This window comes from Lissotriton vulgaris, unplaced genomic scaffold (assembly GCF_964263255.1).
Source record: "Lissotriton vulgaris unplaced genomic scaffold, aLisVul1.2 SCAFFOLD_1398, whole genome shotgun sequence".
NCBI lineage: Eukaryota > Metazoa > Chordata > Amphibia > Caudata > Salamandridae > Lissotriton > Lissotriton vulgaris.
This window is the reverse complement of record NW_028247755.1, coordinates 56365-128453: the sequence shown is the minus strand read 5'-3', so window position 1 is coordinate 128453 and position 72089 is coordinate 56365. Positions and strand designations below refer to the sequence as shown.

General features: G+C 46.0%; 1 protein-coding gene across 2 annotated transcripts; it reads right to left on the bottom strand.

Moving 5' to 3' along the window:
- Positions 1 to 19410: 19410 nt before the first annotated feature.
- On the bottom strand, positions 19411 to 56009 carry LOC147665056 (E3 ubiquitin-protein ligase TRIM39-like). Of its 2 annotated transcripts, XM_086949785.1 has the most exons (3): positions 55803 to 56009; positions 32571 to 32686; positions 19411 to 19960 (listed from the first exon to the last, which is right to left on the bottom strand). In XM_086949785.1, exons 2-3 carry the CDS (start codon positions 32656 to 32658, stop codon positions 19425 to 19427), a joined length of 624 nt encoding a protein of 207 aa, XP_086805911.1. In that variant the 5' UTR covers positions 32659 to 32686; positions 55803 to 56009; the 3' UTR covers positions 19411 to 19424. The 2 variants fall into 2 exon arrangements, 1 of the variants encoding a protein (XP_086805911.1); XR_015305056.1 differs by lacking the exons at positions 19411 to 19960; positions 32571 to 32686 and adding an exon at positions 40650 to 40969.
- Between the last annotated feature and the right edge of the window lie 16080 nt (positions 56010 to 72089).

Sequence of the window (72089 nt, the reverse complement as noted above, 5' to 3'; positions counted from 1 at the left end):
GATTCAGGTTTTATTGAAAGTACTTCAACATCGTTATAGCGCGAATTCCAAGATGGCCGTTGACAGCAGAAAGGAAGAAGTAATGCGGTCTAGTTGTCCAAAGACGGGCGAGAGTGCAAGCGTGAACAAAGCTCTCTGCACTTCAACTGATCCTCCTGAGGAGACGGCAGTGTCTCACCTTTGTGATTGACAAGAATATTCTGAGGAGAAGCTACCGTTTCAAGAAGTCGAAATCTCCGCTAGTGTCTTGACCATCATAGCGAGCAGTATTTTGAGAGACTAGTGTTTCAAGGAAAGAATTATCCTGTACGTAGTTTTATTGTATAAACAGCATCCAGTGAGTAGTGTTTCAGTGAGGAAGATTCCTGACAGAGAATGGTCATGGTGTGGAGCCTTTCAGCTGAAATCCATTTATTTATGAAGAGGTAATTTCGTAAAAGACTTTACTCCCATTTAAGCAGTTTGGTGAGACGTGTCATCAGAGTTCATCTCAGTGGAAATTCAATATAATTATAATTGAGGACATAGAGACAATTCTAAGACCAGAAGTTTATGTGTACAATTGTGATTAGAGAATAAATATATATATATAATATATATGGACAGTAAATCCAATTATCAGAGAGAGGCTAACCTCATAGCATAACAGGTAATAACCTCAGTGTTTAACAGGTGATATATTGTAAAGTCAAATGTTTTGAATAGAAAGGTGTAGGAGATATGTGTCCCTAATAAATTTCTGCTAATTTATTATAAGTTCCTCCCAGAGAACACCCAGTGTGAGAGGAGACCTAGTAGCAGTACAAGTGAGGAGTCTCTCTATTTCTTCCCCATCCCCTTTCCCACAGTTAATGCTGGAGACTAATATACACAATTTTGGTCACGAGTAGTGGCGGTGGGAACTGGGAAATGTATCTTCTGCTCCTGAGTAAATCGACTCCAGGTATGATCTGATACCAGGCCTGTAAGTTAAATGGTACTAGTGGGCCTGCACTTATTGTGCAACTCACTTAAATAGCCCTTTTTAAACTTGTCTCAGGCCTGCCATTGTATGTTATGTTATGTTAGTATGAATTTGTGGAGCGCACGTTCATCCCAGGGTTTCTTGGCGCTGTGTGCCGCTGGGGAACCCGTCCTGGCTTTCCCTGTGAGATGGTCCCTACTGGGCATCCCCAAGGTGAAGCCAGGCATCCCCAGCAGCGAGGGGGCCGTTGTGGAGATTAAGCAAGCTATTGCCCAGAGTTGCAGCGTGGGACCCATGGTTAGAGAGGCACCGAGGCGAGATTTATCGAGCCCGCTGACATTGGTTCTGTACCCTGCAGCGTCGGGAATTGAACCCTGGTCCCGGGCCAACCTCTGCTTCTGGGTCTGCCGCCTCTAACCGGTGAGCCTCACTCCTCCACCATTGTAGCCTGTGGGTCCAGTTTAAAAATGTAATTTCAACCTTTTACAAGCCAAAAAACGTCCATTTAATGCATGCCTAGGATAGGCCCTACTCCGCCCACAGGGGAGGGTGCATTGCATTTAAAGTTGGGCATGTACTTTTAGCTTTTAACTTTCCTGGTAGTGAAAACCGTTGAAATTAATTTTTCACTGCTGCAAGGCATACCTCTCCCATAGGATAAGATTGGGTTATCTTTATTACATTTAATAAGTGATAACTTTCAATTTGGAGAAGATAGGATTATCATGATTGGTGTCTGAGAAATTGTAACTAAAAAGTCTCTTAATTGGTAAAGTCAGATTTAAAGTTACAATGCTGAAAATGCCACTTTTAAGAATGTTGGCATTTTCCTGCCCTGGCTAATTGGTGCTTTACTTACGTGAAATCTTTAAAAATGCATATCCATGGTTCTCAATTTTGATGTCAAAATATTACATTTTACTTTATTTTTCTAAATTTCTATGGGATTTTTCTTGTGTTGTGTTTTCACTTTATTAATGTTTGAAGTGCTGCATAAATACTCTACACATTGACTCCAAGATAAGCCTGACTGCTTTACGGCCGAACTACCAGAGGGATAAATACAGGTTAGTTTGAAGTTTGTTTGGGATGGTTGTATGACGATCCATCGAGAACAATGCCATTGCGGGAGTTCACATCGCGGCAATTACACCGCACAGGTAGTCACCCCAGCCATTTTTTCATCGCACGTCGTTGCGACGCAAATGCAGGCCTGTAATTGGATCGCGTGTCACATCGGCATCCATACATCGCGCTACATGACAACTCAATGTTTGAGGCCACACTGTAAAAAATCATCTCAGCCAATGGGTTGGTGGGGGGTGGGGGGAATATATGGTATTGCACACCGTGTCTGCAGCATTTGTGTCTGTGTTATGACTTAGCAATCGGTAAGTGTACACTGTTGCCCTTGTATTTCGTGGCATTCTGCCCTCTGTTTCCCTCGTTGTAGCGTGCCCTTCTGCCCTCTGTTTTCCGTGCTCTTGTGCCCTTTGCTGCCCTCGTTTTTCGTGCTCTTGTGCCCTCTGTTGCCCTTGTATTTCGTTGCCTTCTCCCTCGTTGTAGCATGCCCTTCTACCCTCTGTTTTCCTCATTTTCCGTGCTCTTGTGCCCTCTGTTGCCCTGGTATTTTGTGGCCTTTTGCCCTCTGTTTCCCTCATTGTAGCGTGCCCTTCTGCCCTCTGTTTTCCTTGCTCTTGTGCCCTCTGTTTTCCTCGTTCTTCGTGCTCTTGTGCACTCTGTTGCCCTTGCTGTTGTGGGGCACGCTCCTATACTCTGCTCCACCTCCTCACAGCAAGCGAGTGTAGGCGCTCTCCACGCACCAACAACAGTCACACGAACACCCAGCGTTCACCAGTGAGGAGCTATATGGCTCCTTCCAGCAGCAGCAGATGGTGTAGAGTGATGGGAAGTGAAACCAAGCGGATTATCTGCAGGAGTTATTACAACTATCCGCTTACCATAATGCTCAAGTCGAATGCCGAAACCAATGGTGCCACAATCAAACCCACACGCTCTGTTTCCCTCGTTTTTGCGTGCCCTTCTGCTTTTTTGCGTGTCCTTCTGCCCTCTGTTTTCCTTGGTTTTTTGTGCTGTTGTGTTCACTGTTGCCCTCGTATTTCGTGTCCTTCTGCCCTCTGTTTCCCTCATTTTTGCGTGTCTTTCTGCCCTCTGTTTCCCTCGTTTTTTGTGGTTCCTACTGAAAATTTCTTTCTTATGGTTTTTAAAATGCATTTTTTGGTTTTGTTACTGGAGCAAATTTCTTTCCTAGCATTTTCCCAATATCTTTCTTATCATTTTTGTAAATGTCTGATCCAAAGATGGCGAAATATATCACCTCAAGCAGAGGAAACCATCTACTCAAACACAGCGGTTATATATATTGTAAGGAGAGAAATTCTGAGCCACGGGGTCATTGGAAGTGTGTGCAATACAAATCAAGCCATTGCAGAGGACGGGCGAATCTGTTTTAAGAAGCACAGACCATAACCACTCGCCCTCTGCTACTGCTATTGAAGTCAGAGAATCGATAAATGAAATTAAAGTGATTACAGGCAACTCCAATGACCCTTGTGGCCACATTTTAAGGGAGGTATCCCAGCACATTACTGAACATGTGGCTAGTAGTATGCCTGCCATCCCCAACTTACGTAGAATGATCCAACGTCAGAAAAACGCGAAGGACCCAAAACGCATGGCACCACAACATTTTGGGGATATTAAAATTCCTGTAGAACTCAGTGTTACCATTTCCAATGAACCGTTTCTTATGTATAACAATGGAAATTGTCAAAAGCGCATTGTAATATTTAGCACCCACCGTAATCTCAATCGCTTGGAGAAAAGTGATGTGTGGATGATGGATGGGACCTTTAAAAGCATGCCACCCCTTTCACCCAAATCTACACCATTCACGGGTACGTGAATGACATTGTAGTCCCTTTAGTCTACAGTTTACTACCAGACAATCTTCAACTTATACTGAGTTTTTGTCAGTCCTCAAATCCAAAATCCCAAACAAAAGTCAGAGAAAAGTAATCATACACCCATCCATCCATCCATCCCTGCATCCATCCAGCCATACACCCATCCATACTTCCACCTATACACCCATCCATCCATCCATTCCTGCATCCATCCATCCACCCATCCATCCACCCATCCACCCACCCATACACCCATTCATCCATCCACCCATCCATCCATTCAAGGGTAATTTTCACAATCCATCCACCCATGCACCCATCCATCCATCCATCAACCCCTACACCCATCCATCCATCCCTGCATCCATCCACCCATACATCCATCCACCCATACACCCATCCATCCATTCAAGGGTAATGTTCACAATCCATCCACCCAAACACCCATCCATCCATCCCTGCATCCATCCACCCATACACCCATTCATCCACCCACCCATACATCCATTCAAGGGTAATTTTCACAATCCATCCACCCATCCATCCATCCACCCATACACCCATCCATCCATCCATTCAAGGGTAATTTTCACAATAAATCCACCCATACACCCATCCATCCATCCATCCATCCATCCATACACCCATTCATACACCCATGCATCCATCCATACACCCATGCATCCATCCATACACCCATGCATCCATCCATACACCATCCATCCATCCACCCATACACCCATCCATCCATCCATCCACCCATACATCCACCCCTGCACCTATACACCCATTCATCCATCAATGCATCCATCCATCCATCCACCCATACACCCATCCATCCACCCATCCATCCATCCATCCCTGCATCCATCCACTTATTCACCCATCCATCCCTGCATCCATACACCCATCCATCCCTGCTTCCTTAATATTGCCATTTTAACGTAAGTAGCCTGTCCTGTATTTTCCCTGTGAATACATAAAAAATTTTCCTTGATAGGAGACTCGAACCCTGCTTGACAGCACCAAAGTCGGCAGAGTTACACGTCATGCCACAATGTAAGAAACACCCACATATCCATGAACTCAGCCTTGAAACAATAAAAAAAACAACTCAACTCTTTGCATTCTCTTAGCGTTTGTTTATATTTCCTGTTATCCGTGAATTAAGGCCACATATTTCCTGTTATCCGTGAATTAAGGCCACATATTTTCTGTTATCCGTGAATTAAGCCCACATATCCGTGCCACCCACATATCTGTGAATGCATCCGCATTTACTGAGCTATAACAATCCCACATATCCGTAATGTTTGCGTTCTATCAACTCTTACACTGAATCCCACATGTCCGTAATGTTTGAATCCCATATATCCTTAATCTTTGCGTTCTATGCAATTATGCATTTTCTCTATGCATACAACCGTTCTTTGGATTTACCATATCCTTAATGTTTGCATACAATGTGAACACACCTTAAAATCGCATGCGTTGTAATTCCATGCGATGTTAATGGCCTCGCGCCGTCGTCGCATGCTCTCTAAACGCTCATCCAATGTCAAAGTCGCAGTGCGATAGCACCGCGATGTTATGACCCCGATGTGTTTGATGTTTCCCGTTTGGGATTCACCCTGCAGAGACTGTGCTATTGCTTGAGAAGGGTTTCACCCCCTCAACCACTGCATGAAGAGGGCTCACGAAAGTCGTTCTATGCATATATATGTGTATGTCCTTTTATTATGAATATTCAGAAAATTTAAAGATGGCGAAACAGCTAAAACCGTCTGTGGGCCAGACCTAAAAAAGGTGGAGGGAATCTGAAATAAACAGGAAAAATACCCAAACATAAGAAAGGGGTAACTCAAAGCACTCTATAAATGTATTGTTTTGTATTGCAGTCAACAGTTCTTCAACAGCATAAAGGTAAAGTCTGTAGATCTAATAAAATCATTCTTACTTTGCGCACAATATATAACAGTCTCACAAGCTATAGTACATAGCTGAATCTGGATTAAGAATACAATCTTCAATTTCAAGGAAAATAAAATTAATTAATTTAGTGGCAATTTTCTGTCAGTTCTGCAGAATTTATTTGACTTTTAAGACTAAGTTGATCTCCATCCCTGCTCACACAGCCCCACTAGGCATTGGCCTTTGCCTTTTCCCTCTCACTTCAATAAAAGAACAAAGGGGAGAGAGACAAAAATCGCCGCCACCGCCGAGAGTCACTTACGGGCAGAGAAGGCCTTACTTGATCCAGCCGCCACCGCCAGGAGTCACAAAGGCATCGGACTCCGCGCCGCCGCTCCGGGGGACTACAACTCCCGGCAGGCCTCGCGGCGGCGCGTGCAGAGTGACGTGGGACGCGCCAGAGAGCGCCAACGAGCCAAATAAAGTCCGGAAAATCCCGGCAGAGCGGGGGAGAGAGACAAAAATCGCCGCCACCGCCGAGAGTCACTTACGGGCAGAGAAGGCCTTACTTGATCCAGCCGCCACCGCCAGGAGTCACAAAGGCATCGGACTCCGCGCCGCCGCTCCGGGGGACTACAACTGCCTCGCGGCGGCGCGTGCAGAGTGACGTGGGACACGCCAGAGAGCGCCAACGAGCCAAATAAAGTCCGGAGAATCCCGGCAGAGCGGGGGAGAGAGACAAAAATCGCCGCCACCGCCGAGAGTCACTTACGGGCAGAGAAGGCCTTACTTGATCCAGCCGCCACCGCCAGGAGTCACAAAGGCATCGGACTCCGCGCCGCCTCTCCGGGGGACTACAAATACCAGCAGGCCTCGCGGCGGCGCGTGCTGAGTGACGTGGGACGCGCCAAAGAGCGCCAACGAGCCAAATAAAGTCTGGAGAATCCCCACGTCGCAGGACGCCCGGGGCTAAGCCCGGGCAAAGGGTGGGCCCTCTACGGCCCTCATCGGCAGGAGGAGGCTGGGCTGGGCCATAAACGATGCTGAAAAATCGACAAAGTCGCCTTTCCAAGTAAGACTTGCTCTCTAGCTGCCTTTTTGTTTGTATTAACACTGGTCTTGTGTGGAATTCGCTAATTATGCCTAAGAAACCGGAGGAAGTCCAGTCTAACACCATTAACAATTACTTGGTGCAGACTGTTAAAAAGATAAACATGCTAAGAAGAGAGTCTCTGGGACTGAGCCAATCCCCTGATATGCGATGTTTATCTCCCTCTGCATCTATCTTGATTGATGACACTACCCTGCAAGAAGCTCACTGCGTAGATATTAGTAGCGGTCCTATTTCCCAAAGTTCTATTGACATATCTGTTAATGCTACCCCAGCACTTGAGGGATTAAACGAAGAGGCTGAGGGAAATACAGACATGGACACTGAACTTGAACTAGAAAAACAGATTTGTGCCTCAGCGGATGAGCAGTCCCCCACAAGACACGATGCTAGGCCAAAACGACATTGTACTAAAAACCCACCAAAGCGGGTGGGGTTACGCTCAGGGGCAAAACGGAAGAGGGTTACTACCCCAAAAGCTAAGCAAGTGATTTGTGATGAGGATACACCAAAACTATCTCTTGAGGATGCTTTTTATGAAAAAATTACTGAATTCCTTGAGATAAAAATAAATACTATCATCAAACCTCTAATATCAAAAATTGATAAATTGCAAGCAGAGGTAAAGAAGTTGGGTGGACTTCATACTTTGGTTGCTGATGGGGTAGAAAATATAACTACAATAGTTACACACCTAAGTAACAATACAGGGGGAAATGTCGCTGGAGATGTTGTAACTGAAAAAGTAGGTAATCAATTGCCAGAGGAGATTTCATCATCTCATCCACCAACATTGATTGTTAACAGTGAGGGCCCTTTGTCAGTCAACATTCCCACAGACATAACCCCCCTGGTAAATACCCCGTCAGCACAAACGTACTCATCAGACCCTCTACAATTCTTAGTAGAAGCTACACCTGTGGTCTTAGTCTTAGCAAATGTCCCTCCTTTGGAAGAGGGAACAGTGGAAAGCCCTACTTCCCTTAGTAGTAAGGCTCTACACTGGCTGACTAGTAATACGCGGTTTGCACCAGGGGGAAAGCACCATCTGGCTAGTGTTATCAAGTCAGTAACTAGGGTCCCCTGGTTGGGAAACCGACCGAAATAATTTAAAGGGGACTGCGTGGCAGTGAGTTTCTCAACAAATGATGTCCTTCCCAATATTCTTGCTAACATATTCCCTCCCCAACGCAGACGGGGCAATGTTGTTCCCTTGACTCTAAAGTTCTTTTATGGCGAACAGCAAAATGTCACTTATCCAAGGACCCCAGCCCCAGGGTGGGACAGTAATTGGGATTCGAATTTTAGATGGGATCAGGAATCAAGGCATAACATAGCAGCTTACCATTGTCATCCAGCACAGTTTAACCCGGTTGCACAACCCCTTCAACTGTTCAACCGCTATGCTCCATTATCCCTTATGGATCAAAACGATTGACTCTCCCCAAGACAAGATAATAGAGGCTAGGACCTTCAGCCGGCTCTTAGTCCATCAGTACAGAGCTCCGCAGGTATTAGGGCCTGCAGAATTATGAGCTGGAACATCGCTGGTCTTAGAGCCAAAATTAATGACAAGAATTGGCTGGACATAATTAGATCTTACGATGTCCTTGCTTTTCAAGAAACGTGGGAAAGGTCAGACAGCCTGGTTCTGGACGGTTTTTCCCATTTTACTGTACCTGCAGACCCCAGTAATGCAGGAAGGGCAAAGGGGGGCTTGGCCATATTAATTTCATTAGACCTTCAAGGAAAGCCAAGACACATTAAATCTAGCTCAACAAATTGCTTAGCGGTTGAACTATCCACACCAAACTCCTCTCCCATATTATTAGTTAACTTTTATAATTCCCCTGTCAGTCAAACTCTTAACGAGCATTTGGCAACATTAGAGGAATTCCTGTCTACCCACAGTGAGAACAGTACCTATGGGTACGAGGTGATCCTCATGGGAGATTTTAACATCCATCCTTGCCATGCGGACTGCCCTGTGGAACATGAGGAATTTTCCTCCTTTTCCTCTTCACCACATTTTGAACATACATCACGTGGACAGATGTTGGAATTGCTTCTAGCCACTTTTAACCTTTATGAATCATCTAGTTGTCCTATAGGCCCGAGGTTATCGACATACGTGGGCAATAATACAGGCACAATTATAGATTATTTTTTTATCTTCTAGTTTTCTACCTGAAGTTATCAACTATAAGGTAGAAACAACAGTTTTTAGTGATCACAATCCTGTGATTTTAGAGACTATATCTCAGGGAGTCTTGGGAAAAAGAAAGGTCGATATTCTATGTGCTACAGAATTAGTCTTAAAAGATCAGAATCGGAGACTGAAGTGGGACCAAGTGACCCCGATTGCCTTTTTGCAGGAAACTCTGGCAAAAGTAGAGGGGGAGGTTGCAATTTGTCTGGACAATAAGAATTCTGGTGCCAACATGATTGAGGCCTTTAATGCCATTTGCCGACAGGTCAATCTAGACCTGACCGTAAAGACAAAGGCAAATAGGATCAGGGGCCCCAGATGGTTCGATTCAAACTGCTCCAAGGCTCACTCTATTCTCTTAAAGGCTTTAAAAAACAAACCTAGAGACAAAGCACAGATAGCGCTACTGAGGAAGCAATACAACCACGCTATCAGAGTGAGGAAACTCGAGATAAAAAGCGAGGCCTGGAGTGAACTATTATTGCACGAAATACAACGAGATAGTGCCAAATTCTGGGCAATCATAAATCACCCATACTTCGTGGGACAAGATAATCAGAGAGCAGATTGCATTATACCAGACGATAAATGGGTGACACACTTCAGCAACATCTATAGTAGCCCTGACACCCCCTCAGATTGCGAGACGTCATCTCCGCAACCAACAACCACAATCTCCCCCTTTACCCCAGAGGAGGTCAAGAAAGCAATTAACAACACACTCTGTAAAAAGGCACCGGGGCCCAATGGGGTCCCCGCAGATTTTTTCAAAAGTTCCCCAGAATTTAGTACCAAGATTCTTACAAATATTTTTAATGTTACTAGGGACCTCATTTTTCCCAATAGCTGGACAAAGTCTACAATAGTACCTATTTTTAACAAGCATTTGCAATGCAATGGTCTCGGCATCATTAAAGGTAGAGCAATTGGCATTGCTCATGACATTTCTTTTGTTTCTTTAAATCATAAATAAATGGCATTGTCATTTACATTGCCAATGCACAGCACTCTGCACTAAACAGCACACACCACTCTGCACCTGCACTCACTGCTCTGCACACTCACTACTCTGCACACTCACTACTCTGCACACTCACTACTCTGCACACTCACTACTCTGCACACTCACTACTCTGCACTCTGCACTCACTACTCTGCACTCTGCACTCACTACTCTGCACTCTGCACTCACTACTCTGCACTCTGCACTCTGCACTCACTACTCTGCACTCACTACTCTGCACTCACTACTCTGCACTCACTACTCTGCACTCACTACTCTGCACTCACTACTCTGCACTCACTACTCTGCACTCACTACTCTGCACTCACTACTCTGCACTCACTACTCTGCACTCTGCACTCTGCACTCACTACTCTGCACTCACTACTCTGCACTCACTACTCTGCACTCACTACTCTGCACTCACTACTCTGCACTCACTACTCTGCACTCACTACTCTGCACTCACTACTCTGCACTCACTACTCTGCACTCACTACTCTGCACTCACTACTCTGCACTCACTACTCTGCACTCACTACTCTGCACTCACTACTCTGCACTCTGCACTCACTACTCTGCACTCTGCACTCACTACTCTGCACTCTGCACTCACTACTCTGCACTCTGCACTCACTACTCTGCACTCTGCACTCACTACTCTGCACTCTGCACTCACTACTCTGCACTCTGCACTCACTACTCTGCACTCACTACTCTGCACTCTGCACTCACTACTCTGCACTCTGCACTCACTACTCTGCACTCTGCACTCACTACTCTGCACTCTGCACTCACTACTCTGCACTCTGCACTCACTACTCTGCACTCACTACTCTGCACTCTGCACTCACTACTCTGCACTCACTACTCTGCACTCACTACTCACTACTCTGCACTCACTGCTCACTACTCTGCACTCACTACTCTGCACTCACTACTCTGCACTCACTACTCTGCACTCACTACTCTGCACTCACTACTCTGCACTCACTACTCTGCACTCTGCACTCACTACTCTGCACTCACTACTCTGCACTCACTACTCTGCACTCACTACTCTGCACTCACTACTCTGCACTCACTACTCTGCACTCACTACTCTGCACTATGCACTCACTACTCTGCACTCACTACTCTGCACTCTGCACTCACTACTCTGCACTCTGCACTCACTACTCTGCACTCTGCACTCACTACTCTGCACTCACTACTCTGCACTCTGCACTCACTACTCTGCACTCACTACTCTGCACTCACTACTCACTACTCTGCACTCACTGCTCACTACTCTGCACTCACTACTCTGCACTCACTACTCTGCACTCACTACTCTGCACTCACTACTCTGCACTCACTACTCTGCACTCACTACTCTGCACTCACTACTCTGCACTCTGCACTCTCTACTCTGCACTCTGCACTCACTACTCTGCACTCTGCACTCACTACTCTGCACTCTGCACTCACTACTCTGCACTCTGCACTCACTACTCTGCACTCACTACTCTGCACTCACTACTCTGCGCTCACTACTCTGCACTCACTACTGTGCACTCTGCACTCACTACTCTGCACTCACTACTCTGCACTCACTACTCTGCACTCACTACTCTGCACTCACTACAGCTTCCTTCCACAGCTAGAACTAGTGCATAATGTCAAAACAGAGAAAACAAGGAAACACACTGAAGCTGTCTGTACCACGCCAAGTTCACATTTCGAGCAGCATGTGTTAAATCACGCTTTAGACTACTTCTCTACTCAAAAGTAGTACATTTCCTTCAAAAAGATAAAAATATGACATGCAAACAGTAATGCCGAAACAAACTGTTCAGCATGGGTTCTGATTTACATGAAAACATTAATTTCACTTAAAATAATAATAGTTTTTAGCTAAATTAAATTTACATTTGGATTTAGGGCATATTCACATATTTTTAGTAAATTTAAATGTCAGTGGCAGATGGACACGCTTTCATTTAGCAGCCAAATATACAATAACTCTTACTGCCCCCGGAATTCCGCCGCGGCCGCACCGGAAGTCAGGCAAAGTCGCCTGTGACGGGGGCGGAGCCGCGTCCGGACCAGAAGAGGAGGCAGGCGGAGGAAATGAGTGGAGCGGCCCGGGGCTCCTGCGAGCGTGGAGAGCCCCCGGGGCCGACAACAGGACGTTGCACGCGTGTTGCGGGGCTCCCTTGACCAAGAGGGAGTCCCGGGATAGGAGCCGCAGCGTCAACTCTCCCTGCCGGTGCGGAGAGCGGAGTCCCCCAGATTGCCACAGTAAGTTAAAGGGGAGAGAGGGGGCCGGTGCGTGTGTGTGCGTGTGCGTGTGTGTATGAGTGGGGGGGTTCTGTATGTATGTGCGTGCGTGAGCGCTTCTGTTTCTATGTATGCGTGTGTTGTGTGGGAGCCTCGCGCAGCGCTCGTACTAATGCGCGTGCCAGTTTAGAATCGCCTGCGCGCGGCCAGGAGTGTCTCCTGGGAAGCACGCTCGGTGACATAAGATCTCGGCGGAGACGCGCTTCCGCGCGTCTTTAGCCGAGACCTAAAAAAGGACAAAGGACAGACCCGGCCTGTTATAGGCCAATTTCCCTCATAGACTCAAGCGTTAAAATCTTGGGGAGAGTCCTTTTAGGAAGACTGACCCAGCTCATAGAAGGGAAGGATATTCTATCAAACGTACAATATGGCTTCAGAGCCAAAAGAGGTACCATAGATCAATGCCTAAACCTGGAACTAATTTTAAATAAATATGTGATCGCCAAGGGGGGCTCTCTGTACATGGCCTTTATGGACCTCTCATCAGCTTTTGACCTGGTCAACAGGGCTAAGCTGTGGAGGATCCTTTTGGCCATGGGCATTGACCCCCCCTCTGGTTGAATACCTAGCTGAATTACACAGGGAGCTTAAGACCTCGGTCAGAGTGACTAGGGAAGGAAGATGCACTTGCCACTTTAACTCGGAGAGGGGGGTTAGGCAAGGGTGTATCCTTGCCCCCCTCCTCTTCACTCTTTATATAAACGATTTGGAGAAAGTCATGGCTGCATCTCACATTGATATCCCGCGTGCAGGTGAGACAAAGTTACCTGTCCTCCTGTACGCGGACGATGCAGTCCTATTAGCACGCTCCGGAGTGGCACTGAATAAGCTCCTCTCATCCTTTGGAGATTTCATGACCTCGTTGGACATGAAAACTAACACAGAGAAATCCCATGTAATGATCGCAGGAGTCGCAGGTAGGAAAAGAAAGACAAAAACATTTTTCTGCACAGGGAAAGAGGTTAGGAGAGTTCCATCTTTCCCATATTTAGGGGTGACCTTTGATGAAAAGGGCACTTGGGGCCCCCAGCACTCTGTTAAAAGCAACGCTGTTGCTAGAGCGGCAGCAGGGTTACTTGGATTTGCGAAGAAATTAGGTGCCCATCCCATGGAAAGCATTATCAAAGTCTACAAAGCAAAATGTGTGTCCGTTGCCCAGTACGGCTCTGCCATTTGGGGGTATACCAGTCACGATAAAATCCAGAAAGTAGAAAATAAATTTCTGAGATCTCTGCTTTCAGTCCCCCAATCGACTCCCACTTACGCATTACATGCAGAGCTAGGTTTGGGCTATATAACGGACACCCTAAAATTAGCCCCAGTTATTGGATGGATAAAAACTTGGCTTAATCAGGAGCTCACATTAAATCAAATTATTTTAAAAGATTGTTTAGCCCTGGATAGAGCCTTACACATCCCGTGGGTAAAATTTGTACAAACTCAGTTGACTCTTGCCGGACGTCCCAAGCTTTTTTCTTCTCCAGACCTGATAAGTCAGGATGATCTTAAAACAGTAAAAAATACCCTGACTGAGTTATATGTTCTGGAGAGGGAAGCTATAGAGCTAAGAAAACCCACGGTAAGGAAACATTGTATGTTGACATCTGTTCCAGGAATGGAACCATACCTTGTCCTGGTAACTAAACCATACCATCGTTTCCTTTTAACAAGATTTCGTTTTGATCTGATCCACCTTATTTTGGGCAATTATAAAACTTGGAGTAGACCTGATGATGCTGAACCATGTGACTGTGACCACTTTTCCACTCAGGACACGACACATTTTATCATGTTTTGTGGACATTATACCGACATCAGAAAAAAATATTTGCTTCCAATCGTGCGTAACCAAGGTTTTATTCAGGTTAAACCAGCTTTGATGTTTTTGCAACTCCTTCCTAATGTTAAAGTAGCCTTCCATGTTGCTAGTTTTTTAGTTGCAGGAGCATGGATAAATAAGAACCGTACTAGAGTTAGGCATCTTACTGAACACTCAACATTGACTTCCCTTTTATCTTTTAAAACTCTGTCTTCCGGAGGGTCTCTTTTTAATACTTTTTTAATATTTCTTAATATTTTTATATGTCTCATTTGTATATTGTGATTTTAATGATTTTTTAAATATTGATTATTTGCTGAATTATGTATTAACTTGTGCTCTGATGAATTGCTATGTAATTATGCTCGTTCTTTTATGATTTTTAATAATCGAATAAAGATAATTGACTGACTGACTGTCAATGCATCCGCATTTACTGAGCTATAACAATCCCACATATCCGTAATGTTTGCGTTCTATCAACTCTTACACTGAATCCCACATGTCCGTAATGTTTGAATCCCATATATCCTTAATCTTTGCGTTCTATGCAATTATGCATTTTCTCTATGCATACAACCGTTCTTTGGATTTAACATATCCTTAATGTTTGCATACGATGTGAACACACCTTAACATTGCATGCGTTGTAATTCCATGCGATGTTAATGGCCTCGCGCCGTCGTCGCATGCGCTCTAAACGCTCATCCAATGTCAAAGTCGCGGTGCGATAGCACCGCGATGTTATGACCCTGATGTGTTTGATGTTTCCCGTTTGGGATTCACCCTGCAGAGACTGTGCTATTGCTTGAGAAGGGTTTCACCCCCTCAACCACTGCATGAAGAGGGCTCACGAAAGTTGTTCTATGCATATATATGTGTATGTCCTTTTATTATGAATGTTCAGAAAATTTAAAGATGGCGAAACAGCTAAAACCGTCTGTGGGCCAGACCTAAAAAAGGTGGAGGGAATCTGAAATAAACAGGAAAAATACCCAAACATAAGAAAGGGGTAACTCAAAGCACTCTATAAATGTATTGTTTTGTATTGCAGTCAACAGTTCTTCAACAGCATAAAGGTAAAGTCTGTAGATCTAATAAAATCATTCTTACTTTGCGCACAATATATAACAGTCTCACAATCTATAGTACATAGCTGAATCTGGATTAAGAATACAATCTTCAATTTCAAGGAAAATAAAATTAATTAATTTAGTGGCAATTTTCTGTCAGTTCTGCAGAATTTATTTGACTTTTAAGACTAAGTTGATCTCCATCCCTGCTCACACAGCCCCACTAGGCATTGGCCTTTGCCCTTTCCCTCTCACTTCAATAAAAGAACAAAGGTCCTCCAGCAACTCGGCAGGACAAGACAGCAGATCATCTCTCCCCCATACAAGCCAACAGAAAAGCAATCACATATACAGCAGCAGCAAACAAGCATTTACAATGCAATGGTCTCGGCATCATTAAAAGTAGAACTATTGGCATTGCTCATGACATTTCTTTTTTTTTCCTTAAATCATAAATAACAGCACACACCACTCTGCACCTGCACTCACTGCTCTGCACACTCACTCTGCACTCACTAATCTGCATTCTGCACTCACTACTCTGCACTCACTACTCTGCACTCACTACTCTGCACTCACTACTCTGCACTCACTACTCTGCACTCACTACTCTGCACTCACTACTCTGCACTCACTACTCTGCACTCACTACTTTGCACTCTGCACTCAAACACTGCACTCAAACACTGCACTCACTACTCTGCACTCACTACTCTGCACTCACTACTCTGCACTCACTACTCTGCACTCACTACTTTGCACTCACTCACTACTCTGCACTCACTACTCTGCACTCACTACTCTGCACTCACTACTCTGCACTCACTACTCTGCACTCACTACTCTGCACTCACTACTCTGCACTCACTACTTTGCAGTCTGCACACTCACTACTCTGCACTCACTACTCTGCACTCACTACTCTGCACTCACTACTCTGCACTCACTACTCTGCACTCACTACTCTGCACTCACTACTCTGCACTCACTACTCTGCACTCACTACTCTGCACTCACTACTCTGCACTCTGCACTCACTACTCTGCACTCACTACTCTGCACTCACTACTCTGCACTCACTACTCTGCACTCTGCACTCACTACTCTGCACTCACTACTCTGCACTCTGCACTCACTACTCTGCACTCTGCACTCACTACTCTGCACTCTGCACTCACTACTCTGCACTCTGCACTCACTACTCTGCACTCACTACTCTGCACTCTGCACTCACTACTCTGCACTCTGCACTCACTACTCTGCACTCTGCACTCACTACTCTGCACTCTGCACTCACTACTCTGCACTCACTACTCTGCACTCTGCACTCACTACTCTGCACTCACTACTCTGCACTCTGCACTCACTACTCTGCACTCTGCACTCACTACTCTGCACTCACTACTCTGCACTCACTACTCTGCACTCACTACTCTGCACTCACTACTCTGCACTCACTACTCTGCACTCACTACTCTGCACTCACTACTCTGCACTCTGCACTCACTACTCTGCACTCACTACTCTGCACTCACTACTCTGCACTCACTACTCTGCACTCACTACTTTGCAGTCTGCGCACTCACTACTCTGCACTCACTACTCTGCACTCACTACTCTGCACTCACTACTACTCTGCACTCACTACTACTCTGCACTCACTACTCTGCACTCACTACTACTCTGCACTCACTACTACTCTGCACTCACTACTACTCTGCACTCTGCACTCACTACTCTGCACTCACTACTCTGCACTCACTACGCTGCACTCACTACGCTGCACTCACTACTCTGCACTCACTACTTTGCAGTCTGCACACTCACCAGTCTGCACACTCACTACTCTGCACTCACTACTCTGCAGTCTGCACACTCACTACTCTGCACTCACTACTCTGCACTCACTGCTCTGCACTCACTGCTCTGCACTCACAGCTCTGCACTCACAGCTCTGCACTCACAGCTCTGCACTCACAGCTCTGCACTCAATAGTCTGCACACTCACTACTCTGCACTCACAACTCTGCACTCACAACTCTGCACTCACAGCTCTGCACTCACAGCTCTGCACTCACAGCTCTGCACTCAATAGTCTGCACACTCACTACTCTGCACTCACTACTCTGCACTCACTACTCTGCACTCACTACTCTGCACTCTGCACTCACTACTCTGCACTCTGCACTCACTACTCTGCACTCTGCACTCACTACTCTGCACTCTGCACTCACTACTCTGCACTCACTACTCTGCAGTCTGCACACTCACTACTCTGCACTCACTACTCTGCACTCACTACTCTGCACTCACTACTCTGCACTCACTACTCTGCACTCACTACTCTGCACTCACTACTCTGCAGTCTGCACACTCACTACTCTGCACTCACTACTCTGCACTCACTACTCTGCACTCACTACTCTGCACTCTGCACTCACTACTCTGCAGTCTGCACACTCACTACTCTGCACTCACTGCTCTGCAGTCTGCACACTCACTACTCTGCACTCACTACTCTGCACTCACAGCTCTGCACTCACAGCTCTGCACTCACAGCTCTGCACTCACAGCTCTGCACTCACAGCTCTGCACTCACAGCTCTGCACTCACAGCTCTGCACTCACAGCTCTGCACTCACAGTTCTGCACTCACAGTTCTGCACTCACAGTTCTGCACTCACAGCTCTGCACTCACTACTCTGCACTCACTACTCTGCACTCACTACTCTGCACTCACTACTCTGCACTCACTACTCTGCACTCACTACTCTGCACTCACTACTCTGCACTCACTACTCTGCACTCACTACTCTGCACTCACTACTCTGCACTCACTACTCTGCACTCACACTTCGCACTCACACTTCGCACTCACTACTCTGCACTCACTACTCTGCACTCACTACTCTGCACTCACTACTCTGCACTCACTACTCTGCACTCACACTTCGCACTCACAACTCTGCACTCACACTCTGCAAAGCGCGTTGATTATAATATTTTATCATGAACTTCCTTTAAAACACACCTTTCTGCAGTGTTGTGTCTCCATTGGCACACGCACGGGAAGTCAGGCAATATCGCATGTGACGGGGGCGGGGCGGCGTCCGGACCGGAAAAGGAGGCAGGTGGACTAAATGCGTATCGCGGCCCGGCCAAACGAACGGTCCGTGAATGATTACGCTGCCCTTTGGAAACATTTCCCAGGTAAGAGAAGCATTATGCCCCCCAAATAGTTTGAACATCTGCAGACAGGGACGCGTAGACAGCGTGTACACTTGTTCACAGCCTCACACTTTGTATAACTTTTTGAGAGCTACGCCGCGCGGGGAACCTCTCCGGATGCATTCAATACAGCCTGCAGTATCGTGAGCCGGTTTTAAACCCAACCGGTGCATTCTTTACATTCTGGAGCCTGTTTGTGTGCAACAGGGGGGGGGGGGAGCACTCGTGTGTGTGTGTGTGTGTGCGCGTGTGTGTATGTGTGGGGGGTGTCTGTATGTGCGTGCGTGCATGGGCGCTGGTGTGTGTGTGTGTCTGTGTGAATGCTCGACAGCAGCTGCCCACAGCGAGCGCAAGACTTTAATGCATAGTGAGGCGCGGCTGGCGCACTGATCAGGATGGCAGCAACCGTTTGAGCTCTGTTACGGCGTGGAATTCGAATCTAATATACAGTTCCATACAGTGAGAGTTAGCCAACGGGAACCTCTCCGGATGCATTCAATACAGCCTGCAGTATCGTGAGCCGGTTTTAAACCCAACCGGTGCATTCTTTACATTCTGGAGCCTGTTTGTGTGCGACGGGGGAGGGTGGGGGGGTGGGGGGGAGGAGTACTCGTGTGTGTGTGTGTGCGCGTGTGTGTGTGGGGGGGGGTGTCTGTATGTGCCTGCGTGGGCGCTGGTGTGTGTCTGTGTGAATGCACGACAGCAGCTGCCCACAGCGAGCGCGATTGCGTGCGCGTTTCAAATCGCCTCCAAAGCGATGCGCGCGGCCAGGAGTGTCTCCTGGGAAGCACACTCGCTAACAATAGTTCTCGGCGAGAACGCGCTTCGCGCGTTTTAGCCGAGACCTAAAAACTACCTCTAAACTAGCATCAGCTCTGCTTCCTCAGAAAGGCCGAAAAATGGGAGTATCTTTTCAGAAAAGGAGGCCTGCGTAAAAGTGTAGAGATGCTCCTTGCTGTCAGCATTGTATAGTGACAATTGTCCCCCCTCATAGTCTAAATAAACGCCTATCGTCCTGGGACTTTCACTCAAGGATATAACAGTGGGAGGGTTGGTGAGAGCCTCGTATAGACCTTTACATGTCACATCCTTACAGTAGTAACGATCAATAGCCCAAAGACCCCCCTCTGGGAACCACGGAACCTCTTCCTTCCTGTTCACACTTTCGCGAATGACCCCGACACGCCATCCTCCCTTCTTTAGTTCCTGCACCTCCCAGTAATGTCTCCCAGAGGTGAAGCCCTGGCTTCCCAGCACACAGGTATTGTACTCGTGAGTGAATCTCTTTGGGTTGTCTGGCACCGCCTGCTCTGTTTCTGTGCTTCTCATGTGTCGACGGTCCTCTGAGATGATCAGCCACTGACTTGCTGTGTCTGGATCTAGAGTCATCACCACTGCAGAAAGAGGAAAAAGAGGGGATTGGCTGGGTGTGTGTCTTCAAGGCTGACATTATTTATTATACAGTTAATTAGAACCGTAACATACAAACGTCATGTTAATACTTGATAAAATATTAAAATATAAGGAATAATAAAAGTTGTGTACACATTTGTAAATCTGGGAATATGAGTACATTTAAAATCCAAAGAACCAAAGTAAAAAAATAAAAAAAATAAAAAGGTGTATAGTATAAGAAACATTAACAAAAAGTGTCACAATACTTGTTACTAAAGGTTTAACTTTCATCGACGTTCATTTGGGAAATAAGAGTAGGGTTTGTCAGTTTCTTAATACTGGGCATTATGCAGTGCAGTTAAAATAATGTTAACAAACTTCCCAGCTCTTGCTAGAAATTGGGCTGAATTGTTACAGAAGCACAAATCAGATGCTTCCCTGCAATGTCTCAGTAACTTTTCCCGAAAAACTGGAACCAGTAGGCGTCGGCGATCGTTGGCAAGATGAGGGCAACAACATAACAGATGTAACAAGGCTGACATCTACAACACGTTATACATATGTTCACGAACTAGTAAAAAGAGAAAAAACAATTGATCAATCAGATATATACTTCCTAGGAAAGATGTCCTTGTCACTACAAGGGAAGACCTCAGTATTTTGGACTCTAAAGGGAACTTTGGCAAGCAGTCACAGCTTATAATAGGAAGTGGTAGAACATCTGTAGTTCATAAAGAGTAGGGCTATGGCACATACAAGTATGCATCAATGGAGAGCCAAGGTACGAGGCAGCAATGACTAAATTATGCAGCAAGAAAAATATCGGTATATGGCAAGCAAAGGCAAGTTACATCAATTTGGACATTTTAACATACAGTGAAAGAATACCCCCACACGCCAAAGCCAACCTCCACAGAGGAATGAAGGCCGTAGCCGACTGGATGAAGGACATCAGACTGAAGCTGAACTCAGACAAGACGGAGGTCCTCATTCTCGGACCCACCCCATCAGCCTGGGATGACTCTTGGTGGCCCACATCGCTAGGCACTGCCCCGGAACCCACGGACCACGCACGCAACCTGGGGGTCATCCTCGACTCCACCCTCTCCATTACCAGGCAAATCAACGCCATCTCCGCGTCCTGCTTCAACACCCTCCGAATGCTCCGCAGGATCTTCAAATGGATCCCTCTCGACACGAGAAAAACCGTCTCCCAGCAGACTAGACTACGGGAACGCCCTCCACTCAGGAAAAACAAACAAGCTCCTGAGACGACTACAACGATTCCAGAATGCCTCCAAATGCGCATGCCGGAAACTGGAGAAGCTATGGCTCCACGAACGCACACCGGACAACCACGCAGCCCATAAGGACGCCACCCGCAGACATCACCACCTCATCAGATTAGCCAAGAGATCCTCCTTCAAAGACCGCCTGGATAACAACACACACGACAGCAAAGAGCTCTTCAGCATTGTAAAGGAACTCTCCAACCCCAGCACCAGTGCCAACGACATCCCGCCCTCACAAGAACTGTGCAACTCACTAGCCATCTTCTTCCACCACAAGATCGCGGACATCCACGACAGCTTCAACACCACGACTGCCCCCACTACGCCAAGCTCCACCTCCCCTGCAAACACCACCAGCACCAACCAACAGACCTCATGGTCCAACCTCAACGACAACGAGACACGCAAGGTCATGAACTCCATCCACTCAGGATCTCCGTCAGACCTGTGCCCACACCACGTATTCAACAAAGCAGATGCAGCCATCGCACCCCAACTACGGAAGGTCATCAACATCTCCTTCGATACAGCAACATTCCCGGAAGACTGGAAGCACGCCAAAATCAACGCCCTCCCCTCCTCAAGAAGCCCAAGGCGGACCCCAAGGACCTCAAGAACCTCTGGCCCAGCACCCTGCTCCCGTTCCCAGCGAAGATCATCGAGAAAATAGTCAACATGCAACTGGCCCACCACCTCGAAAACAACAACATCTTGGACCCGTCCCAGTCCGGATTCAGATGAAACCACAGCACGAGAAAGCCCTCATCACCGCCACAGAAGACATCAGGCGCCAACTAGACAACGGCGAAACATCAGTCCTCATCCTCCTGGACCGGTCAGCCGCCTTCGACACGGTCTGCCATCGCACTCTAAGGACACGCCTCCAAGAAGCCGGAATCCAAGAGAATAAAAAAATAATAATAATAAAGCCATTTCTAAAGCGCCTGGCTGCACTAAAAATAGTGTGTGCCCGTGCTAGAATGCTACTATATCTCAAGAGACAGAAGTAGGAGAGAACGAAGCAAGGGTCAGAGGAGAGAGATTTAGATAACTGGAAACAGATGAGTTTTAAGTTTAGCACGGAATCTAGTTTCTGAAGGTTCCATTCGAAGGTCAAGTGGTAGTTCATTCCAGTGTTTAGGAGCCAGGTACCTGAAAGAACGGCCACCCATCCTGGCTCTGCGGGTACGGGGGAGTTTGAACAGCATAGCTCCGGTCGACCTCAGGTTTCTGGTGGGGCTGTGAATTGTGAGGAGCATTTGCAAATAGCCTGGGCCTTTGCCCTGGGCGATGCGATGCGTAAAGCATAAGGCTTTAAATATAATGCGTTCCTTGACCGGAAGCCAGTGAAGCTTCGCTAGAGCATTCTTCCCAGATGCTCTACGAGGCAGGTTAAGTATCAGGCGGGCAGCAGCGTTTTGAACACACTGCAGTTGGTGCAGGCATTTTTTACTTAAACCTAGAAGCAGGACATTGCCGTAGTCAAGATGGGGCGTGACTAGGGCGTGGACAAGTGTCTTTCTGGCATTGATGGGGAGAAGGTCAAGGACTTTACAGAGGGTTTTTAATGTGCTAAAGTACCTGCCCGTGACTTTATTGACCTGAGACCTGAAAGAGAGATCCAAGTCGAGCATCACTCCAAGATTTCTGACAGAGTCCACGGGAGAATGAAAATTGCCCAGTTCCGCCAGCCACCACATGTGCGACCAGGCAGCAGGGGATTAACCAACAACTAAAAGCTCAGTTTTTTCACCATTCAGGCGTAGACAGTTGTTATTCATCCATATTGCCACTGATGACAAGCATTTGGAAAAGTTAGTGGCATCTTCCGTATGGTCGAGCGAAAGCTTGCTCATCAGTTGGGTATCGTCAGCATTGGTGACAATATGCACCCTGAAAGCTTCAACTATATGAGCCAGGGGTTCCATATAAAGGTTGAACAGGGTAGGGCTTAAGCTGGAGCCCTGTGGAACCCCATGGCTCAGCTTCCGGGGGGGAATTTGAAAGGGGGACAGTGCAACTGGAAACTTCTGTTAGCCAGGAAAGATTTTATCCAGGCATGGGCAGATCCCTCCACTCCCATGTCGGAGAGGCGAGACAGCAGCGTTGTGTGCAGCACGGTGTCAAATGCTGCACTGAGGTCTAATAAAACCAATGCTGCTGTCTGTCCTTCGTCCGCCATCTCTCGGAGGCACTCAGTGGAGTAGAGGACGGCTGACTCTGTCGAGTAGCCGGCTCTAAACCCTGATTGGGTCGGGTGGAGGAGGGATTCCTCCTCCAGATATTTCATGAGTTGCCCACTTACCACTTTTTCCACTATTTTTGCACAAAAGGGAAGAAGGGAGATGGGACGAAGATTTTGAAGTTGGGAGATGTGGACATTGGTTTTTTTTTCAAAGGGATAACCTGGGCTGTTTTCCATGCATCAAGCACATGGCATTCTTGGAAAGAGAGAGTAACGATATGAGTAATCTTATCGATCTTACTCTCCAAGACTCCCTTACAGCGATTGGGGGGACACAGGTCATAAGGAGAGCCAGACTGTATGCTATTAGCAATGTTCAGCAGTTCCTGTCTCTCAGGTACTTTAAAACATGTCAGACGGGGTTTAACAATGAAGTTATCTCTGACTACCATATGTTTGCTTGAGGAATCAGCTTCGTTTGTGAAAGTGGCATATATTTTGTCGACCTTGCCGACAAAATGATCAGCTATGGAGTCGCATAAGCTCGCTGGAGTAGGTGTCTTGCGCTTCGAGTCACATTACCCCCCCACCTGAGAGACCTACACTGGCTCCCATCGACAAGAGGATCACCTTCAAGCTCCTCACCCACGCACACAAAGCACTGCACAACGCCGGACCCGCCTATCTGAACAGCAGACTCAACTTCTGCACTCCCACCCGCCAGCTCTGCTCCGACAGCCTCGCCCTCGCCTCTGTCCCCCGCATCCAACGAACGACCTCCGGCGGCAGATCCTTCTCCTACCTCGCCGCCAAGACCTGGAACACCCTCTCTACCCACCTACGGCAGATCCAAGACCTACTCGCCTTCAGAAGACTCCTCAAGACCTGGCTCTTCAAGCAGTAGCTGCACCCCACTCCCTCCCCTCAGCGCCTTGAGACCCTCACGGGTAAGTAGCACGCTCTACAAGTACTCTAATTGATTGATTGATAGATAAAGTTTCAAATGCGGCCGACAAGTCGTGTAGGATCAGCACAGCCTACCTACCTCTGTCAGCTATAATTTTTAGAGACTCCGTGATTTCCAAGAGTGCGGAATCTGTGGATGGTGGAAGGATATTGGCGCCCTCAATGAATTTGGTTAGCTCTTTATGAACAAATGTTTCTGTTATTTTTCCCAGTAGAAGAAGCGGTGATAAGGGGCCGATGTTAGAGAGGACAGATGGGTCAATATTTTGCTTCTTTTTCAAAGGTTTTACTATCGCTAACTTCCATTCTTCTGGCACTGTACCTGAACTTAATGAAGAAATAACAATCTGATTTATTATTGGGTTGACCGTGTCTACGATTTGGCGGAGAATCACGGGTAGGACAGGCATCCATGGGAGAACCTGATTTTCATGCTGCAATTGCTTAATGAGTTTGCTCCTGCGACACTGGTTCAAACGAGTGGATGGAATGACTAGTGGTAGCAGGGTCGTGCTCCAGGGCAGCGTTCCTGGGTAGGGACAGAGTTCATTATAAAATCCTTATTCTGGATATTTTCTTCAAAGAAGATTGATATTTGATCACATAAACTCTGGGAAGGAGGTAATTATTTCTGTAGTGCTTTGGGGTTGGTAGCAGATTGGTACTCGAGGAATTTCAGAGATTCCAGCAACTGGAGGCTGAACAGACATGTATTCCTAGCCATCCAGTCCAGATGGGGACCCTTCAAAACAGACTTGTTTGCAGACCGCCTGAATACTCATCTGAAGGACTTCTTCGGTTGGAGACCAGATCCTCAAGCTCTGAAGGTGGATGCCTTTCTTCAAGATTGGAGGGGACTAGCGCCTTATGCTATCCCTCCTTTCGCAATGCTACCTCGCCTTCTTCTACATGCTCGACGATACAAACAGAGCATGGCCGTAATAACGCCACTTTGGAGATCTCAAGCTTGGTTGCCAACCATCTTGGAAATGAGAGTGGATTTCCCAATTTTGATCCCTTCTTTCGAATAAATTCTTCTAGATCCACAGGGTCACATACACCCCCGTGTAGAGCAGGGCCTTCTAACTCTGACGGCATGGAAGATTTCAGGAGACAATGGAGAATCCCTGGGCTTTCGTCAAATCCTTTCAGACTCATTTCTGAGTTATGGGCATCTGGCACAAGAAAAGCTTATAAACTGGCATGGGTTCGCTGGTGCATTCAACGATGTTACGATCCCATTTCAAATGATCTAGTCAATGTCATTAATTACCTTTCGGACCTTTTTACTTCAGGTTTGTCTTACAGAAGTGTTAACGTTTACAGATCGGCGATCTCTGCCGGTCATTCTTTAATTAACGGGATCTCAGTCGGACAAAATCTTCTAACTAAAAAATTATGAGAAGCATGAGGGATTAAATCCCCCTTGTCCCAAATATACCACCTTGTGGGATGTTAATCTCGTTCTTCGGACCTTAACATTTTGGGGAGATAATTCTTCTCTTTCTCTTAAGCGCATTTCTTTTAAACTTACTATGTTATTGTGTCTCATTTCTTTTAGGAGAACTTCAGATGTCAAAGCTTTGGATATTTCAAGTAGGGCTTTTTCAACGCGAAGGGGTTTGCTTTTATCTCAAAAAGAGAACGAAGACTCTATCTTCCTCTATCTTTTACCCCTTCTTTCGGGAAATGAAAGAATTTGTGTGGTTAAGTCAGGGTTCTTCAAACTGTGGGGCGCTCCCCACTGGGGGGCCGCGGCACCATCCCAGGGGGGGCGCGTGCTCCACTCCGATCTTCCCTTTGTGCAGCGCGATGTAGAGACTCTCTGTGGGGGCGGGCGATTTCCGTCAGAGTGGGACTGCAGGGGCCTAAGAGCTGAACAAAGCTCATTAGCATGCGAATGGTCTCTTAAAGAGGTGTGAAGTGCTCGGGTGCGGCTGCCTGGCTGAGTGTGTGTGTGCCCAGAAGCAGTGTCAGCCCGGGCACACACATGCATGGTGAGATGAAGAGGGAGAGGGAGGGAGGAAGGAAACAGAGACAGACAGACAGAGGGAGAGCGAGGGAGGGAGACAGGCAGACAGAGGGGGAGCGAGGGAGGGAGACAGAGGCTGACAGAGCGAAAGCGAGGGAGGCAGCTCGAGGGAGAGCGAGGGAGACTGAGGCAGACAGGGAGAGCGAGGGAGAGTGAGGGAGGGAGACATGCAGACAGAGGGAGAGCGAGGGAGGGAAACAGGCAGACAGAGGGAGAGCGAGGGAGGCAGAGTGAGGGAGAGCGAGAGAGATAGAGTGAGAGAGAGCGAGGGAGACAGAGGGAGAGCGAGGGAGACAGAGGGAGAGCGAGGGAGACAGAGGGAGAGAGACAGGCAGACAGAGGGAGAGCGAGGGAGGGAGAGTGAGGGAGACAGAGGGAGAGAGAGCGAGGGAGACAGAGGGAGAGCGAGGGAGACAGAGAGAGAGCGAGGGAGGGAGGCAGACAGAGGGAGAGCGAGGCAGGCAGAGTGAGGGAGAGCGAGGGAGAGGGAGGGAGACAGAGTGAGAATGAGCGAGGGAGACAGAGTGAGAAAGAGCGAGGGAGACAGAGGGAGAGCGAGGGAGACAGAGGGAGAGCGAGGGAGGCATAGCGAGGGAGACATAAGGAGAGCGAGGGAGACAGAGGCAGCTAGAGGGAGAGCGAGGGATGTCGGGTGGAGCCGGCCACCAGACGTCCGTTATGTTGCCATGTGGGTGAATAGATGTATGGGTGGAGTGGTGGATGTATGGGTGGAGTGATGGGTGGAATGGTGGATGTGTGGGTGATATGGTGGGGGGGTGGATGGATGAGTGAGGGGATGGATGGATAGGTGAAGGGGTGGATGGATGGTGGGAGAGAGGATGGATGCATGAGTGGAGGGATGGATGGGAGTGGATGGATGTGTGTATGGTTGGAAGGGTAGATGGATGGGTGGAGGGATGGATGGATCAGTGAAATGGTGGATGGATCAGTGAAATGGTGGATGGATCGATGAGGGGGTGGATGGTGGACGAGTTGGTGGGTGGATGGATGAGAGAGGTGATGGATGGATGTATTGATGTATTGATGTATTGATGGGTGAAGGGGTGAATGGATGGATGGATGAGTGAAGGGGTGGATGTGGGGATGGATGGGTGATTGAGGAGGGTAGATGGACGGGGGGATGGATGGAGGAGTGAAGGGGTGGGTGAGAGGTCAATGGATGGATTCATGAGTGGATGAGTGGATGGATGAGTGGGTGGATGGGTGAAAGGTGGATGGAGGGATGGGTGGCTGGGTGAGGGGGGAATGGAGAGAGGGGGAGGATGGATGGATGGATGAGTGAGGACATGGATGAATGATTTGGCAGAGTGGATGGGCAGGTGTGTGCATAGATGGGTGAGGAGAGGAGCATGGAGATGGATGGGTCAAAGAGTGCATGCATGAGTGGGGGGAGGGTGGAGAGCGGGATGGATGGGTGGATGGATGAGTGGGGGGTTGAGTGGGTGGACGGATGAGTGACTGGGTGGATGGATGAGTGGGTGGGGGGGATGGCTGGATGGGTGAGAGGGTGGGTGGTTGGATGGATGAGTGAGTGAGTGGATGGGTGGAAGAGTGGATGGATGAATGGAGGAGTGGATGGATGGATGAATGGAGGAGTGGATGGATGAATGAATAGAGGAGTGGATGGATGAGTTGGAGGATAGCTTGGGTGAAGGGGTGAGTGGTTGGATGGATGGGTGGAAGAGTGGGTGGAAGAGTGGATGGATTGGTGAGGGGATGGATTGGGTGAAGGGATGGATGGATGATGGATGGATGGGTGACGGGGTGGATGGAGAGATGGATGGGTGAGATGATGGATGGAGGGATGGATGGTGGATGGGTTTGCAAGTGGTTGAAGGGGTTTGGATGTGGATGGGGCACAAATGGAGGGAAGGAATGAATGGTGGGAGAGTTGGTGGATGACATGGTGTACATGATGGATGGGGAGGGTTGTGATGACTTCCTTTGCCTTGGAGGATTGTGTTTTGAGCTGTGTGGTACGCCTCTGTGGTTTCGCCACACCCACTCACAGGCCTGCAGTTTGCTAGGCACTCTTGTTGTGTTGAGCATTGTTTGCCGGATATGGCCCGTGGTGTGCGCGTTGCAGTCGATCATGTGGTGTGCCGGATTCCCGAGGTTTCGGTCGGGTGGTGGGGGGGCCCAACATCTGGGGGAATTCAGCTGGGGGGGGCTCAACCTGGAAAAGTTTGAATACCTCTGGGTTAAGTGTTTAAAAGAATACCAAAAAAGAACCAAATATTTAAGATCGAATTGAGTCCCAACTTTTAATCTCATTTAGATCCCCTCACAGAGGAGTCTCTTCTCCAACTTTAGCTAGATGGGTAAGAAATGTCATGCATGAAAGTGGTGTGGATGTATCTATTTTTGGTGCTGATTCCGTCAGAGGTGCTGCGGCATCAAAAGCATTCTGCATGGGAGGGGGATTACAAGATATCCTTAAAGCTGCAGATTGGTCTAGTGATAGTATGTATAAATTTTGTTATTTTAGACCAATCCCTAATGTGATTGATAATATTCTTAATGCACGTTAAACTTGCATAAAATGGCCTCCGTGTCATGCCATAAAATTTTGATTTTTCACAGCCTGCTGGGCAGAAAATCTGGATTTTATTAAGGACACGGAGGCTAATATTATCCCTCCTCTTTACCCTCCCTTTATAAGTATTGATTTTATGATATTTTATTCTTCTCTTTCAGAATAAAATTGTTTTTCTCCTTCGGAGTACCTTGGAGAAATTTATCTTCAGTTTTTTCTCATACCTGCCTTCTTCACGAGGATCTTTCTTCGCAGTTTCAACAATAAGTATGATGGATGGTCTCCAAGGGACTTTATAGCTATTTAGAATGTTGATTGAAGTTCCATGTTCTTCAATTGTTGCTACTGAGCAGTGGTAATAAAGGAGAATTTGCATAATATTAGCCTCTGTGTCCTTAATAAAATCCAGATTTTTTGCCCAGCAGGCTGTGAAAAATCCAAATATTTGATCTAGTTTTGCCTCCTGTATTTTGTTGGAATAGTGCTTTTTTCGCTCATTTGATCTGGGTATGGTAGACCTTCCTGCTGATTTAAACGCTTTTTTATCTACTGCGTCATAACATCTTCTCCATTTACGCTCTTGTTGCTTACAATGACGATGTATTTTTGCAAGAGTGGGTGTAAACCAGGGGGCTTTATAGGCTATTTTTTATATTCTTGTTGGGTTTATCTGGTGGGATGAGTTTATTGCTAATTGCAGTTAACCAGGAGTGGAAAAGACATGAGTCTAGTGCGGTGATCCCTGTTAGGGAAGGCACCTGAGCCTGGGCAGCGGCAGCCAACTTGGGATTACGAACTAGTTGTGTCCATTTACGCCTGAATTGGAGGGCAGTAGGTTGCTTCTCCGGACGATTCGTCAATGGAATCATAAGTGCGAGGGGGAGAAGGTTATGGTCTGACCATATCTGTGGGATAGGGGGATCTGCAGAAAGCAGGGTGTAATTGGAGCAGACTCCGTCCAATGTATGGCCAGCTTGGTTGTGGGTGCATCCACCATCTGGTCCAGCCCGAATATTTCTGTTATTTGAAGGAGGTTTTCTAATCCTGGCACTTTTTTGTCTTCCAGGTGAAGGTTAAAATCACCTAATAAGGTGAAGTTGGCATATCTCAGTAGGAAATGACTTAGGGTGTCTCCTAGTGAGTTGATGAAAGTGGTGCTATGACCCGGTGGGCGATAGATCAGGGCTCCTGAAAAGGACACAAAGGCATTTAGTGAGATGCAGAAGCCAAGGATTTCTGCTCCCTTAAGTGTGTCCAACTCAAAATTAGTACAGGGTAATGTATCACGAAGGATAATAGCCAGGCCCCCTCCTCTGGTGTCCCCTCTGTCTTTCCTACAGATTGTATAGTATCCGCTGTGTGCCCGGCCCAGCATGACATTAAGTAGCAGGCCGGGAACGGGAATCCCTTGTGATCTGACTTCCCCGCCGGAGGTCAGGCAGGTGGGGGGAGGGGGGCTGGGTTTGTCCGCTTCCCTCCGATCAATCGGCGAAGGCAGCGTCGGAACGAGATAGCGGAGACAGAGACCGAGCAGGCAGTAAGTAGAACAAGCAAACAATGGCAATGTGCAAAATGCTAAAGTGCAAAGAATTTAAAATATTAAGAGCTTCGGGAATGTGTTTAAAATGTTAAAAGTTTCAGGATTAGATGCGTTAGAATTGTGCTCAGTGAGGGCTCCTCTCACCTCATGCTTCACGTGGAAGAAGCAATAGGGACACAGTGGCAGTGGGAGAGGAAGATGCAGCATGGACAATGGGGGTGGGAGTGGAAGTAGCAACACTGACAAATATGTATGGCAGGAAAGTAGAAATTGAAAGTAATACCTGAATTAAAGCACAAGAAGCAGAATGACATTAAACAAGATGGAGCAATCAGTACTTGGTCCATGCACCACACAAAAGAAGAGGAAGGGAAGCCGGCACAACCTGGACAATTAGGGGGCAGCAAAGAAGTACAACAATAAAGCCAACAAATGGTAAAGAATGGGCAGCAGTACTGTATTCCAGCACTTCAAGGAGGAAGGTGCTTCAGCTTTGGAGTCTTCTTGAACTACCAGAAAAGGTAAGTCTACTCAGTAGCAGGGATTACTGCCATAAATGGCCTCTAAGACTAGACAGCAGGTTTTAAATTGCATTCTGCCTGTTATGGAGAACCAGTGAAAATCTTGAGGTATGAGGTGATATGACTGAATTTGCTAGTGAAGAGGACAATAAAGACCACTGAGTGAAGCAGAAGAATTGTGGTGGTTTCTGATGGATGGCGTTTCCAAAGTTCAACGGATGGCAGCTTTAAGATGGCCGACTTGAATGAGGGAGAAGGTTTTATTTAAGTGTGGATATATAAGTTAGCTGCATTTGTCTCATTATTGTGTATGAACAGTAGGAAAGTCTAGTTTATAGTAATGTTACAGTGCCGTTAAAAGATATCCTTGTGGGAATCCATTTGTGAGGGCAATAGACCACACGTTGGACCCCAGACAGCCCTCAATGACTGTGCTCCTTCACCTCTTAACACCCTCTTTTCTGTGCCTGGGAATCAGAGTTGTTTTGAGGATGGGCTCTTTGGCTCCATTTTGGGTAGAAGGTTGTGTTTGGGCCAGAAGAAAACTTCTGTAAGGCTGTGCAGGGGTCTGGCTGGGCCGTGGTGCACAATCCCCCAGTCCAGTTCAGCACACTGAGAAAGCCGCTCTAGCTAGTACCACGGCAGCATGCTGTGACTACACGGCCAATTGAAAGAACTTAGAGTATGCATACCTGTTTAACGATTAGGGCCACGGTAGAAATCTACAACACCTGAAGTATCAGCATTCCCACGCAGAATTGGAAACAAAGAATATACGTCTTATGGGGTAAGCCTAATCTTGACTTATAAATTGATTTTAACATTAAATAAGGAACTTGCTGAACATCCATTTATTAGCTGTAATTATTGTGCTTTTTGTGAATTTTCAATGGTTAACCAACATCGCCTTACGGAATAAGCCTTGAACTCCACTGTATTGTTACCCAGAGTGTCATGTCAAGTGCTAAAGGGGTGTACGTAGTATTCAGCTTAGATCCAGTAGTAAAGAAGCATTGGAACAGCAGAGATAAACCACCCTAATTTTTAGTCTGGCCCCGTCATAAATGTAAAAATGTAAATGTATTTGAGCTTATATAGCGCACAGCTACCCGCAGTGGGTGTCCCGGCGCTTGCTTAGGGAACCCGTCCTGGTATTCCCCTGTGAGATAACCCCGGCAGGGTATCCACAAGGTGAAAGCCAGGCATCCCGCCGCGAGGGGCCGTTGTGGAGATTAAGCAAGCTATTGCCCAGAGTCGCAGAGTGTGAGCCCGTGAGTCGAGAAGGCACCGGAGCGAGAATTATCAAGTCCGTGGAATTTTTAGCCCAAGACCCGCCGAGGCGGGGAATTGAACCCTGTTCCAGGGCCGATCTCAGCTTCCGGGTCTGCCGCCTCTAACCCCTGAGCCACACGTCATCACTGATTGTCCTGGGATCCCCACCAACATGCTCTAACTTTCATCAATCAATGTCTCCTCTTCCTCCCTCAATGCTATCACAGTGAAGGGTTTTGTTCACCTTTAAGTTGACGCATCCTCTCCTGCAGGTTGGTATCTTGAGTGCTGCAGCTCTGCAGACCCCGCTCCTTGTCAACAGATTCATCCATGAGAACAAGAGCCTTCCCAATCCAGCACCTGAGAATATTAGAAGGAGATATAACAAGAGTGTTAGGCTTTAAAATGTAAGCAGGGGAGGAAAGAAAAATATGTATCATGGTGAATTTTCAGAGAAAGGAACTTGAGAAGGATAATGGTGGAAAGTTTAAAAATAAAGGTATTACTAGTGGTGGGTGTAGGAAAAGGCCCCTTTTGACATGGTTGACTCCACTTTTCACGTGAGTTTTACTGGAAGGTCACTGAGTTCCTGATAACCAGGTCCCCAGTGCCAGAACTCTTGCCTAAAACTGTGCAAATGTAGCCCCAATTGGCAATACTTTTGGCACCCCATAAGCCACTAGTAAATGGTACCCCTGGTACCTAGGGTAAGGGCTGCAGTACGAATTTTGCCACCCTAAAGGACCGCTCACCAAGCACACAAACTCCCACTGCAGGCTACGTGTCTTGGTGCATACAAAACTGAAAACATGGCACGGCACACAGCCTGTGTGCCATGACTGCAGACACTGCATGCAGTATAGGTAAGTCACCTCTATAGCAGGCCTTACAGCCCTAATGCAGGGTGCACTATACAACATGTGTGGGAATAACTGAATTTGCAGAAATGCCCCTGTGTAGGTCAGTCCCATAACTGCCACTACAAGTGATCAGGGAAGCCATTTTAAAAGCATGTGCTGGACACTGTTGAAAATAATTTCCCCAGCCCCATGATGGCTTCACTGAAAATTGGGATGTTTGGTATCAAACATGTTGTATTAATAAACCCATACTCATGCCAGTGTTAGATTTATTAATATATGCACACAGAGAACACCTCAGAGGCGCCCCTGAAAACCTGCCAGCTACTGGTGTGCTGACTGATTGGTTTTTGCCTGCCTGCCACTGAAGACAAATTTCTGACCCCCATGGGTGAGGATCTTTGCTCTTAAGTGGTCAGAAACAAAGCCTGCACGGGCAGAGTATGTTTACACCCCCTCCTACGGGATGACCTGCAGATTAGCTTTCCAAGGTGGGGATCTTCAAAGAGCTGCTGCTTTTGGTATGTGAATCTGGCTTCCCTCACAGGAGAGGAAGCGGTCCCGTTTGTCGAGAGCACTTTGGCACCTGGACGAGGGGGAAATTAGCTAGTCAGATAGATGTGTCCACCTTCAGCCTAGTACTCCCCTAAGGTGGGCTACCTGGAGTGGAGGTGACTTTTCAGAGTTAGCGATAGCAAACTTCGGATCCCTGGGACAGGGTTATGCTTACTTCCCACAGGAAGTTGTCATATAGGGGCGTAGTGATCCCAGGGGTAAGTAATCCATTGGCTACTACACTACACTCCCTTAATACCTCTAAATTCAGTATTTAGGGGGGCGCCTGGCACCAGCAGATCATATCCTGACAACCAAAAAAAGAAGAAGGACCAAAGAGCTGCAAAAGCAAGAACAGCAGAAGAAGCAACTGACTTGGCACTAGCCCTGCTAGCTGTTTGTCTTCTCTTCGACAACTGAGCCAAGGTTGACTCATCCTGCAAGCTGCTGATCCTCCAAAGTATGGGAACACTGCCAGCATTTCTCCAGAAACTCAGGAACTCCTGTGTAGTTGCTGTGCTGCTCTTCTGCATCCTGCAGGTACCAAGACAAGAACTCTGAGGTTCCAAGATGGCAAATAACTGAAGCAGGAACGCACCACTGCACCGAGCCATCTAGCTCGAGCTGAAGAGGGCCAATAGTGCCAAAGTGGTCCCCAGAACCTCTAGACTTGAAGCCCACCTTAGGTTATCCTGCTGTGGACTTCAACACCACCTGCAGTCTCTGTTTGCAGACCCCCTCTACAGCAACCACCCCTAGTGACGAAATCCAGAAGCCTTAGGACACCTCTGCATCCGTCACCCCTGGCCAATGGAGAAGAGGACCAAAGGTGTCCCTACATACACAAGCATCATGAGGCATGAGCCCACCTGCTGGTTCAGCTAGACTGGCCTCCCAGTCCAAACCTGCAGCCTCTTTTCACACAGATGGTCCCCTTTGAATAACATTGGGCACCCAACACTGTTTTGCACCCCTGCAACTGCCCGCCCTACTGCCGCTGGAGGGGACTTGGTGGTGCTGCCTGGAACCCTGTCCCATGCTCACATTAAGTCTAGGAGATTAGTCTCATAAGTCTCTGTACACTACCTGAATGCCGTGCTTGTTTTCTCTCCTATAGGATAACATTGCAGCTTCTGAGAAATACATTGTGTTGACTTTTTAAAATGTAAAGTATTTCTCTTGTGAAACGTACTTACTGGATCGCATTGAATCTGGTGACTAAATGTATATGTAAAGAAATGTATTATTTTCATAAACTGGTGTGGATCTCCTCATTGAGTCGGGTATACCATTTATTGGCTGTGTGTGTATTTTGCAGAAATCTAACACTCCTCTCTGATAAGCCTAAGGCTGATCGACAACACTACCCCGTAGAAGTGCACCTTGGGATTGCTACAGCAAACACCTGTCCACTCATAAGGACTGGACTCTTTGCATGATATACCTCTTTTGGTTTATCATATAAAGAGTCAGCTTCCTACAGTGGAATAGGCCTGGAAACCCAGTCATCATAAACGATGAGCAAGCGGGAGTGGTGATATGCACAGTGTCTCTATGATCAGATATATGAACAGCACCCACTCCTGCAGTGCAGATGTACGGTTGCAGTGCCTATAGGGTGATGAATGCAGAGGGAGAGGCACAACAGGACAAAAGCTATAATATCTACTGTAAGATAAATAAAGAACGAGAAACCACCCAGGGCCTAGATTGGGCCGGGAGATTCTAGTGTCAGATGAAATGAGAATGGAGGCCCTCTCAGCAGTGAAGATGGGTAGGGAAATGTAAGTCGACGCCTCACAACCTCAGGGCAAGGAGAAATAAGAAGGTGCTAATGTTTTTGGTGTCCCCCACTTTGCCCAATGGAGGGGAGATTTAGTGCCTCCTACCCGACGCTTGTGGGCAGTTTTTCGCTACTCCAATGTTATCTTGTAATAAGAGAATGCATCACTGGGGCAGCTGTACTGACCTCTTTTGACTGCAAAAAGGTGTGGGCAAAATAGTATCCAAACTGGTTCAGCTGCCCACGGAACATATATTCGCTATTCTGGTCCTCCCGACATTAATGTTTTTGAGAATTAATAGCGATTGGCTTGGATGACAGCTGCTGTATTGCTGGTTTGTAATTATGGTCACACCATTAGGCAACTGTGAGCTGCTCCAGCATTTTTTTTTTCAGAATTAACCATTTTGTCAGCCTTGGATGTCCTTCGCCGCTGCGATGACCAAAACATCTATGGTGTCCTGATTTTATTAAAACTTTCAGCAGCTTTTGATACCATCTCACATCAGACCCTTTTATTCAGACTATCAGACCTGGGATAAAGGAAGTAGCTCTGTCATAGTACACTAACCTTCTATCAAAGTATATCTCTAATCACATTAAACTCCATCTGTCAGATCTTATCTGTAGGGTGTCCCCCTAGGCTCCATTATTTCACCACTACTGTTTAATATTTATATGTCCCCACCGGATTAGACTATTAAAACTCCATAAACCTTGATCCTTTAAGATTAAAATGTTGTAGGCAGCAAGACTCGTTTCCTAGGTTTCGGCTTCCACAATCACATTTCAAGACACGGGTCGGTCCAGCTTTGGATCCCAAGATGAAATGTGCTCACTTCACACCTCGCTGTCATCAACCTTCCTGAAGAAATAATCACAGACCGGCCCTTCCTACAAAATTCCTCACCTTGTACAACTGAAACTGCAGCCCTCACTCCTACCATCTACCAAAAGGCAGTGCTCAAGAAGAACTAATCTGCAGTCTTTTGCTAACTAGGACTTCATGAACTGTCTTCAATTCTCCTCAATTCAGTCTCTGGATCGTCACCCTTCAGCCACAGGAATGCATGCAGTATATTTCCACGTGTGAAAGCTATTCTCATCCTTCTTGTGTTATGCTAAACAAGGAGCATCCAAAATGGATACCACTGGCTTCTGTGCTCAAATACACACAGAGGCCATGCACTCACTGCACATCAACCACTTGGTATACACATAGGATGTGAGTGCAAGGTTCTGGGTTTCAGATCAGAACTTTACATGAGATGGGTCAACAGACCATGTTCTCTGTTGACACAGAGAAATAGGCCTGATAACATTAAAGAATCACAGAACACAGTTTGCTGTCATCAACACTTTATGATCTATAAGTAGGGCTAAAAAAATCCACTCACATTAGCGAGCCAGATTTAATTAGGATGAGCTATTTTTAGGTCAAACTGACTTTTGACCTCTGCCTCTGAAAGCAGAGAAAATGTGACAAGATAGCAATATTTAAAGGCATCTTTATGGTTCACAAAGTGAACGAGCAATAAAAATGCCTTTAAATCTTGTTAACAGGGCTGGCTTCAGCACTGATGGCGCCCTGTGTGACAATCTTTGTTCGCGCCCCCTCACTGACCACCTCCGCCACAGATTCCCTCACTACCACCATTTGACAGTGCCCCTCAATTCTGAATAACCACTGTCTCTTAGATTAATTTCGTTTTATAGCAACTCTCATACCAGTTTAAGATGTTAGAACAATTAACTTTACATATGGATTTCACAGAGACTATCATAATGTGTAAATCAGTGTATAGGAAATGTTACATAAGACAGAGGCCTACAAGGAGTAGGAGTCACATTTCATCCATACTGGTAGGCAGTATAGTTTAAGAGTCCTTGGCCTGGAAAAGCACATATTCAGAATTTAAAATGTAACACCATTGGTAGGTGTTTTCTTAATAATAAGAATTGATATCTACCCAAATGAACCCCTTTTGCAATATTAGGACAACGAAAGACTGGGCAAAAAATATATAGCTCTAATATGTTCCTTGCATTTTGTATGCAGCTCTTTGATGGCTGTTAATAGCTGATTGCTCTATATAAGGATTTTAACTTATAAACTTCAAGTAACAAAAGGATATCTGATGAAAGCAGTAACTCATTGACATATTTATATTATATGCACTTTGTGATGTGAAAGGGACACGTTCTTCGCAGCAGGCATATTAACCCTCTGTGGTGTGATGAGTCAAAACGTTCACTAGACAAAGCTCCGGGTCTCTCTCCAGGAAGAACATTAATCACCGGAGTGGTCATTTTTATTGATGGCTGAATATTGCTGGGACAATGTACGCGGCATCAGGTCTTTTAAAACGATGAACACGGCGCCCTCACCCCAAGTCATCGCCCGGTGCAATCGCACCGCCCTAGAGCCAGACCTGCTTGTTAACTTGTCACATTTGCTTGGCTTTCAGAGACAGAGTTCTAATGCATCACAGTTAGGTCGCATAGATGTTTCAATTGACGAGACCTGCAGGTCTAGTGAAATTGTAATGATTTTTTTTAGCCCTACCAGGGCATGGACAAGTGTCCCCCACCCACTCCAAGGGTAGGCTTGGTGCATCCCTCCAGATCATGCACTATATTAACGTGATGTTGAGGTCAAATAAAAGTCTGTATACCAATTTTGCACTCAGCGTGAGGGTAAATGCCAGTTTAGTATGCAGGGTGCATTCCCGCCCCAACAGAGGGGCGTGTAAATAGCCTCCACCTTTGGTAAAGGCATGAGGGCAACAACTATCCCCTCTACACTTCCTAACGTAGGAGCCTCAAAATACCCCCCCCCCCCCACACTCTTTGGCAAGGTGCGGTGCCCAGCAACTGCCATCCACCCCATTCGAGCAAAATGTGAAACCTCTTTGGGCTAATTGCTCTGCCAAAGACAAGGCCCCAACTTGTGCATCAAGGACTATAACCGGTGAAGTTCAGGAGTTTTTAAGATTAGGTTTTTACACTATAACGTCAATTTAACTTTGTTTTTTTTTGGTGATTCTTTCATGTTTAAGTTAATAGCAAAATTATCATCTGGATGAAGGGCACCCACGTATACATTAAGCTACTGCTGCAGCCTGTGTGATGCATGGCAAGGCTGTACGCAGGAGCCGCATTCGCCCACCTGTAGGTTGCTGGGCTTATCCTACGGTGGTTTGTGGCACCACAATGTCTGGGATGTGCCCTTCTTCGTCCACCCTCACTCTCTGTGCTTCAGTCTGGATAGCAGATGTAACTTACATGTGTAATATTTTGTTTTGTCTTCCTGAACCTCAGGAATTCCGTTAAATGTATGGGCTCAGGAAAATGGTGCCAATTTTGGAATACACTGTAGAAGAGAGGTACCCTCAAATATTTTTGTAATTTGCAAATTTACCACTGAGCAAATGCACTTTTTCATTTCTTTTTGAAACTATAACATTCTTATACCCACTTTTCAGGCCAGCCATAAACCAATCTTATTATAAGAAAAATTCCAATGTAATTGACAGAACATGCAAAGTTTCTGCTTACAAAAGTAAATAACCAAGATATACAACAGAATTCAACTTTTGTATCAAAAACGAGAAAACAGATTAATGGATTTAGAGCATTTGCCATATAATTTGCCACATCATTTTCAAAATGTGCAGATTTCAAAAGATATGTTCTTTCTAGCCCAAATGGAGGAAAATAGAATTGTAAGGTACTTTTCATTTTTTGCCACATAATTTAGATGACGTTGCCACATTATTTGGTCCACAATGGCACAGAACTCAAGTAACAATGTTAAAGCTTTAACTAAGTGGTTTAGGGGCTGACATTATGATAAAGAAAACTATATTCAACAGGCAATTGTGAAATATTTACATAGTTCATTGTTCACAGAGATTTTTTTTTTATTATCACAAAATTGTTGGCAAGAAAATATCTAAAACATAGGTGTGGTGTAGTGTAAAGGGCAGCCATCTTGGAATGGTTTATGCCATAAAGAATCCCAAAGTAATCAAGCATTAGCAGAAGCACTAGCTCTAAGGATAAATATTAAAAGTAAGATTTACTGTCTTTGTCGGTGTTCGTTTTTTATTGCACCCAGTGGCTATTAATGGCACAGGGTATGAAATCACTGCATTTTGCAAATGTGAAGGTGGTGATGGGTTTCTGAGGTTTGTTGTAGGTTACTATCTCTATCCAAATTTGCAAACTATGGGGCTAAATTATGAGCCCGTGCATCACTTTTGCGCCGCCCGTGCATCACTTTTCATGGCGCACCAGCAGCATACAAAATGTTCAATGTTGCACCATATTTTCAAAGTGATGCATCTAAGTAGATGCGTCACTTTGTAAACTGCTGTGCCACATTATACCTGCATCAGGTATAATGTATGCAGGGGGGGCGTTCAGACGCAAGAAAGGGTCGTAGAAGTGACGCAGTGAAATCTATAAGATTTCACTGTGCCACTTCTAGGATGCAAATGCGCAATATCTTACGCCTACCTAATGGCAGGCATAGGGCTGGCGCAGGCACATTTAACATGGTACTTGCCCTTGTGTAATGACCTGGAGCTGGTTCACTCCTGTTATAGACAACAGCACTGCGCCGATTTTGAGACTACAGGTACGTCAGAAATACTGACGTATCCGTAACCTATTGCGACATGATGCATCATACTGTAAATATGACGCATCATTGGTGTCGCAAGGGGGGCGCAATGAAAAATGACGCATTGCTGTTTTCTCGCAGAGAAGCGTCACTTTTCATAAATGAGGGCCTATAGGTCTCCAATCATAAGATGGGCAGAACAGTATTCCTGAGTGGGATACCACCCAATCCAATTATATGCTACTGTTTCTCATACTGCCCGCCCTTCTAGAAGCAGGAGGACTGGAAGCAGGTGGACTGGTAAACCAGATTTTGACCCAGTACATCCTGGTTCTCATGTTATTCCTATTCCATGGACACATATTCATAATAACTGAATTTATGTGCATAGATACCTGCCAGAAGTGCATCTGGGGCCTAAGAAAGATTTGTAGAAGTAATCCGGCTTCTTCAATGCGCATGAGGCAAGATTTCTGTAAATCCTACTGAATGGCCGTTTTGTGCTGTGACAGATTAGCAAACACAGAAAGAAAAAATTCCTGGCTAACGTAACAGAAAGTTTCAATTCTATTAAGGACTGGGAGGCGAGGATTATGCAGTCCTTTCTTCTATTTATTAAAATAGCAACTTCAAAGTAAAACACCAAAACAAAACTTCATGAACTACAACACCCATGAGCACATGGGGCACAGTGTCCATAGCAACCATCATCCAATGCTGAGGGCGTCCGCCGTATATCTGGTCCTGACGTCCCTTCAGCGTTCCTCCTGTGAGGAATCCATTCGGAAACTCGATTCAGTCCATCTTCTGGTCTTGTCCTAAACCAATACAAGACAAACCATTATCCTGTTCCCCTTCCATGAAAGGAAGCATCAGAGGTAATACATCCACATTTTCCAGCAACAGAATTAAAGTTCGACAAACACCATGTCACTAAGAACTTAGCACACAAGGAAGTCACCAGAGCGAATCAATCATAGAATGAACATATGAGTACAAATACATCAAAACCCATATCAAACGAAATTACTCACTGAACATACGTAGGTCCCAGGGCGGGACGGGACCTGCAAGTCTCGGGAGGGATATTCCTCGCCTCCTAGTCCTTAATAGAATTGAAACTTTCCGTTACGTTAGCTAGGAAATTTTTCATTCTATATCAGGACGGAGGCACCACCAACGCTGCTGCGCCATAGATGGGTTTGAAATAAAACTTCTTGAACGTAGATTCGGAAGACCAATCCGCTGCGTTCATAATATCCTCCAAACTACCACCTACCTGTACGGCATTGGAGGCCATAGCCCCTTTTGAGGAGTGGGCCCCAAATCTGGTGTCATCCACCCCCGCCTGGGTCATGATCCAACGGACCCACCTAGCGATGGATGGAGATGAAACCGCCTTAAAAGGCTTCTGAAGGGCGATAAGGAGTTGACGTTCGCCCGGAGGGCGATACTCCGCTGTCATTTCCTCATACGCCTTAAGACACCATACCACACAGAGTTTGGGCTGATCCGGAAATACAGGATAAGATACCGACCTGATATTAGTCTTAGTCCTCCTCGCAACTGTGAAGGTTACTCCGTCCGGAGTGAACATCCTAGGCGTGATATCCAATGCTCTCACATCCGAGATGCGTTTACTCGAAATCAGGCACAGTAGGATCACCAATTTAGCTGACAATTCCTTTCTGGAGAGATACTGGTTATCCTGCCATGAGCAGAGAAAACGCAGTATAATGTTGACGTCCCAAAGGCAATCGTATCTGGGCTCTGGGGGTTTGGACAGCCTGGCACCCTTCATTAGCTTGAAAACCGAGGGGTGCTCCCCGCCGGTCTACCATCAATGTGGGCATGTCCCGCCGAGATGGAGGATCTGAAAGAGTTAATAGAACGGTAGGCCAAGCCTGACTGAGCCAACTTGCCTAAAAAATTTACGATATGACTAACGTCTGCCCCCACGGGATCGGTGTGTCTTACCAGACACCAACGACGCCACCGTCCCCAAGCCGAGCGATACCTCTTAACGGTACCTGGAGCCCAGGCTCGCTGGATGAGGAACTCAGCGACCGCCGAAAGGTGGACGTCTTGCCAACGTCCCCTGAAATCCTCCATGCCATGAGGTACAATGTCCCTTGAAGGATCAATGGATGAGGCGGCCCCAGGGGACCCGAGAGTAGAAAAGGGAACAAGGGCAGTCAAATCGGACAGTCCCACAACAGCTCCAACAGTGGAGGGAACCACGCCTGGGCCCTCCAAAAGGGAGTCACCAGGATCAGGGACGCTTGTTGTCAGCGAACTTGTGCCACTACCCGAAGAATCAACAGGAAAGGAGGGAACGCGTAAGGCTGCTCCTGCGACCAATACAGCAGGAAAGCATCCACCGCCGACGCCTCCGGATCCGGCCTCCAACTCATAAACCTTGGGAGTTGATGATTGAGCCGGGATGCGAACAGATCCACGGAGCACGGACCCCACCTGGCCATCAAGGCCTGGAAGATTGACCGCTCCAGGCGCCAATCTCGGAAGTCGTGGAAATTCCTGGAATGCCAATCCGCAATCGAATTCTGTCGTCCCGGAAGATATTCCACCCGACACTGAGATCTGCTTCTCCAGGCAGTAATGCCAGAAGTCCTTCGCCAGCTCTGCCACGGCCCGAGACCAAGGGCCGCCCAGGCTATTTATGTATTGCACCGCTGACACATTGTCCATGCGTAGCAAGATGCAACACGACACTCAGCTCTGCATCAGAGATCTCACTGCAAAAGAACCCGCTAGGAGTTCCAGGCAGTTGATGTGAAGCTGAAGCTCCTCCTCCGACCAACGGCCCCCGATCATTATGTCTCTGTAGCGCGCCCCCCAGCCCGACCTGCTGGCATCCGACTCGATGATCAGGTACGGCCTGGATCCGAAGATCGCTCTCCCGTTTCACGCACTCATGTGCTTGATCCACCAACGCAATTCCGTCCTCATCTCTTCCGTAAGAGAGATGATTTCGGAATATGTGAGCCCCTTCCTGAGGTGCTGCGCCTTCAGACGCTGAAGGGCCCTGTAATGAAGGGGGCCAGGGAAGATCGCTTGAATCGAAGACGAGAGGAGACCCACGATCCGAGCCAAATGTCGCAGGGAGATTCTGTCCTTCCAGAGAACCTGGGAGAGTTCATTGCGAATCTTGGTCACTTTCTGCTGGGGAAGGCTGAGGGAGGCCGTCTCCGAATCGATTAGGAAGCCCAAAAAAGTGATCTGTCTCACAGGGCGGAGTTCGGATTTCTGGGCATTTATCACGAACCCCAGGTCCTGAAGTAGAGCAATAGTCATGCTCAGATTGCGCTGGAGGCGGTCCGGCGACTGATCCAAAATCAGGATATCGTCGAGATATATGATCAGTCATATACCCCTCTCACGCAGAGTCTCCACCACCGGCCGAAGAAGCTTCGTAAAGCACCACGGGGCCGATGAGAGGCCGAACGGCAGCGCCTGAAACTCGAAAATCTCCCCGTCCCAGAGAAATTGAAGGAACCGCCGGTGAGGCGGAAAGATGGGCACAGTTAGGTAAGCGTCCTTCAAGTCTAGACGGTTCATCCAATCCCCCTGGAGGAGGATATCGCGTAGAAGATGGATCCCCTCCAACATGAAGTGGCGGTAAACCAGCCACCCGTTAAAGTCTCGCAAGTTTATGACCGGGCGAAACCCTTTGTCCTTCTTCTGGACCAAAAAGATGTTGCTCAAGAAACCCGTAGGATGAAGTAGGGACCTGCGGATCGCTCCCTTCCTGAGGAGCTCCGCCACCTCGTTGCCAATCAGAACCCTGTCCTCCGCAGAAAAAAACAGTGGGCGGGAGCGTACCTTCTGACGGGGAGTACCATGGAACTCTATCCGGAAACCCCGGACAGTTTGGAGACCCCAAGGGTCTGCTGTGATCTTGCACCAGTTGTGGAGATGATCCTGTAACCTCCCCCCCAGGACGGACGGGGAAAAAAGGGTAACACTCACCGGATGGGCCTCCCGGTGCGTTGGCTCCACCTCGATAGCCTCTGCGGTGCCCTTTCCCGGTGCCTCTACTGGGATAGAAAGAGCCCTGGCAGCCGTCGTTCTAGCCGTTGCTGCGACGCTGCTGGATCTTAATGTTAGGGCCCTGTTGATACTGGCGGCCGGAGGAGCGACCCCGCCCTCTTCCAGCCCCAGAAAAAACCCGTCCAGGGAAGATTTTCTTGATCGACGCTTGTGCCTCATCCAGTGCGAAAAAGGTAGTAACGAACTTGTTTAGTTCCTTGATGAACGGTTCGCTGAACAACTTGCCCTGTGCAATAGGCCCTGCCTCGGAAGTGGCCAGATCCCCAAGCTGCAGGTCGATCTTTATGAGAAGTGATCTCCTACGCTCAGCAGCCAATGTGCAATTCGCCGCCTGCCACAACCTTCGTGGATAGCGCAGTCCCCGATTCCTTGGCCCTCTCGGCCAACTGAATGATCTGGGTCACGGGGCCCACTGCATCCAGGAGCTTATCCTGACAGTTGCACCAAGAGCGATCTATGCCTTTCTTAGGGTGCTTCATGAATTTGGCGAAGAACGCGCAGAGCTTGTCATTGATGTCCGGTGTAATGGCCACCCTGCCCTCCAATTTTGGCCGAGGGCATTCTCCCCGCATGCGGGTTCTAACTTCTTTCTCCAGGGGCTGGCGAACCTTACTCGCCACATATGCCGCCACCTTAGGATCCGGAGCCGCTCCGATGACCTAGGATGGTAAATCCTCGTGGGGTCAAACAGGTCGGAGTTCTTCCCGTCCCCATCTTGGGACCCCGAGGAATTCAACCCCTGCGCCAAGGTTGACCTGCATCAACATCCCCATCCGAGGACCCTTCGTCCTCAGAGATACCCTCCCCCTCGAAGGGGAAACCATCGTCCTGGTCAGAATCTGGAGCGACCTCGTCGCCATCTTCTCCAGGATGAAATCCCTCCCGGCAGGGTAAAAGTTGAAGCGTCTGCGCACTCTTAGGGAAGGAGTCCCTCAGGCGATCGAACTCCTCCAGGTGCCCCGCGTGACGTTTAGCAGTCTTCTTGCCACCGCCCTGCGCGCCACCAGAACATGGCTCACTGGTACAGGGGCACCGATCACCCCGGGGATACTCAGGGCGAGAGCGTCCACTCTATCCCTCAGGGGAGCCAACGCCGTGTCCAGGGCCTGCGAGAGCGCGAGACCCACAGCACGCAGCAGGGTCTGGGAAGGCCAAAGTTGGTCCGCCTCCTGAACTGAGGCTTTTGGGTGGTCACATGACCCGCTTAGATAATGAGGGTGCGAGCACTAAATACACCTTTTAATTTCTTAAAGGTAGCCCCCTCGCCAGTGCTCTGACAGCAAGCTGTCAAAAAATGAGTGCGGTACTCGCTATTCGCCACCAGGTGGCGCTGCGCAAGGAGCGCGAGTCTGGGAAGCACCGATACTGGTGTCAGGCGAGGGTTGGTGAGGCTGAGTAGCGATCGCCTCAACGTGCCGTCTGCCGAGGAGAAACAGCAAAAAAGCAGCTCCTCCCCGAATCGGGCGCCCCACAGAGCCGTTAAACGCAGGTAGCGCGTTGACACGGTCCGCGATGAAGCGGGACAAGACGGTGCAGGCAGAGCCAGACACGCATCAGAAAAAGACATCAAAGGATGCGCGAACAGAAAGGAGCGTGCGAAAATTCCTAACGCTATAGCCAGCGGGCATGCACAGGTACAAATATTCAACAAAGGCTCATCAAAGAACCACAACAATTCATCAGGAAAAGTAATGAAATGCGACTTATCGGACGAGCAGAGAAGAAAGAGGGAGTGGAAGGGACGTCAGGACCAGATATACGGCAGATGCCCTTGGCATTAAATGATGGTTGCTATGGACACTGTGCCCCATGTGCTCATGGGTGTTGTAGTTCATGAAGTTTTGTTTTGATGTTTTACTTTGAAGTTGCTATTTTAATAAAGAGAAGAAAGGACTGCATAATCCTCGCCTCCGTCCTGATATAGAATCGGATTGCATTGCAGCACTGTGAAATAACTGTGTCTTCACTAATTATGGAGAGCTACCCCTCTAACCAAGGGGTCAGAGTTTATGAACCAAGAAAAAAGGAGAAATGCCGCTCTAGCCGCCTAGCGAAACATTTCTCGTAGTCCAAATAACTGAATCTGCCGTGCTGCCCAATCGTTTATGCATCAGTCCCAAAATCTTTTACAAAAATAAGCAGCCATTTTGTTTCGGACCAAGGCCCTTGACAGCTGTTACGCTTACATCTGTCATTTACAGAACGCTTGTGCTACAGAAGTAAAAAAGTTAAAGCACAAATGCACTGAATTTGGAATTCACATTGGAAAGACTTGTCAGCAACCTCCTCCTTTCACTTGTGTTCTAGGCCAGCGGTTCCCAAACTGGGGTCCCTGACACATTCCCAAGGGGTCCGCAGGTAGCAGTTTTAAAAGCACTGCAAAGTTCCTTGTATAACCAGCAGTTTTGAAAGCATCAATAAGTGTCAAGATAACTCCGGTCATTAATGTACATGCAAGAGATCAGGGTGTTTTGTCTAGTGGTAGCTTTGACGCCTTGTTCTGACCGGGTTTTCTGCCCCTTTTTGAGTGAAGGTGGCTTTAGCCTGCTATCATTCTAATAGGAGGATTAGAACCTCAGACCTGGCTGATTTACCAGGTGTTTGACGTAATTCCCTACCCTTTTCTGCATCTTAGGGTCTATAAACTTATGTTGATGAATAGATTCCTTAGTATTAGCATTAATCCGTCCTTTTGTAAGGTTGCTAGCATATTTCTGATGGAGTTATGCTTATTTCGGGCCCTGTAGGCCTCGAACGGGAGAGACTCCATCTTTCTTTCTGCCTCGGCTGCTTGAGATGCTTTTAGGTCAAATATAATGTTTTAGTTATAAGGTGTTGTTCGCTTGGAGAGACCGGCTCAGGCTGGCCCTTATCGAAGGAGTGTATTTTTCTTCATGTCGAAGACATAACATCAGGCCGGCCGGCTGAGAACGTGTCCTTGGCACGGGGTGGTACAAGAATTTGGTGGGCGGCAGGTTTCTGGCCGTAAATTTCCATGCATGAACACGGTTCTTTATTAGCGAAGGCACGGAGAGTTCAGGGATCAGTCCGTGAGTCAGTTAGTAGACGGCAGCTAGTCGTTAGCATTATTGCAGTTAATCAACTCAAGGCAGACAGTCGCTATTTTGAAGTCCGAGAAAGACCGAGGGCTGATACTCTCTCAGAAAGATTGAAGTTATTTTAGTTGGAGAGGCTGGCGAGCTTTGATATTAAGATCAGAGCATGCAGAGTGAAGCAGTTAGCGGAACGAATGAATACTAGAGCGGCAGAAGCTGATTTATAAGTTGGAAGGTGAAGATAGTCCGTGATTGAGAGGAGAGAGGAGGAGTGCAGAACAGCGAGACTGAAGCAAACGAAGTAGAGGATAAGAAGGAGGTTCCAGTGACTTGGAGGGGAGCAGAGGAGACAGAGCATAGCGGTGCAGACGTGTATCTGTGACTGCAGGGGTGATCCTAAGATGAGCCAAGGCACAGACGAGAAGGGAACCCAGATGACAACTGAGCCCAGACTTCATACTCATAAGGTGACGTCGACCCTTTCTTATTAGCGTGCACACACATTCTAATTCTGTCTTTTGCTTTTCAGGCTATGTGTTATATTGCAGTATTATATTGTTGTTATTGTTTAAATAAAAGGGACCTACACGCCATCTCTCCTCCACAAACGTTTTCCCCTGACCTCAGACCTTTGCTGGTCTTGCTCTAACCCCAATGCCACACTCTTTCACATGCTTTTCACATGTCCTCCTACGCATGCTTTCTGGACTAAAGTCTGGAATCAAATCAATTCTATCTTCCATACCTCCATCCCCTTTTCTATTACTGACATTTTCCTTGGTTCACTTTCCTCTTCTTGGATTGATGCTGATGCAAATGTTCATATTGTTGATTTATTATTGGCTGTTGCGTTCCAGCAAATTACTGTTAATTGGAAAGACTCCAAGGGCATTACTTTTAAAGCTTGGTGGTTTAATGTATGTTACAACCACAGACTAGATACTGCATTTGTTTATCCCACTTCCCTGGCTCCGAAAAGGCTTGCATTATGGCTCCCCGTTACCCTTTACCTAGATGCATGTGCCAAGCGCTCCTTTCACCTATCAAGAAGTTTCGAAACCCCCTTGAATAACCTTTTGTTCCTTCTTATTCATTAATGATTATTTATCTGCATATTTGTGCATTGCCTCTAATGTTACGTAGTTTTAATGATTGTACTTTTTAAAGTTTTAGCCTCATTGCTATCTCCCTTTCTTTTTTCTCTTCCCTATCCTCCCTTTCTTTTTTATCCCTCCCCTCATTTTATTTCATCACACTTTTTATAATGCTCTCAGTTAATATTCATGCTATTCCTGTTGTTTTCTCTTTGTATATTATGTTGCCATTATTCAGTTATCTTAATACATTTTTCTTTGAACTAAATAAAAGGGACCCCAGTTCTTAGTGAACAGCTGTGCAAGTGTTATTATTCATAATAAAGTTAACCTTCTAGTCAGATGCTGTTATGTGAACGGATGTATCACCCGTCCAGGTAAATAGTAACTGAGCAAGGGGGTAGAGGAGCACTTACATTGGAGGATAACCTTTGCATATTGTGATTTGGCCATTCTTGTGTGAAAGGATCGACCTGTCTATCACATAACCTATAATATTATATTCCCAGTAGATATTAGATATATAAAGACATTTCCCAACAGAGAGAGAAAGAGCTGAAGGTATTCATAGGACAGTGATCGTCGGCGTTAATGAGAGTATTGATTGTGATCAATGTGTATACCCACAGGATTGTGGCTTGAGAGAGCACTGATTGTGGTCAGTGTGTAATGAGATCGCCGCTAGGGAAAGTGGCGTTAGTGAGAGCATTGACTGTGGGCAATGTGTATACCCACAGGATTGTGGCTTGTGTGTATTAAATAGGGAGAGCACTGGGGGAACCAGTGCCTATACCCACAGGATTGTGGCTTGCGTGAGCAATGATTGTGATCAGCGTGTAATGGTAAGTAATCGGAACTGCCTCAGGGTAGTCTAGTCTGGGCCTAGGTTGCCGCGAGACTATAAGGTATGAGTGCGGTGTGGAATAATCAGTGAGTATTTCTAGTAATCCCTATAGATTTAGTGGTGTTTTTGATGATATAAGCTTGTATATTGCTAATTCCCCATCCTCAGGTAGGTACTCGGGTGCCTTTTGTAAGTAGGTCCTGAGGAGGGAGGTGATTACGTTTCGGCTGGGTTTGGTGGTGTTTTGTGAGCTGATTCTACCTGGTCCGAAAATCTGGTCGTTACAGGCCTCCAAGGAAGCAGAAAATGTGCACCATGCATTTAAAAAAAACAATATTTTACGTGCATAGCTCAGTGGGTTACTGCTTTTGTCACAGAGCTTCGGTTGTTAGTGTGCAGTTCATAAATTACAATCGTAAACTAGCACAGTGAGCTATAAACTGACATCAAAGAGCAGCATTCAAACTGCATGTTACAAGCTAGTAAGTTATTCACTCAGTCTTTCATTATCCTGATGGTGCTAATAAAGGCTTATTTGGGTAGAAATAAATTCTTATTATTAACATTAACGTTAACCACTGTGTTATGTTCTAAATCCTGAGTTTGTGCTTCTCCAGACCAAGCACTCTTAAAAAATGGTATAGATGACATGTGAATCCTACACCTTGAAGTCCCCTTTGCCTTATGGAACATTTTCTATACACTGATTTACACATGTATGATTCATTGTCTCTGCCCTACACTGGTATGAGAGATGCTATAAAGCAAATGCAATACATGTGACAGGTGACAGAGGCGCTATGGAGAGAAGAGGCACTGTGGAGTGTGATAGTGACTGACTCATTGACGAGCCCAAACAAAGATCGTTGTATCCTGGTGCACAGTAAGGTCATCATTTACTAGGTTTTAAAAACTGATAGCATTCAATATATGTTATTTTTATTATCATTATTATTGGGACATTTGTAGAGCGCTGCGATTACGCACACCGGCGTGTCCACACGCTGAAAGTGGGAGAGGCAGCTAGCAGGGGACACAGAAACTGAGCGGACAGCTATTTAGTGTAGAGAAATGTTTTAAGTTTCGTTCGGAACCTGGCCTCCTCCGGTTCCAGACGCAGGTCCGCTGGCAGTTTATTCCAGTTCGTTATAATGACAAATGTACGTGGAATGCACCATTTTTACTTAATTTTCTTGGGGGGGGGGGGAGTTTAGCCGCCCAAGCTCTCTTAGTAGTGGTCAGGCTCACTCGCTGCACTTGGTGAGCACCGTACAGGGACTGGTTTGACAACATTTACCAGGGCTGCTTTGGGTTTCCAATATGGCCCTGCCAGGAGTAGGAGCCTTGTACCGTGAAATAAAAGTAAACAGTGCAAATTTAGTCGCTGAGATGCAGCACCAACCTGCTCATTAAAATCTTTCGATTTTTGCAAATCTTTTCAATATAAAATAATAAAATCTTTAGTGATTAGAGTATTTGTTTGGTGTGCACTTGTTTGTGTCTTTTTTTACAGATACTGTTTTAATGTTTTAAATATATATAGTACAAATTGCTTGGGGGTCCCCGGGTTCCAGTAGTGACTTACTGGGGGTCCGCAGGAGTCAAAAGTTTGGGAAGCACTGTTCTAGGCACCATCGATGGTGGGGGACAAAACCAAACTCCAATCCCAAGAATGCAAAGTGAAATCGGTCTAAAGGCACTACTGTCCAGTGGTTAATTTGAGCAGTTGCTATCAGGTGCTCAGCACCGACACTTCTTTCACAGGGCCGGGGCTACGATTTCTGGTCCTGCAGGTGGTGGTCTCAATATTAATTGCCCAATTTAAAATTAAAAGAACCACATACCTTGCATGGTGACTGGCTGGTATGTTTTCATAGGCAGGCATACATCTGTTCAGGCAGGCATGATTGTGTATCATCACTTTAGTGATGATGTTGTCACGCCGGTCATGAATCCAAGAAGTCATCATTAACGAATAGCTTGCATTCTATTCCCGGAGTCTGCTGTACCCTGCCACTGCCTGAGCCTAAGCCTCCCATTGGATAATTGGAAATCCGCACGATGAACTCCATCCATTCCGGATCACCGACCGACCCCTGCCCTCACCACGTCTTCAACAAGGCCGACGCTATCATCGCACCCCACCTGCGAGACATCATCAACACATCCTTCGACACCGCCACCTTCCCTGAGAGCTGGAAACACGCCGAACTCAGCGCTCTACTCAAGAAACCAACAGCGGACCCCACCGACCTCAAGAATTACCGCCCCATCTCGCTCCTCCCGTTTCCAGCCAAAGTCATCGAGAAAACCGTCAACAAGCAGATGGCCGCTTTCCTCGAGACGAACGGATCCCTCGACCCCTCACAGTCCGGCTTCCGAGCCAACCACAGCACCGAGACCGCCCTCATCGCCGCCACCGATGACATCCGAGCCCTGATGGACAACGGAGAAACAGCGGCCCTCATCCTCCTAGACCTCTCCGCGGCATTCGACACGGTCTGCCACCGCACCCCAGTACGGCGCCTCAGCAACGTCGGAATCCAGGACAAGGCGCTGGAATGGATCATCTCCTTCCTCGACGGAAGAACACAGAGAGTCCGCCTACCACCGTACAAGTCAGAGGCCACCGAAGTCATCTGCGGCGTCCCCCAAGGATCATCTCTGAGCCCCACCCTCTTCAACGTCTACATGAGCCCCCTCGCGGCCATCGTACGCAAACACAACCTCAGCATAATCTCCTACGCCGACGACACCCAGCTGATCCTCTCCCTGACCAACGACCCCGCCGCCGCCAGAGCCAACCTACACGAAGGGATGAAAGAGGTAGCCGAGTGGATGACGACCAGCCGCCTGAAACTGAACTCGGACAAGACGGAGGTCCTCATCCTGGGCTCCTCTCCCTCCGCCTGGGACGACTCCTGGTGGCCTCCCGCCCTGGGCACCGCACCCAAACCGACAGACCATGCACGAAACCTGGGCTTCACCCTGGACTCCTCCCTCTCCATGACCAGGCAAGTCAACAACGTCTCCTCGGCATGCTTCAACATCCTTCGCATGCTACGGAAGATCTTCTGGTGGATCCCCACCGAGACCAGGAAGACCGTCACCCAGGCCCTCGTCACCAGCCGACTGGACTACGGCAACGCCCTCTACGCCGGTACCACCGCCAAGCTCCAGAAGAGACTCCAGCGGATCTAGAACGCCTCAGCCAGACTCATCCTCGACATCCCACGAACCAGCCACATCTCCGGACATCTGAGAGACCTTCACTGGCTCCCCGTCAACAAAAGAATCACCTTCCGCCTCCTCACCCACGCACACAAAGCCCTACACGACCAAGGCCCGAGCTACCTCAACAGCCGAGTCAACTTCTACGCTCCCAAACGCCACCTCCGATCAGCCAACCACGCCCTCGCCGCCGTCCCCCGCATCCGAAGAGCGACTACAGGAGGAAGGTCCTTCTCCTACCTGGCCGCCAAGACCTGGAACTCCCTCCCTCCCGACCTGCGCCTGACCCAAGACCACCTCTCCTTCAGGAAGAAGCTGAAGACCTGGCTGTTCGAGCAGTAGCGGCTCCCCCCCCCCAGCGCCTTGAGACCCTACGGGTATGTAGCGCGCTCTATAAGTGTCACTGATTGATTGATTGATAGTGGGGGCCTGCAGCCCTGCATTGCTACTATCCTCAACGTGCTTTATGTGGCGGTGGCTCACCGTAACTTTTGTGCGCTATGGAGTCACCTGCAGTTTCCGTGCGCTGCCTCCAAGCATGCTAATTGCTGAGTGTGCTTGAGACCATTAGGTGCAACAGCCATACTTGTGTCTCACAGGCATTGCAGCATTGAGGCTGGGGACAGTGCTTGTGCTGTGGCAGGCAGGGTCACAGCAAGCTGAGCAGTGGATGCCTATGCTGTCGTCATAACTGGACCAAACTAATTACAGGCAGCACTAGCAGTGACATGACCTGCTGTGCTCAAGCAGCCTCCTGACCTGCAACAAACTCAGTCCGAACACACTCATTAATATGTTAAAAAAATGCATTTTCATGTGGTGTACATTTTGTTTTCGCACTCATCTGGCGGTGTAGGTAAAGAAGTAAAACGCATGTGCGGGGAATGAGATTTTGATATCAATTTATGATCAATTTAATAACTTATCTCATTCATCTGTTTTGGACCGCTAGTATCTGTCATTGAGTAAAAGACAACCCCTGTATAGGTTTAGACAAACCCCATTAACGGACGCCACTCGGAAGAACCACTTACAACTGATAAAGTTTGAAAGTTTTATATAAAAACCAAAGTTAAATGCAAATACAATCCTCTCGGGATCAAAGTATACAAAAGAATACAAAATCAATTCCACATTCAGCAAGTTAAAGCTTTGATGTGAAGTGGTTCCTTGGCGTCATCTACAGAAAGAGAAAAAAAATATCACGTTAAATCTGTCCCTACTCTATGCTTTGTGACATCCCTACTTCGCAAGTTCCTTCCCTAAAAAGGTGTCAGCAGTTTGACTTCCAAAGAAGTTCAAACTCTCTTAGCCTCTAAAGGTAACTTAAGTTTAAGAAGCAGTACCCTTCCTGCCTACCCATCCGCTCTTCTTAAGGGTCCTCGGCCTACTGCTCTCTTGCGCTCTGATCTCTCTCAGCGCATCTGTTCAAGTCATCTATGCTTCGCCCTTCTCTCTCTGCGCTCCCTGCTGGGCTATTCGCTATCTTATCCCCGGGGTGCTGTCCCTAAAATACACAATCACAGTGTGGGTGGAACGCCCCTTGACGCCCACCACGGACTTTCCCCGATGATGTCAGCTTCTGGCTTCTTCCATTGCTTCATCTCTTTCGTCGTCCGTTAAGTTGACCTTTCTTCTTTAAATGTCATCTTCATCTTCTTATCGGCAACTTCAATTGACACTTTCAGATCAGAAATCATATGAACTTAAACAAGACTTTAACTTACAACTGCTATTCTTTGACCTTCTAGGTCCTGTGAATGGTCATTCAAAACAAGTTTCAAATTCTAAGCGCTTCTCATCACGTTCAGGCCATAAACCTTGTCCAGCGTTGTCACCTTAAATCTAACAAGTGCTAGACTTCTTGGCTCTCACGTCCACATCAAGCTATTTACGACTCCTGTAAGTCCGCTAAATTATATACATCGAACTGTGCTCCTGCTAACCCTTGGTCAGTCCGGTTAGAATCACAAATGACCTAAACCTTTCTAACATTTTCACAAAAAGCCTTCTACACAGTATAACCTTTAACACACATTTATATATTCGTATTTAGCAAAAGTCTTGATTATACTTGAATACATTTTACATAGAATGTAAACTACGTAAAGCATAACTTTATATGCTTATTCGCTATATCGTTTTATACATGTTCTACATATTTCTTCACGTTTCATTTCTTCGCCGCTTCTCCATTAAGGTTACACACGTACATGAATTCTACTTTGCACGTTCTACATTTCGTAAGCATTTCTACATCATCTCTATATCAGCCTACTACATACACGGGCCTTCTAAATCTAATACATGTTCTAAAGTGAATATAGTTACGTTTCCTATATTTACGTTGATTACATCGGTTATCTATATGCTATAAGTGTCACTTCACATTACGGTATACGTTTCATTCCTACATTATACGATGTGCTTGTAAATACGGCCTATACATAATTTCTATTCAAATTTGCGCTCTCTCACATGTCTTAGGGGACAGACAGCAGAGCATGGTTACAGGATAGAGACCGAGACAGTGCGAGTGTTGAAAGTTGGGCACACCGGAGGGCAGCATTTTCAGCCCCGGCGCTTCATTTTTTTACAAATTAAGCACTGCTACTGTCTAATAATCAGCAGGAATAATTCCTGTGTAACGAGTCTTTGATGCTATGAGCAGCCCACGGATTAACGACTCAGCACCTTGTCAGGTGTTGTAAGCACTACTAAAATGCAAATACAGTATTATGGTAATACCTAATATGACTGGTCTTAAGAAAAGTCTGTCACAGAGCTGTGGGGTTTTCGGCCAGTGATGCTTTGTTGGGTACAGCCACATGTGGAATTAGAAACCTCAAACTACAACTACTGCAACGTAATCCGAGCCATATGTAGGATAGCGAGAAGTCAAACTGCAGGTCCCAGCATACTTACTCAGGCGAATTGAACTGGCTGTAAGAAAGCATCATGACAAACAGGCGCTTGACAGCTGTGCAAGTTCGCACTGCACCCCGATGTCGAACACTCTCAGCCAGTCCTGGCTTTTTACACGGCATCCGCATGCCTGGGATTTCTAAACCTATCTATACTATGTTAAAGGCGAACTAAAAGTACCGCAATGCACCTTACTGACTGCTAACTACGGGTCTCGCTTGCGTCATGAAGCCACACGATGACGTCAGCGAGACAAGATAGCTGCGGATGCAGAACATTGAATGATAATTAGAAGTGTAGGTATCTGCAAGTTTCGGGAAAGTGGGTGTACTCTCCAGCTCAAAAAAAGCGCAGGTGCACCGTAACGGTTAGCACCGGCCCATTTAAAGCGCTGGTTTTATAAGAATATTCGCCCCTATCTGATGCATACCTCGTACTCCTAGGCCGTCCTATCCGCGGGACCGACGCTTGGAAGCCAGCCCTCAGCCACAGAACGTGCTGAACCTCCGATCAGCTCAGAAAGAATCCCACCGGCTCGTCGCTTTCGCTGCCCCGGTTCTCTCTTGGCGGTCCACAATGGCTCCGTGCTCCTGTCATTCCTTAGCTGTAAGATTTTTGAAGAGCCCCAACCTGTACGAGTTATTCAGATTTGGGTTGAGATAAGTATGTGCACTTTGGATACCGGAAGGAACGTTGTGCCTGACTCCTCCCCCGTACTGAAGTGATACAGGAAGTGAGCCGACAGGGCGTCTCTGGCTCTTTAGTCCAAGTAGGAATGCAAACGAGAACAGAAGTGTTTCCTGCGGGGTCCTCCTGGCAGCGCATACTCATCGTCTGACTGTTCTCACCTTATTAAATGCGCAATAAATAGAACACGTAGACTTGGACCTGGGTTCAATTTGAAGCTGACCACGATGGAGCGCTGGTTGGATACACCACCAGGGTCATCCTGGTCGAACATTTCACCTTCTGACATAGTGCATGATTTATATAGTGGCAGTATGTAACGTATACTTAGTCGCATAAAGGCTACTATGGGTTGCTGTGGCCAAGGTTCTCGACGGCCCTGAGGAGTAAGGGCTGTTGCCTGTCGGAGAAATGGCTGCATGTCTGCCTGATCAAATTAGATGGGAGGAAATGTAGGAATTTTTTATTCTTAAGGTACGGTATCATTAGGATGCTTCCCATGCCATTGGAGAAAACTCCCATGGCGACAGGAGCTTTCATATCTATAAGGAAAAAAAATAAAATCTTGTTTTGGGATTTTCTTTTTTTTTAAAAGAAGAAAAAAAGAATACTGTTTGCTTCAGGGCTGCGTCCTGCCAATGCAGCCCTGTAGCAAAGAGCAAAATGCTTTGTCCACAAGAGATGAAAGGGCCTGAATCTGAGATGTGCTGTGCTGACGGCGATGCGTCGGTTCTGCAGACTGCGAGGGCAATGCGAGCTTATGAGCTGAACCGAAGCCACGCAGCAGCTGCGATGCATCGGTCCTGCTCGAGGGTGCAACACGGTAGCATTATTATAAAAGATGATCACTGCTGGTCGAACAAGTCCCAGGGTGCCACATATAAATCATTTGATAATAAGGGTTATGTGTGGTCATGATTATTTTAGTAAATGGAAGGTTATTAGAGACATAGGTACATAGCCTGCCCTTTGGTCTCCCATGATTTTGAAGCAACTGCGGGAACATGATATGTTCTGAAACCATTTGCATGTATAGGGTTCAAGAGCCAAGACTCCTGTAGACAAAGGAAGAGGAAACCCGCTACAAACTCCATCAACTCTATGTTAGTTTTGTTCGGAGGCCTGACACATTCCAAGGAGAACTACCCGATTTGGTGTTGGATAAAGTGACGTGGTAGTGCTGCTGTTTGATGGAGGGGTGGAGGCCTTTCCGCCTCTCCCTCACAAACCCCACAGTTCTCTCCATTAAGTCAATCTAAGTTTGATAGACTGAAAGTGATTGTAAGTTGGAATGTTATAGTTAAGGGTAGTTAGTGACCTGGTATTAACTTGTTTCTGGGGCCTGAGCACGTCAGATGTATTAACTGGTTGATAAAAGTAACCAAGTGGAAGGGAAATACTAGTGTGGAAGACACATTTGTGGGCACAGTTCTGCACAGAACAGATTTCACCAACCGTGGGGTTTAAAGGACAGCAAGACTGTTACTCTGTAAGGGTTTTCAGCCTTTACCCACCCATTTAACTCTCCTGACCATCTTTATATCTTCAAAGCGGTGCCCTATTACACCTGTTCTTGTGCCGTGCCAGTTTAGGGACTTATTTCTCGGCGCGGTCCATGTTTCCTGGGTTTGTGGTGGTAGGGCGGGATCGATTGCCAGAACAATTACATAAGGTGTAACAGATCGGGGAAGATCCAAGAAATCAGTTATCAAATCAGGGGTCCCACGGTGAGTCACCAGAGACAGGAAAAGCTGTAGCTTTACTGGGAGTTCTCTCTATGTTGAACAAACCAGAACCTGTAATCTCTCCGGCTAAGTGTGTGATTAAGTGATCCCTGAATACTTAATGTACAGGTATTGTTAGCTGCTACCTTGGTCAAAGGCTCATGTGGAGGAGGAAAGATGGATGGGAGTGGTATGTAACTTTAGTTGGCCCTGTTAATAAGGCATTCAGAAAATCTAGGCTAGTAGTGGAGTTACTTTCTACTCACTTCAATTAGGTGGTTAGCAAGTCCTGTGTTCATTTTACATACTATTCCAGGGATTTTATTATGTTGCGTATCGACTCACATTTTTGGGTATAAGTTTCAGAGAAATCAGTGGTGTTCTTTCAAATTACAGACATGGCCAGTGAAGATCAAGTGTAAGGTTTGGTTGTAAAGTGTGTCCTCTTAATCCGGTCTGTCTCCTTGGTCACGTCAGTGGTTGTGGGGCATAACCGGGGTTTTCTGATGCATTTGGATGGGGGTAGGAAATCGGGTTTGGACTAGAAATAGAATCTGAAATGTGCTGTATATAACCATTGACTGCCTTATCATTGTCTATACCTGTAACCTCACCACTGCTCAGGAGAATGACAAGATCATTAGGGGGGTCGGGGGGGGGGAAGCGGCATAGAGACCGCTATTCACTTTGTTCTCAATTCTACAGAGTTTCCTCTATGCAAGATATTTGATGAGAGGATGTGATGCAATGGAGTGAGTTGCCGACTTTGGAGCCAGTGGGAACCAGGTTAAAGTCTCTGCATCAACAACTTGTGATTCTGGGCAAATCACCCAATCTCCACATGCCTATAATTCAGTGCCTTGAGATCCTCACAGGTGATTTGCACACACTTTACAAATCTTGCATTATTATTATTATTAATTTTTATCTATTGACCTCATGGCTCCTGAAATATATTTCAGCAAGGATGAATGTGTTCTACTTGGGGACTGGGGTTTACTAATAGCTGTGGTGTGCTTCCTCTTGCTCATACTCAAAGATCAGAAGGAACTAAAAACAAAAACTCTCCAAGATGTTTGAATTTGAGACAACACCCTCCACCCTTCCTTTTGACAGTATCACAAGTATTACATGCCTCAGAGGCTGGATTAGGGTAGCGTCTCTTCTATCCCCATGTCATATGTAGGGTCACCTTACACAAACGTTTAGTAATTCAGGTGGGTCACAAAAGATTTGAGATGCCCCGAGTCAATGTTTTCACACGCACTCCCTTTTTGTAGATCCGCCAGTATCGATGACAATGTCTCAAAAAACACAGGTTCAGCAAGGGCTGGTAAGTATATTATTCTGGCACTCCCAAAATTGCTTTACATAATGCATGCATTGCGTGTATTTACACAACTTGTTACACTCCAGCAGAGAGTTCCTTTTGGGATATTGTAGTTTTTAGGGGGGTGGCCCTCTGGGCTCTTATTTGCACAGGAGAGGTCTGCCCAGGCTTTGACCAGGTGCGGACTGCACTCGTCCCACAAAGAGGCACTCCCTCGCGCTTTATTAATGCTGGTAATTGCTCACTAGTAGCCCAGCCAGGAGCGGCTCCTCCATGTGGGTGGAGGAGCATCGCCCCACTTCTTTCTCGCAGTGCGAGAAACAGAAACATAAAATGGTATTACAAATACCATTTTATGTTTCTGCTTCTTGAACTGCAGGAAAGCAGGGTTTGGTTGGGGGCGGGCGGATAGGTGGGCCTTCTCTAGGCGGAGCAGGAGTGGCTTGCCCACTGTTGTGGGCGCCGACTGTTTGGTCTGCCGTCTGAGGCTGACTAAACCAGTCATGCGCTCTCTACATGGAGACAATGGCCTACCCATAGACGCCTGTGTGGTCGGCATCCCAACCAATCACAACGCTGCCATTACAGCGTTGTGATTGGCTTAGGGGAGGGGAGGGAGGCTGCCTGCTTTCTGTTCTTGAGGACGACGCTGGACCGATGACGCGGGACCGGGCCGGCGAAGGTAAGTTTTTTATCTTAAATTGAACCTCCCATCGCCCTTCACCTGTGAGTCATGCTGCCCCAGACTGAGCCCAACAAGGGTTTATGGGACTTTTGGTCCACAGCGTTCATGTACTACGATGGCTCCCTACTGGCAAGCAGGTGGGCACCAGATCTGCTTTTCTGCAGCATTTCCTCACAGGCAGGAGTTCAATCTGATGCAGGATGGTGGCTTCAGCAGTGAAAACATTCAGCAATCTTCGGGCTCAAAATTCCCTGTATCCGATCCACCTAATAACCGGACTTTAGGAGCAGGCAATGTGGCAGGTCGTGTGATGGGCACCCTATGCACCAGGACATTTGGATTATAAGTCCCTTGGAGCAGATGACCTGACTGATGTCCATTGAGAAGTGTCAGGAATGGGATGTCTAATGCTGTCTGACCTATACCCAGAGGGTCGATCTTATTAACCGTCAGGATGCAACTGAGACGTTTGATTTGGGTTCTGGTCAATTTCTCCAATATGCTAAGATTGCTGCCACAGCAAGCCAGTTGTGGCAAATGCTCCCTGAGGCTCCTAAGACCACACACATAATTGCCACCTAATTATCTATGGCTGGGGGTCATGGGATTATCATGCACCTTTATCGAGCGATGCACACAGACCAGTTAAGCCTTTACAAATTGAGTAGACATTGTGACGTCTCAACAATGAATCTCTTGTTGCAGGGATTCTGCTCAGGAACAGAACTATGCTTGGGACCATAGGATGTCAGTATGTAGTATAGGACTGAGTCACTATACTACATCAGCGTCTGTGGGCCCAAATCCGACTAGCCTATAATGCCTCACTTGCCCTCCTAACCTTCCTGAAGAGAAACCCCAGAACATAAGACTACTGACCCTCTCAGGGTTCGCGGTGGTAGGTCACACCCTTTCGTTCTCTCACTCATACTTGTTAACAATATACCAGAGAAGAGACACAAACACAGTTTATAATATTTAATTAAACAAATGTGCTATATTTTTGCAACAAGTGTGCCACTAATTATGGAGCAAGGATTCGCACGAAAAGCGACTTGCTTGTAATCATGAACCTCGAATAACGCTAACTATGTAATCAACATGTTTGTCTTACTAATTTACCCCTTTTTATCATTATTGGGTATCCGAGTGAAGCTTGCTTTTGTGTTTTACTAATCCGAATATGGTTGCATTTAAAATGGCTACTGCTACGCTGGAATTTCGTCTGCGCATGCGTCTGTCATACCCACGTGACATGACGTACTCGCAGCTTTGGAGGGAAACTGTTGCATCTGCACAATAGAGCTAATATGGCTGTTCTGTGTTTTCACATGCGAGAGGCTTGCACTGCAGCTTTTGCTAAACTGTTCGTTCTGCCTAATCCTAATGTTATAGTTTATTATAAAGTAATGGGTATAGTGTAGAAATTCATGGTATACAGTGTATTCGTATTAATTTATTCTGTGTTCTAAAACTGTTTCTTTTCCATTTCATATTACACTTTGAAAACTGGCCTGTCTCGTAACGCTGTACAACTACCAACATAATGTAGCAATGGGTCAAGGGAAGAACTACTTTGTATGTATCTGTAAGTGCGTGACCTCAACTGTTACTGTTGAGCAACGAAACCATACCTAGGGTACTTTCTCTGTGCGAAAAAATTCCCATCAGATTACCGACCTGTACCACCCTACATCATCTGGGAGCCTTCACCCTGGAGGTAGATTATCATACCCTCTGTAGATTTGGCCAGGCTCAGCCTTATCTCACCTAGATGTCCCAGTGTAGGTGTAATATTTCTGGGTGTCAAGTGGCAACTGAGTAGCAGTGCTAAATAGTGAAAATTATAAGTGATAGAGGTGAAACTAAGTAAAATTAGGTAGTGAGGGGGTAAAAATATTTTAAATGGGCACCTCCTCACTCCCAAGTCATAAAAACAGTACAGTTAGTAGTGTAAACAAATAACTACTAAACATAGATATTAGGTCGACATGTTTCTGCAGTTAAACGGGGCCCACAGGTCTCCTACTGCTTCATCAGGACCATGAGTGCTACTGCTAAATATTAGTGAAAACAAGTGAAAACATTTTTTTTTATATCACTTGTTGTTCTCCCATATGATAGGAGAATGTAGCCCCACCTCACCTGGCCACAGCGCAGGTAAAACGGAGCACCGCTCTGTCCGTCGGACCCTGGACGTCCTTCTGGGCTGTGTGTGGGTAACGCTGTACTCCATCTTTCTTGAAACTGCGACTTCGCGAGAATCGCAACTCTCTGGAACAGTAACCTTTGGATTATTGCCAAGGAGCTGACTGACTTGAAGATGCTCCTGGGAAACTTACCCGATGAACTCTAAACTGTATACATTGTATTCGACAATAGAACATCCATTGTTAGGTGGAATGAACCGTCATGAGAACCTGAATTTGATGGGCGTGGACATAAATTTGAATAAGGAGACGGAAAAAGTCTAAAATTTAGGTGGTGTGATGACCTGTCCTCCTCCTTTGTCCAATCGAAATTGGGGATCCTTACACTTGCAACATTGGGGGTGGTACACTGACCTGGAAAACAGTATAACTAGGGTAGGCTTAGTTAGTTAATTTGTCCGACTTGTCCAAATAGCTGACCTGTCACTGGACCCAATGCACTCAATAGGAGACTAAGAGCAGAGGGCTGCGGAGCACTCTGTCGGGAGGTTTGAGAACCCAATCGGGGTTCTGGGAAGCTGAAGTGCTGGCGAAGCACTTTGTTGGTGAATGCAGTAATCCAATCAGCTTTTTTTTTTACTGATTCCTTGCAGAGAGGGAGTAGCGCAGGTGTTGCAACTGAACTGTGGGTGCTGGTCTTAACCTTTGGTGTTCCGGTCCTGATCCAAATTCTGGGGTTTCCTGTCCTGATTTTCCAATCTGCACCTGCTCGCCTACTGGCACTGAAATCTTTGGGGTTTTTCTCCTGTCCTTTCCAACTGACCCGTGGCAGGGTTGGTCTTCACACCATTCTAGGTAAATATATATCTGTGTGGGTAATTGCCAATATAATTTGCGTCCTTTTCTTTACCTTCCCTGATTTGTAAAGCTATGATTGCATATGTTCCTTTTCTTACCCTTCCCTTAAGTAAATGAGAAATTCATATTTACAGTTTATTAGCGTGTTCCACTTTTCTTACCCACCTTCAGTTGAATGTTATAACGGTTTTCTATGATTGCAGAATTTATTCTTTCTTTTTACCTTTCCCCTTTAAGAAGCTAAGCTTGATTATCTAAATTTATAGTATGCTCCAATTTTTTTACCTTCCCTACAGTTATATGCTAAAATTTAGTTTCGATAGTGCACATGGTGTTCTTTTCCAAACCACTAATAATTGCAAAACTGTTGGTTTATTATGTTCCTTTTCTTTACCCTCCTTTAGTCAAATTGCGAAAGCCTGTATCTGAAAATAGTATGTTCCTTGTTTTTACCTTCCTCTTATTTCAACTTGCTGAATTGTTGGCATAATATATCTTTTGCATAGTTAAACACTGTTTGTAATCTTGATCATTGATAGTCTAATTACTTTTAATCTGTGGCTTATGACTTTTGACGATGATTATATAAAGAGTTTGGACCTACTCTGAGTCTGTGGTTATTGTATGAGTGCAAATGTTATTGTATTTTTGACTGCCTTTTTTTACAACTAACTCCCTGATCCATGTGGTCATAGGTACCAGTGACAAGGATTTGTAAGTCAATGGTATAGGAATTAGTGGAATAAAATAGACTGATAGTAGAGTGTGGGTTACCTGATTAAGTAAAATGTCAAATTGAATTATGGGCCCAAGTGAGTATTTGGTAAAATTTATAGTCGGGTGATCTGCGCGCTCTATCAGTATATTTCTTTGGTAGCAGTAGTATGGTTAGGGATTAGTTAAAGATAGGTAATTAGTTAATTGTTTACGGTTCATATTTCATTGATCAATCAAATGTGATATTATTTGAAATGTTTGAAATCTTATTGAATTTGATGCTGCTATACAGAATTTATGTATTAACCAAAATCATTCGTACCTGTTATATGTTTTGTCTGGAATCCCCGGGGGTAGAATAGCGGGTGGTATATAGAAGCCACATCGCTGTGAGGTCACTTACCTGCAGGAAGTTAGTGCATGGTTGGGCAGAACGGGAAGCACTATTTAGGTTTTTTTCTGTATGAATGTGTGAATAAATGATAGCACAGAGTTCGCTGGCGAAACGTTTGTTCTGATATCACCTAGAAAGAGTCACACGGAAGGAGTAGCAGGTTCGTCTAAGCTCAATTGATAGCAAATGGGGTTCGCTGGTGAAACTTTGGTCTTAGTATATATCCTGGAGTGGATAAAGTCTGAAGAAGTAGCAGGTTCTCTAATGCTTGTGTGAAGGGTAGGCGGAAGGGATCTACTCGTATTGTATGAAAAGTAAACAAAAGGGATTTACTTGCAGTGAAATATTTATTTCCTTTCTAGTCACTCGGGTACAGTGGCAAATGTTTTTACATTGTTAAATAATGAAATCTGCACTTTAAAATCAAAAGAATTTAATTTTCACATTACCTCGTGAAGGAGGGAGTCAGTTGCGAAGCTGCACTGACGTCACTCAGAGCCGCGCTGGTATTGGTCGAAACAGCGGGCGGGTAGATGAGATAGCATTGTAAAGGAGGGGTGAGCACAGGAGTGTGGGAACTCGTCTCACAAGAAAGGCAGCGCAATTATTGGTTGAAATTATTTGAAACCGCAGTGTTGGTTGGTTGAAGAAAAATAAAAGAAGCATTAGTATTGGAAGTATATAGTAAACAGAAATAAGTATTCTAGTACACTTGGAAATTTTCACAATATATGTGGTATCCAAGTCATCCAGAAACTCGACCTGATACAAGATACTTAGGGTTTGCTAAGGATCAGATGTTAAGAGGCAGACCTCGCAACATGTACGGAAGTAAGAGAAAATTGTCACTTGTAGACAAAGTTAAGAATTACTTTAAAAAAGATAAACCCATTAAAACTAGAGAAGGGGTCATTATTCCACCTCCGAATACTCCCGTATCATTTATGATGTTTGACAGGGGTTACCACTCCTGTGTATGGTAAGAAAAACTGGGTGGAATACACAAAAGTTGATGGAATTCTGGCATTTCACTTAGAAGGCACATTTAATGGAAGAATGTTGTTTAATTTAAGGACTCGAATGAATGATTTACATCCTAGCCCTAGATAAACGCAATATGAGGCACTAGAAGAATGGGAGATTGAGGCTTTCGAGCGAGACAGACCTAGAATTGGCAAAGTACTGAGCACATTTTACCCAAAGGTTCCACGAGATTCCAAAGATAAACAAATGAAACAATGGAGACAGAATATGTTAGGGGAAAGGCCCATGGGAGGTAAAAGGACTGAAAAACAAATATGATTATATGGAGGACTTATTAATGAAAAATCCAGTTCAGAGTCAGTAATCTCCTTAATAGATTTACCAATAAGGGAACCAGAAGGTAGTTCAATGAGAAAGACCACTCCTTCAAACTCGAGAGAAGTCCAGATAGAGACATCCTCAGGTACGAGAAGTGCCACTGTAGTAACTCCTAAAGAGATAGATAGATGGACACGAGAAATAGAAAAACCAAAAACACAGCCAAAGCCATTAGATATATATAAATTAGGAATCGAAATAGAGGAATTGATGGCTGGAAATGTGGGAATGGACAGGTTAAAAACCCTTAGTGAGGGTGAATTACTATTCATCTGTAAAAGTATTACTAAGAATACACAGGTGTTTCATGAGACATTAATGGACACTGCAGCTAGCATGGGAATCGACATTGGAAAATCTAAAGTATTGCAGAAACCATATTGAGTAGAATTTTCTGACAAAGATTTAGAAAACATGAATGTATCAGGAAAAAGGGTACAGATAATAGAGCTGCTGACACTGTTGCAAAAATGGGGAGAACTAGAAAAATGGAAAGCCAGGTGGGCAAAGAAGAAGGAAGAGGTTCGATCAAGACAAATGACATCAGAGTATGTTTTAAAAGAAGCAGAGAAGGTGGAGAAATTATGTCCCATGTGAGAAGTACCATGTGGAGGCTATGTGCATGTTCCATGGTCCCGACAGGATATTTTGTCATTTACGAATGATTTCTCAAAACTTTGTGAAAAACCTGTAGAATGGTACAGACAAGTCGAGAGATTTGTAAAGGTGTCAAAGTGTCTTTTGAAAGACTTAGATGGATTATTTGACATTGTAGTTCCCGCAGATTTGTGGACGGAATGCAAAATTGCTGTAGATTGGCCTAGCGATGAGTACCCAAGAGACCCAAAGAAAGGGGCACCTTCCGGAGATGTAATGAAAAAATACAATCAGGTAATACTTTACCTTAAAGGAAAGGTGCCTGCAAAGGAAACAGACTGGATGAAAATAGAAAGAACCGCTCAGATTAAAGAGGAGTCAGTGCATTCATATTATGAACGTCTATTATAGACATTTAAACAATACAGTGGATTAGACAACATTGATATGAAGGATATGACACATTTTATTTATCGATTTGTGTTAGGATTAAGACCAGAAATTTCACAATGGATTAAAGACAATAACATTTGTTGGCAGGCTAAGCCCATAGATGAGGTCCTTAAGTATGCAAAATATTGTGAAGATGAGCTAGAAAATAAGCGGAAAGAGTTGAAAGAGAAAGTCATGTGGGCACAAGTAAAATTAGCAGAGCAACAAGAACAACAGTTAAACCAGATTACTAGCAACCAGAATAAGGGCGATAGAAATGGAGGAAGGCCAAGGGGAAAATTCAATAGGGAGGATGCCAAGAAGAAGTTCCCCTGTCACGGGTGTGGCAAGTTGGGGCACTGGAAGGACGAGTGTAAGGCTGTGCAGAATGGTAATGTGCCAAATAATGATTTAAATCCACAGACGCAGAATGAGGTGCCATGGAAGACCCAGCAGCAGGTAATACAGAATCAGTTACCCCCAGCACCTATCCCAAATTAAAGGAGCAAAGCACAACAGAGTGTAGATACTTCGAATTGGGAAGGAAGGGAAAAGAGAGATGCAGCAACATCCCAATTTCTTTTAAATGACACATTCTTTTGTGAAGAACCTTACTGACGGAGCCTGAGGGGGGAGGACGAGGAGTACTTGTTTGGCGCCTCCTTGCCGGTAGACCAGTCAGGGCCATACATTGAAGGAAAGGTTGAAGGAAATGATGTCACCTTTCTGTTGGACACTGGTGCTACCCGTTCTACTGTGACAACAGCAGAGGTTCCAAACCTACCCCTCTCGGGAGAAGCAATCCAAGCAGTGGGCGTTTCTAATAAGCAAATTAGTACCCCAGTTACAGAACCCATGGAAGTTAGAATAGGTAATTTTAAAGAAATGCATAGATATGTTGTTTGTGATTCAAGTCCTTTAAACCTGCTTGGATGAGATTTGTTGTGCAACATGAATTGCACCATCTTTTGCACTCCAAATGGTGTTAAAATTCAAACCCCAGACGAAGACGGAATTTACAAATTAATGTTATTGAGACCAGAGACAGAAATTAAAAGAATGACAATAAAGGACTTACCAGAAGAACTGTAACAGATGGTAAAACCAGAGGTATGGGACTTTACTGGAAAGGATGTAAGATGAATGGCCAATGTGGACCCAATAAAAGTGACCATAAAAGAGGATGCAGTTTACCCAAATACACAACCGTATAGAATGAATGCAGAAATAAAAGCAGGTGTTGCAGTAGAAATAAAGCGTTTGGTGGAAGCAGGCATTTTGCAAGAAGTAATGAGCAGTCCATGTAATTCTCCCATTATTGGTATAAAGAAACTGAGTGGTAAGTACAGGGTGGTACAAGACCTTCGAAAGGTTAATAAGATTGTTGTACCTCGCTGTCCAGTCGTGCCAAATCCTGCAGTGATTCTGTATCAGATACCGTGGGAAGCTGGGTGGTTTACTGTCATTGACCTATGTCACGCATTTTTCTCGATTCCATTGCATCCAGATAGCAAATTTATTTTCTCATTTGAATTCGACAGTCATGTCTATGTTTGGAATCGTGTCCCTCAGGGGTACACAGAAAGCCCCTCGATTTTTAATCAGATTTTGAAAGAGTGCCTTGAGTCAGTAGTACTACCTGGACAGTCAGTCTTGGTTCAGTATATAGACGACCTTTTGGTGGCGTCTAAAACACGAAAAGACTATGTTGTTGATACCATTGCTTTACTGAATTATCTGGGTGAAGGAGGACATAAAGTGTCCCCAGAGAAATTGCAATTTTGTGCTACCTCAGTGAAATATCTGGGGCATCAGATAGAGAGAGGTGTCCGAAAAACTACCTCAGAAAAAATCAGGATAATTAAAACCATGAATTTGCCACATACACAAAAATAGATCAGAATGTTTCTTGGAGTTGTAGGATATTGCAGGCAATGGATTGTGGGATTTGCTGTCCTTGCAAAGCTCCAGATACAAATGACAAAGAAAAGAGCCAAGGACCCAGTAGAGTGGGATGACTAAAGCATGACTGCTTTTGTAAATTTACGAGACTGCCTGTGTACAGCTCCAGCATTGAGAATGCCTGACTATTCAAAGGATTTTGCACTTTTCTGTGACACATGAGATAATTGTGCACTTTCAATCCTGACTCTGATTCATGGACTAGTGTCCTGTGGCCTGTTTTTCTTCCACGTTAGACCCAGTAGCCTCTGCCTTACCTGGATGTCTGAAAGTAGTAGCTGCAACTTGCATGACTCTTGAGCAGAGTGAATCCATCATTATGGGACATCCTGTAACTGTGTATGTTCCACATGCAGTTGTAATCTTGCTAACCAGGACTAAGACTCAGTATCTCACACCTAGTCGGCTGACTAAGTATGAGAGAATTCTTGTAGGTGCAGGAAATGTAACCATTGCTAGGTGTAATATTCTGAACCCAGCAACCCTGTTGCCTAATTCACATATTGCAGAATTGAAGGAAGATGTTGAACATGACTGCATCTACCAGACATAAGAGAAGAGCCCTTAATTGATTCAGATTATGAGCTATTTGTAGATGGCTCATGCATGAGACATGAGGAAGGAGGTCTAAGCGCTCCTTACGCAGTATGTACATTTGGAGGTCCAGTGGAAGCATCCCATTTACCTGGAGTCAAGTCTGCACAAGTAGCCGAATTGGTTGCCCTGGGAAAGGCCTGTAAATTTGGGAAAAATTGGAAAGTAACCATATACCCTGACAGCCAATATGGTTATGGGGTCGTGCATGACTATTGCCAATTATGCATGCAAAGGGAGTTTCTGACTTCTTCAGGTACTCCAATCAGAAATGGTGACTATGTGAAAGATTTACTGGAAGCAATCCAGTTACCAAAAGAAGTGGCTGTGGTCAAGTGTGCTGCTCACAAATCTGGCAATGACAAAGTGACAGCTGGTAATCAATATGCTGACCAATTAGCCCAATATTGTGCAAAATATAGGATGGCTGTTAACAAAAAGGTTGAGGTGGGCGGAAACAGCTGCCAACTTATGTTGCTGGATCGTGTGAATACATGGGAAGAAGTGAGAGATTTGCAGAATGCAGCAGAACCCAAGGAAAAGGAACAATGGAGGAGATTAGGGTGTCAGAGAAGGGCTGAAGATGGGGTCATTGTTTATCTTGACGAAACAGTAGTGTTACCGAACTGTCTGCTTGCTCCTATGGCTAGGTTGATTCATGGAGATTCACATTTGGGAAGAGATGCTATGACACGTCTGTTCAGACGAACATGGTTTAATGCGAAGTTCAGGAACATAGCAGAGGCACTCTGCCAGAGGTGTTTAATTTGTCAACAGATGAACCCAGGGAAGAAAATAGTGGTATTACCTTGAAAGATTGGAAAGGCAGAGGGTCCTTTTATTCGATTGCAGATTAATTCCATTCAGTTGCCCCCTTGTCGAGGACTAAAATATGTACTTGTCATTATCTGCCTGTTTTCAAAATGGGTGGAAGCTTACCCCGCACGCAGAAACGATAGCATCACTGTAGCTAAGCTTTTACTTAGAGAGCTTATCCCACGTTTTGGGTTTCCAGTAACAATTAAATGAGATAGAGGAAAACATTTTAATAGTGAAATAATGGGCCTAATTTGTGAAGCATTCAAGATTAAGCAAAAACTGCACTGTGCATATCGCCCAGAGGCTTCTGGAGTGGTGGAACAATTGAATGGCACTATCAAGTCAAGATTGGGAAAGATGTATGAGTCAACTCGATTGGAGTGGCCAGATGCTCTGCCACTTGTTCTGATGGGACTTAGAAGTATTCCAGACCGGAACACAGGCTTAAGTCCCCATGAAATACTGATGGGAAGAGCAATGCGGCAAGCATGGGTGCCAGGACACAAACTGCTAAGCATATCTGATGATTTAGTACTGGAATACTGCAAAGAACTGGCTGACCAAGTGCGTTCTATCTCTCGCCAGGTTGGGGAAGACACTGTTGCCAGACCAGCAACTCCAGCACATGACCTGAACCCAGGTGATTGGGTAGTGCTAAAGAAACACACTCGAAAATGTTGTCTCGCACCATGGTGGGGTAAACCACGTCAAGTGATTCTGGTTACCCCCACAGCTGTAAAGTGTGCAGGAGTTCCACACAGGATCCATGCCAGTCATACGAAGAAGGTGACTGAATCTGATGAAACTGAGGCTGAAGGTTGTGGAGCTGAGGGGTCTCAAGAGATCTATCCTGAAGAAGCTGAAGAGGAACAGCCGAGCACCAGTCAAGATGATTGGATTCCAGTAATCGACATACCTGCAGAATATGTGCGGACAAGAAGTCAAACCTATCTAGACAGACAGAGTGATAGTGAGGATGAGATAGGTGTAGAAAAAGATACTCAGATCATAGAAATCCAAGTCAAAAGTGATTCTGAGGAGGACCAGATAGGGAAAGATCAAATAATCGACACTCCACCGAGTAGTCCTGAGCCTGAAAAGGGACAGATAGAGATTAGGGCGAAAACTCAAGCAGAAGAAAATCAAGGGTTCAAAGAGCTTGAGCAGGACCAGGCAGGTATAGACAATTGTGTTCAGGATGAAAAGGGTGAAACAAGCAAAGGTCAAAATCAGCAAATACCTGAACAAGGCCAGATTAGTGACCAGGTAGAAGAAACAGAAATAAGACCTGGATCTAGTCAGATAGAGGGGGAACCGAAGATAGCATTGAAATCGATGTGCCACAACTGAACGAAAATAAAAGAGCATTCGAAGAGTGCCAAAGCACAGTGCCAGTTAAAAGACTTAGAAAAGGAGACAAATGGCCTAGTTATGTCAAGAAACATAGACTGCATTTAAAGAGAATTAATGAAGAACCTGAACAAGTAGATAAAGTAACAAGTCAAACTGATCAACCTGTGATACGACCAAGAAGAAGAAGTCCACGACTAAAGAGACTGAATAATAAATACAAAGGCCCTGAGTGGACTTACATTGTATTGGAGGATTTTGAAAACTTGGAAATAAGTGACGAAAGTGATGAAGAATTGATTACTGATCAAACTGACGAAGAAGTGAGACCCACCTGAAATTCACACAGGGTAAAAGCTGTGTAAAAGGTACCAAGAGTGGTTGAATATCCTTTAGGCAGAAATGGCTGATCATACTGTTAATGGAAGACCGAAAAGAAATTGCTTAAAAACATGCTGCAAAGTATGTTTGTGTAGTGTAGCAGTAGTACTTATACTTTGGATAGGACTAACAATAGCAATTCCTTACATGATGAGTAAAGACACAAATCTGTACCCTACTAAGCAATTGCCAAAAGACACAGAAGAGCTACAAACCATAGATACACCACACAGAGTAGAACATTTTAACATGTCGAGGGGTAAAATTCATGACATTAGTAGAAAATTTGCTCATGAAAGCTGGGAAAGACTAAAGGCTTAGGAAAAGAAAATACCCTTTTTATAGAAAATATAAATATTTTAACAAACTTGAAAAACGCTATGATTTTAATTTTTATATGAAATAAATTGTGATTTATATGCTTTATGGTTATGATAAACCAAATAAAGTTATTTTTTGTTTGACTGACACACAGAGTAGATACACAAGAGAGAGCACTTAGCCTTAGACAAACTAAAAGAGACTTAGAAGCATCAGATGAGGAAGGACTGCATTATAATAGAATCAAAAACAGAACTCATTTCAATGTATTTGCGAACTTGTTAGTACACTATGTAGAAGCAATGGAAATAGAAGATTGCTATGTCTGTATGAAGTTACCTACTACGGTAGCTG

What these genes read in the sequence shown, in the direction of transcription:
- LOC147665056 (XM_086949785.1), bottom strand. Translation starts at nt 32,658, where the DNA reads ATGGATGAATCTGTTGACAAGGAGCGGGGTCTGCAGAGCTGCAGCACT. An exon ending in GAGGATGCGTCAACTTAAAG is followed by an intron (nt 19,961 to 32,570) that starts GTGAACAAAACC and finishes CTCTTTCTGCAG; the next exon opens with TGGTGATGACTCTAGATCCA.